Here is a 69,153-nt window from a genome sequence, read left to right as displayed (position 1 = left end):
ATCGAGTTCATTCGCTCCCGTGGGATGATCATGCCAAGGGCCACAACTATGAGTAACTACGGTTCAAAGCTTGCAAGTTTGAATCTTCAAGTAAGCAAGATGAAAGCCTATGCCTTCGAAGCAAATAGTACTTTCAAATAAAGAAAAACAATTTTGGGTAAATTCTTTTGTGTGAATATGTCACGATCTGCTTTCGAGATTTTGAATCACGGATTATTACATAAAAGGCAATTTTAAAAATAATTACAAATAAAGTATTGTTTCAAAGTTTATTACAAAAGTAGAACATAATAAGAATTTAAAATACTGTAACCCTTATACATATGATTGACGTCCTGGGGCGACCCTCCTCTATAGTCGTACAACTCCCAAATCTTCTCACCTCGACTAGCAATCAATAATCACTTGAAAAAGAAAGGTAGACTTTGGTAAGTATAAACATAATCAATAAACAACGTACTTGAAGGCTCTAATCGCATTCTTGATCTATGCTCTAGGAAGCTCGGGCCTAGGTTCTACAATTATTTGAGCTTCTAAGAGGTCTTGAAGTTTTAAGAGGTTCTCTTACTTATCTCAAACCCAATTGGTATTTGAGAGTTATTCACCTTTTCTGGTGCCACCCACAAAAATATACTTTTAATTGACACCCTGGGTTGACATCACTTTGTGACAGTGCAACTTTCAAGCACTTTCCCCACCTCGATCAGTACCTGAAAAAGAAAAGAGAAAGGAGTGACTATAGAAATAACAAGTAAGTAACCTATATGTACGCTCCCATTGCATCTAATTCCTAGTAGGTTTCCACGTATTTTTCTCTAGGCTCTAGAAAGTTCCCTTGCATGTCTCAGAGCTTGTCGGAGCCTAGGGCCATTACCACAATCATTAGGGGCAACCATCATGAATCTCCTACTTGTGTAGTCCCTAGTCTCCTTTCAGGATCATTATGGTATTGTGGCGTTATTCTTGAGTGTCCCTACACTCAATAGAAGCACAAAACTTGACAACTACACATGTAGTCTCAAATCTCTCTTCGAGACCATTTTACGAAGTCGCAATGTCAGCCTTAACTCGTGTCTACACATAATAAAAGTACTAACCCTATGCCACCTACCCTATGTAGTCTCTAATCTTTTCCACGACTAGTTTACGAATTTATGGCCTCAGCCTTAACCCGTTTCTACACTCAATATGGGTTCTCATTTGGAGCTAATTATTCGTGTAGTCCCAAGTCCCTCATTGGAACCAATTTATCAAGATTTAAGTGACCTTGGACTAATCTATTAAGTTTTCATAATCTTACTTAGATGACGTAGAGATTTATTAGGTTCTTGATGGGTGTACATTTGATAACTCTCCAAAAATATTCTTATACCAACCCTTTTTGGAGTGGATTTTGCACTAATACAAACTATTTTCTCATTAATTGTTCTATTATTCTGATTAGTAAGCACGAAATAGTCCATTATAGTTCAACATGAAAAGAATATCAATTTGCATGAATTGAGCCTAGTTGTACATTTAATTGAGTTATTTGGTAACATTCCAGAACATTTATATTGATCCATGATGTTATAGCAAATTTGGAAACAACTCTGCTGGCAAATCTGGAAACAAATTGTTGACCCAGATGCTGAAACATTTCGGAAAGCAAACATTTTGGGGATGACATGGAAATTTTAATCCACATCAGCAATCCACGTGGGTCATTGACTACCCAATTAGGAACATCCCAAGTGGACAACTTATCATTTCTCAGCCATAAGGAAAATGTGACCTAAAAAGAGAGGAGAGCCACATTTGGGAAGAAAAATTGAAATAGACAGCAGAGGGCTCTACTACGGTGAAACTGTTGTGAAACCAGAGAGGAATAAGAAGAAGAACCCTAGTGCGGAAGCAATTGATAGTAGAAGAAAAAGAAGACTAAGAAAGATAGATTCGGGCAAAGAGGTGGACGTGAGAGCTCAAAGGAAGGGGACTTCCATTGAAGGAAAACAACAAACCTTGATAATTCTCTAATTTGTTACTCTCTTTTCTTATCCTATCAATTTTACATGATTGAGATGTGAATTACTCTATTTAATAGAGTTTGTATAGAGAATTAAACTTTATAGAGGACGCAAAAGAGTTTTATGTACTTTAAGTAAGTTGACGGTATGATTTTAGTTTATTAAAGAGTTGTTGTTAATGATATACATGCTTGTTTATTTAGCTACTTTACATACACAGTTTGTTCTTTTATTCAGAAGAAAGGGAGCAATGAAATTCTCTTTGATACTCTAATTCCATTGTAAGAATATTTGAAGATAATAGAAAAAAATTCACTACAAAACTCAACAACTTATCTCTTTAATCTCTCTTAACCGAACTTTTCTCATTATTGTTGATTTTCTCATTGTTTTCTATTCTTCAACGGTAGTGCAGTGTGCATAATTTTGTTTAATTATTTTAAAATCATCAACACCCATTTTTCCAGCAATAAAAGTAACTAAAAAGATAGGTTATCTATAGAACCGATAATTTACCTATTACTTGCTACTTGTGATAGTGTATCTTGCACTTATTCTTGTGAATTTTACATTATTTTATTATATACATCCACAAGTGATCAACATTCAACCTAAGAACTCGAGAACTCATTCTTGTGAATTTTACATTATTTTATTATATACATCCACAAGTGATCAACATTCAACCTAAGAACTCGAGAACTCAACCTGAATTATAAGGGTTAGGTTGAGTGAAATAGGATTTTGGGTTGGGTTGGATTTTTTTTTTAATCCGATCCGATTCGAGTTGGGTACAGGTTAGTATGCAAATGATTGAGTGAAATTGACATAACCCAATGACCTAAAAAGAAAAAAGAAAACAGGCACAAGCTCGAGAAGGAGAAGACAACCTAACTTCAAGGTTTGCCCACCTAGACCCAAGCGCAACCAAATTCCTCCTCTGTATCTGTAGTTGTATGTGCATGACGTGTACTCCTCTTTCAGCGCCAGCGCAATTCACAGTCATCGTCAGAGTCAGTGTCATAAACTTCAGTCAGACATTTAGATCAATATTCAATTCTCTATTCTCGATCTTAGGGTTCTTAGCTTTAATAGTTCTACTTGTTGCGATATGAAGTCTGATGCCTATCTATAGTAAAAGATCTTTGTAGAAATATACATGATAGTTATTTCGATCTAACGAATATATATGGTAGATATTTGGCAAATATTTGGTAGATTAGATTAAATACCCTATGTATAACCTATTAGGCAATGCTTCAATATGTACTTTTCTTCATTCTTTGTATTTTCTCTAGTTCGAAGTCATCAATAAAACCTTTAGCCAATATTCCTCCTTGAATTTTCTCTCCCTTGTTCTCTGTGTTCATCTTGATCGGGTGTATGCGTTGTTGAGCAATCCTAACACTACTTTTGTTCTCCTCAGGTTCAGCCTCGGTCTCAACTCTATTCATGGTCTCGATTCAACACTCGGATCAATATTCGATTCCATTTTCTCAATCTTAGGGTTCTCAGCTTCGATTCTTCTGGGGTTCAACTTCGGTAATTGGTTCAGCCTTCACTTTTGGTTCTTTGTTCTCGGTTTAGTCTTTGGTTCAACAAATATGTGGAAAAAAATATTTTTGAGTTCAATATAGATAATTTGAAGATACAAATCTTTAGAACATATACATGAAAACCATGTTGATGTTAATAATATAATATATTGTGTTGATTTGATGATGATAAAATAGTATATTGTGCTAATGATAATAATATAGCATGTTGTGTTTAATGTTTGTAAAACCCATGTAGATGATAGTTTTATAGTATATTGTGTTGATGATAATAATATAACATTTTGTGCTTATTGTTGATGAAACTCATGTCGATGGTAATAATATACCATATTGTGTTGATGATAATGATAAACCATATATTTGTTTAATGTTTATGAAACTCATGTTGATGATAATAATATAGCATATTGTGCTCAATGTTTATGGTTTATGTAAAATAGTGAAATATTTTGATGCATATCGTGGTAATTGTTCCTATTGAGTGAATGTTTAAATCATATTAGTTTCATTTTACTTTTTAAAGATGGAAAACAACGGTAGATATAATTTTGAAACTCCTCCACTGTCTCTAGTTATTACAATTCAACCCCGTTTTCGTTGCCTATACAGTCTGAATTTAGGGAGAAGAAATCTAGAAAATCAACCGTGTGGGACCATAGAAGCCTTAGAAAAGCCTTCAAAATATTAGAGGGAGAAGAATTAAATTATGTTGAGTACTTCAAAGAAATGGATCATAGAAGCAAAAGAATAGGACCACCAACAATTGATGATTGAAAAAAATGTTGCAGTGTTTGTAAAGTTCTTAAAGACATCATATGATGTCACTACAGACTAAGTGATTATTTATATGTAACTTCTAATTCTTATTTTCATGAACTTTGGGACATTCATGAACTTTAAATTGAGTGAAGCACAAATGCAAACTTTGTTTTAAGTATTATGAGTTCAAATATGAATATTAAGTATGACAAGCATTGGAATTCAGTTGATATTTATAGTTGTGGTACTCGATACTCATTACAAATAATCCATTGTAGTTCAACATGAAACGAATATCAATTTGCATGAATCTAGCGTAACATTTAATTGAGTTGTTTGGTAAAATTCCAGAATATTTATTTTGAACCATGATGTTGTAGCAAATCTAGAAACTACGGCAAATCTGGAAACAAATTGTTGACCCTAATGCTAAAGTAATTTGGAAAGCAAACATTTATGGGATGACATGGAAATTTTAATCCACATAAGCAATCTACGTGGTTCATTGACTACCCAATTAGAAACATCCTAGGTGTGGAAGATTTTATACTTTCTCCGTCCTAAATGAGAAGAAAAAAACAATTTAAATGGAAAAAGATACCTAAAATCGGAATAGACAGCCGTAGACTTTGCAGATGTGAAACTAGGAAAGAAGAAGAACCCTAATCCATAAGCGGTTGACAACAGATGGAAAAGAAGACCAAAAAGAGCAAAGAGGTGGACGTGAGAGGTCAAAGGAAGAGAATTTTCATCGAAAAACATCAACAAAGCTTGATAACTCTCCAATTCTTTACTCTCTCTTCTTATTCTATCAATTTTACATGATTGAGATGTGGGTTTCTCTGTTTAATTCAGTTTTTATAGAGAGCTAAACTTTATAGGGGTAGTGAGAGAGTTTTATGTAGTTTAAGTATGTTGATGATGTGAGTTTAGTTTATGAAAGAGTTGTTGTTAATGATTCACATGTGTGTTTAATTAGCTACTTTACATACAATGTTGTTCTCTTCCTGGAAAGAACGGGGGAGCAATGAAATTCTCTTTAATACCCTAGTTTCATTGTAATGATACTCAAGCTAACAAAATGGCTAGGAATAATTCTTCTCCTAGAGTCTTGTTAATTGAAATTACAAAACGATTATGGGAGTAACCACTATGCATAACCCTCCCTTGAGAATTTATTAAAAGAAATTAAAATCAACCACAAAACTCAACAACTTATCTATTTAATCTCTCTTAACTGAACCTTTCTCTTTATTGTTGATTTTCTCATTGTTTTCTGTTTTTTTGACCGCTACACATTGCATTAATTTTGTTTAATTAGTTAAAATCACCGACACCCATTTGAATGATCCCAAAAGCTCACTTAATTTCCAACCGTAAAAGTACAAAAAAAATAAAAATAAATAAAAGATAGGTTCTGAGTAGAATTGATAGTTTACTTATTACTTGTTACTTGTGATAGTGTATACTGCAATTATTCTTGTGAATTTTACATCATTTTATTATATACCTTCACACGATCAACAATTCCTAATATTACTTGTCGAAAGTCCATGTGCCTACTTATTAGGATGTAGTGTGTCTCTTTGAGTTTACTTTTCTACTTGGTGGAGGCTCTAATTTTTTAGAAATTTAATATTAGGTTTTAAATTAGGAAGAAAAACTGACCAACGAAGATCAAACTGGGCTAAAAGGAACTCACACGTGCCTTCATGTGCCTTCACGCGCATAAAATGGGAAGAATACAAGCGGCCCTTTCTCCCTACGACATGTGTCCATATGTCGTCCAAACGTGCTGATCGCATGCTTGCACAACACGTATCCCTTGGGTATTCGCCTTCTAACACATTTTTTTTTAAAACTAATGAATTTTTCAATTTAACCTATTTTCATCACATATATCTTTTCACAAGAAAACTCGAATTAATATAAGTGAAGTTGTAGAGCTCTAATCCTACTTNAAAAAAAAAAAAAAAAAAAAAAAAAAAAAAAAAAAAAAAAATTCCGACTTAAAATTGCCTAAAGTTAACATTGTTACTGTTCTTGGAGGCCTTTCGAAACTTCTAGTGCGATTCAACTCCAGATCCTTCATAAAAAGCTTATAATCTTCTTATGTTACTAGGATTATTCTAAGAATTTTTCTTTTCTATAGTACCTTAAAATTTTACCTCTAAAATCGCCAATAAAATCTTGAAAGTTTGAACCTAAAAGAAAAAATTGAGAAAATTAATTATCGTTAGAGTTCTCGTATTATATGCTAATTGCAAAGATGAATATTTTATAAACTCATCCAAATCCACTTGTTCCAAGCATAAATTTATTTGTTGTTGTGGCTCCCGTTTTTATAAAAATTATTTGTTATTGTGGCAACCTAGCTAATGTTGGATATGACTCACGATGCAAATATCTTGAAACAAGTAAAAGAATGGAACAATTTGGAGGGAGAGATCTTTTGGAATAAATAAACCTTAAACACTTAACTTTTTAATTCTCTTTTGTTTTCAATTGTCTTTTGTTTTCAATTCTCTTTTGTGGTTGTGAAAAGATAATACATCTAATGTAATGAGTATTTATATTGAAGAAAACATTTAACTCAATATGAATAATTATCATAAAATGCATCAAGGTTAAAATATACAATCAGTTTTTGTAAGAGGATATAACAAAAAGAGAAAAAGTTTACCCGTTATAGCGTTCCAGGAGACTAAAGAGAGAAAACGGTGTGCGAGAAAGAAACAAGACAAAGAACGCGAGAGAATGATATTGAGATCAAATTCCTTGTGGAGAGTAAGTATCGAGAGAGATTTGTATTTTGTGGAGAGGGTGAGAGTAGAGAGGTAGGGAGAGGAATGGATGAATGGATTGTAGAGAGGTAGGGAGAGAAATGGATGAATGGATTGTGAATTGCAGTAGGATTGAAATGAAATGGCAGAGGAGGATTGAAATGAAATGGCAGAGGAGGATTGAAATGAATGACAGAGGATTGAAATGAATTGCTGATTGAAATGAATGGCAAATGAGAGGATTGAAATGAATTGCAGAGGAGGAGATGATTGCAGAGGAATGAATGGCAGAATAAAATGAATTGCAAAGGATTGCGGAGTAAAATTGAGAAAGGGATGGATGGGATTCGTGTAAAAATTTAAAATGAGGGAGAGTACTGTTGCCAAGAACAGCACATAGCAGAGAGGGGAAGAGAAATTTCTTTTACCACTAAAGTAATTATTGGGTTGTGAAATATCAGGTTTGGGCTTCGGCTTTGGTAAGAGACTAGACAAACTGTAGGTTGGGTTTTGACTTTGGGCCTTTGGGCTTTAATTTCTTTTTATTTTTAATATTTTCGGGTTGGGCCGGGTTGACCCAATCATTTTCTTTTGGTACTCGAACCCAACCCAAATCAGATCGGGTTAAAAAAAATGGACCCAACCCAAACTCGAAATCCAACCCAACCCAACCCAACCCTTATATTTCGGGTTGGGTCGGGTTGGGTTCTCGAGTTTCCGGGTTGGGTGTACACCCCTACTCGTGACTATAATTAGTTTTAGAAAGCTTATACATACATTGTTCTTTCTATTGTGAAAAGAAATAAAGGAAAAGAAAAAACAGAAAAATAATAGAAGAGAGTTTTTCAGATAAATAGAGTTTTTTTTCTCATACTCTCAAAAGAAAACTTAGTGTGCCTGAGATTTCTTTCACAAATTCGTGAGATTTCTTTAACAAATTGGTATCAGAGCCAATGGCGAATGTGACGGTCAAATGCCGCTACCACAACTAATGAAGACAAACTACAAGAATTGGAGCATTCAAATGAAAGCTCTTCTCGGTTCTCAAGATGCATGAGAGGTGGTCGAAGAAGGTTTTGAAGAACCAAAAGATACCACGGGTTATACAACGGCACAAAACAAGGCGCTAAAAGAGGTGCGATCAAAGGATAAGGCGGCACTATACATGTTGCACCAACAAGTATACCAACAAACTCAGAAATTTTCGATGATAAAGATGAACACGACAACCCAAAATACGAAGTTTGCGAGACTTGTATGATTCAATAAATGAGGTACACCTTGTACGTCTTCTTGCAGATGCTGAGAATATCAACTTTGAAGAGGCGGTGCGAGAAAGAAGTGGCAAACTGCCATGGATGAGGAGATTAAAGCGATTCATCGCAATAATACATGGGAGTTAACAGAATTACGGGAAGGAAGTCAGCTCATTGGTGTGAAGTGGGTGTTCAAGAAAAAGATGAATGCTCAAGGCAAGATAGAGCGATACAAGGTGCGACTTGTTGCGAAGGAATACAAGCAAAAGGCGGGAATCGACTATGACAAAGTGTTTGCTCCCATTGCAAGAATGACGACAATTCGATTTCTCATTTCCCAAGCGGCTCAATTCAAATGGCCGATTTTTCAAATGGATGTCAAGTCGACATTCTTGAATGGTGTGCTTGAAGAAGAAGTCTATCTCGAACAACCACCCGGGTACATGAAAATTGGAGAAGAGAAGAAGGTACTAAAATTGAAGAAGGCGCTTTACGGGTTGAAGCAAGCATCGCGAGAATGGGATACTCGTATCGATACATATTTCAAGGAGAACGGGTACAAGCAATGTCCCCACGAGCATGCACTTTACACAAAGAAGAGTGGAGGTAATGTGATACTTGTTGCTCTTTATGCTGATGACCTCATTTTTTTGGGTAACAATGATGAGATGGTAGAAGAATTTAAAACCACAATGACACGAGAATTTGAGATGACAGATTTGGGATGGTTGAAGTTTTTCCTTGGTTTGGAGGTTAAACGAGGAGAGACGGGTATTTTTATATCACAGGAGACATATGAAAAGGAGATTTTGAAGAAATACAAGATGATAAATTACAACCCGGTATCAATACCAATGGAACCAAGTGCAAAACTCTCAAAGTACGATGAATGAGAACGAGTAGATGCAAATAAGTACCAGAGTTTGGTAGGAAGCCTTCGCTATCTTACATGCACAAGGCTAGATCTTTCATTAAGTGTCGACATTATAAGCCGGTTCATGGAGGAGCCGATTTATTCACACTGGAAGGCGTTGAAGCGAGTCCTTCGATAAATCCAAGGAACGGTGTCACTTGGGTTATTCTACTCGAAAACAGAAGATAACAAGTTAGTTGGTTTCTCTGATAGTGATTGGTGCGGAGACATAGACGATCGAAAAAGTACATCGGATTATGTATTCTTTATGGGCAACACAACATTTACTTGGCTTTCAAAAAAACAACCAATCGTGACACTCTCGATGTGTGAAGTTGAATATGTGGCAGGATCTTGGTGTGTGTGTCACACGATATGACTTAGAAATTTGTTGAGCAAGATGGAGCTAAAGCAACTAGGTGCAACCGTGATTCAAGTTGACGACAGATCAGCAATTGAGTTGGCAAAGAACCCAACCATGAAAGAAGCAAACATATTGACGTTCGTTTTCACTTTATCCGAGATCATGTAAAGGAAGAAAGTGTGGAATTGATGCATGTGGCAAGTCAGGATCAAGTTGCGGATATCTTTATTAAACCACTACCGAAAGTACTTTTCAACAAATACAAGAAGATGATTGTCATGACGGATGGTAGGAGCATCTAAGTTTATGGAGGAGTTTTATGGAATAAAAGTTAAATGTTATTTTTAGTTAATTTTAGTGGGTTTTAAATTAAAAAGTAAGTCAATGACAAAAGTGTTGAAGATGAAAGCACAAGAGTGTTTAGAGGAAATAATGACTTTTATGACTTAGTAAACCGTGGCACTCTTATGACTATAATTAGTTTTAGAAGAGCTTATATACTTGTTCTTTCTACCGTGGAAAGAAGAGAAAAAAAAAAACAAGCAATAGGAGAGGATTTTTCAGATAAATAGAGTGTTTTTTTCTCTGTACTCTCCAAAGAAAAATTAGTGTGCTTCAGATTTCTTTCACAAAGTGAGATTTCTTTAACAATGAGATGGTATTGATATCATATTTGATGGACGCTGTTTTGATTCCATTGGGTGATTTAACGGGTTATCATTGTAGGGGTGTAATACCCCATGTACGGTCGTACATTTTAAATCGTGTGCGGCGTCATAATCTTGACAGAATCATGAAAAGCTTTAGGGAAAACTCAAGCCCCATCGTAGTTTTTTGCTCAACTTTGCAGCTTCATCGGACCTTAGACGAGATTCTCTTTTGTCGACTGAACACAACTCATGTGGATAAAAAGTTTGTTCGGCCATACACTTCGCCTATATGTGACTCTAAACAACTTGCCTCTATTCTAGGCCAAGTCCTAAGGCTCGACCTTGTCTCTACTCTAGGCAATTGTCCTTCAAATGCAATGTTGCATCTCATTTCATTGTTTTAATTTTCAATAAATCGGCCCACACGCTTCGTGATGACATCCCAAGTCTTGGACAGTCATCTGTCCGCGCCGCTTGCTTGGACCACTTATCGAGAACCATAGGCGAGTTAGTAAGATAGTCCTGGAAAGAGAGTCCTGCGTTTTAAACCGCCTAGACGTCCTAGGAATCTAGTAGACCTTCATGGCACTCATGAATGACTAAGGTAAGTCTCCAAGTCGTTAGCATGTGGCTTCATTCGACCTTAGGCGAGGTTTGTCTTCACCAACCGAATACAACTTGTGGGGAATCCAAGCTTATTTGGCAACACAAGCTGCCTGCGTGTGCATGTTCAATCTTCTACGACCCAATCAACTTGCTTCTACACTGGGTCAAGTCATTCAGCTCGACCTTGCCTCTCTTCGGGGCCAAGGTCTCTCATGTGCAATGTCACATCTCATCATGTCATCTTTGTTCCCAATTAACATGCCCCACATGTCTTAATGTCATCCCAAGTCATGGAGAATCGTAGTTCATCAGCTAGCTCGGTCATGTCCAATGAGAACGAGTTCATGTGACGTGCATAATACCGAGACATCCAGAACATCTATCCACTCGAGCTCTATCGAGGCATTAGACTCTCTTGTGCCCATGTCATATCATTTATAGACTCCGTACCGGATACAAGTGTATGATCCAACCTCCACCACAGGGGAGGGGCACAATGTCGACACACTCGTGTTGTTTCACTCTGTCTTTGAAAGACCTATTTCAAAGGAAGTCACCCGAAACACTTGTCTCGCAACACTTGCCTTCACTGTGACATGTGCATGTGCCACAGGGTAGCTCGCTTAGGCCACAGGGTCCAAGAGTGGTGGAAAACTGACACCATGACTCCGGTAATATACATTTTGAGGCATTTTCAATCTAACAAGTGTAGACATGATTTTAGCGAAAGTACATACAATGTCGTGGAATGTTCGTCCGGTGTCTGATTAACACCAAATTTGGCAAGCTTTCATATTTCGTATGGACGGACTTGACTCCTAAATCCCATGCCCAAATCCCGTTCGAATTTCAACTTTCAAGGTTAAGGTCCGAGGCCCTACCTAACCCTTCAACAAGCCTATCTTTGACATTCATGTTGATATCGTTGCCTCTATTTTGGCTTGGCTTTTATGCACATATCTATGGTGTGTTAGATGAAGTACCATCCTCCTTGGTCACATCATGCAACTCGGCTTGCCTCGACCCTTGCGTGGTCGATTGGGCGCCACTACCATGTAGCCATCTTGTCTTATCTACACGCTTGGGTCACAACATACTCTTTTCAAAGTAAGGTTGTGACACCAGTCATGCATATTATGAGAAATATGCTTAAAAAAATATTTTTTTATGTTGCATCACGTTTATGAACAAATATTTTCTATATGTGTGATCTCATGCATGTGTGATGGAAACTATTCCAAAGGAAGTAACTCGAGACACTTGTCTCACAACGCTTGCCCTCACTGTGACACGTGCATGTGCCACAGGGTCGCTCGCTTAGGCCATAGGGTCCAAGGGTGGTGGAAAACTGACACCATGTCTCCCCTAATGGACATTTTGAGGCATTTCCAATTTAACAAATGTAGACATGATTTTAACGAAAGTACATACAATGTCGTGAAATGTTCATCCAGTGTCTGATTGACACCAAATTTCGCAAGCTTTCATATTTCATATGGACGGACTTGACTCCTAAATCACATGCCCAAATTCCATTCAAAGTCTAACTTTCGAGGTTAAGGCCCGAGGCCCTACCCGACCCTTCAACAAGCCTATCTTTAACATTCATGTCGATATCGTTGCCTCTATTTTGACTTAGCTTTTATGCACATATCTATGGTGTGTTAGATGAAGTACTGTTCTCCTCGGTCGCATCATGTCACTTATCTTGCCTCGACTCTTGCGTGGTCGGTTGGGCGCCACTACCATGTAGCCATCTGACGCAATATCTACCACTTAAAAGTGTGAGTAGATATGAAAATATTATTACTCAACGAAAGAGTACAGATTTAAGAATGAGAAATATAATTGGGATCGAATGTTCAAATCTTCGTTGATATTCACAACCTTTAAATAGGATACAAGATACTAAATAATATCTACAAAGAAAATATAAACTAATTAAATCTTGATAATAACATAAAATAAAATATACTACTATTCAAATTTAACTAACTAAATCTTGATAATAAAATAAAATATACTACTATTCAAATTTAACTGATTACGAATATCTAACATATATTTCCTAACTAATATATTCTTCAAGATTACGAATATCATATATTCCATAACTAATTCAAACTAAAATATGTTGCACTAAATTCTGACAGCCTCCCTTAGTGCGAACTTATTTCTCAATAATTCCGAGAGCTTTTACGAAAAACTTCAAACTTCACTTTGGCAAGTGCCTTAGTAAATATGTCTGCAACTTGCTCATTAGTATGTATTTCCTGCAATTCAACATCCTGCGTTAACACGTTCTCTCGAACAAAATAATCTACGAAGAATTTCTTCCAGTTAGGCTTGCGTATGGACTTCTTATGCACGCCACCACCTGAATAAGACACTGACACATCATGTTCAATAATTTCCTTCTTAATAAGTTCCACATCACAACGATTCAATCTGGTAATCTTCTGAAAAGATCTAATTTTGAGAGCATTTGACAGTTCAGATCTCAAAACAGTCTTCTCTCCAATGGTCTTAAATTTTGAGGCTTCCACAACTATAAAAGCTCCTTCACCATTTGAGTTCATGTAAAGTCCACCCAAAATATACAAAGCATCTACATGGCTAGGCTTCAAGTCGATATGACCCTCCAATGATTGAATCTGAGCTTTTGATTGCTCCAATTCTAATGACAAAGAGTAATAGTTCATCTCAATTTGTGCAGACTCACCATACTCCATACACCGGTGAATTACATCACTGGCAGACTGCAAAAGCTCTTGATCTTCTGATCCTTTTTTACCACTCAATATATCTATAGAAGCTTTATATCCTTGGTCAAGGTCCAAGTCATCCTTATTATGATCACCAAGGGCATGCTTGAGCTTCTGAGCAAGGGACTCATCTCCTTCAGCTACCCAACCATCATGCTCATCACAAGCACTGTGGCCGTTGTCACTAGATGCATAGTCCTGACTTAAGAGTGTAAGAAATCGATCATCCAAAAGCTGCCGAGTTCGTGGCTTATCAACATCATCTGCCACATGGTCAACGTCTGCATTCTCAAAAAAATCGTCGCCAAAAGATTTGTTATTAACAATATTCTGGCTTCCTGTCGCCCTCTCAGAATCTTTAGCCACACTAAACTTATTATCCGTTGAACCATCCTCCCCTTCTTCACATAAATTTGCCTGAACCTCAACATCAAAACCAAATTGTGATAGATCAGCATCATCAAGCAGTGCTGCTATTTTTGGGTCAGGCTGGGGCGGAGCATCAGTAGCCGAATCGTGCGAATTGGTAGTTTGATCCAAATTCTCCAAGATGAGGAAATCGTCAGCCTCAGAGGGGAGGTAAAGACCATCAAAATCGTCAAAGGTTAGCTCGAAAACTTCATTTTCGTCGAATCCCAAATCCAAGGCTATGGAATAAACAGAAGGGTCATCAGGGGCGACAGAATTGGCATCGGAGAAAAAGAGAGAGTCCAGAGGCGAAATTTGGAGAGAATCAAATTCAGAAGCGCAAGTAGTGGAATTAGAATTTTGATCACTTGTAGAGACATCATCTTGATATACGGTTGAAGTCATGTTTGTTGGCTGATCAAGAACCTCAGTGGTTAAGTAGTATTCCCAAATTGGATCTGAAGAATTTTTACTTTCATGTACAACATTTGCTTCTCATTCCTGGATATTGACTCGGCAATTTGGCTTAATATGGCCTGGCTTTCCGCAACAATCACACACCACTTTCGCCTAACAATCTCGTTTAAAGTGGCCTGGTTTTCCACACCTGTAACAAGCTTTAAATGGATTCTTTGACGACTCCTCACTTTNATGAGGAAATCGTCAGCCTCAGAGGGGAGGTAAAGACCATCAAAATCGTCAAAGGTTAGCTCGAAAACTTCATTTTCGTCGAATCCCAAATCCAAGGCTATGGAATAAACAGAAGGGTCATCAGGGGCGACAGAATTGGCATCGGAGAAAAAGAGAGAGTCCAGAGGCGAAATTTGGAGAGAATCAAATTCAGAAGCGCAAGTAGTGGAATTAGAATTTTGATCACTTGTAGAGACATCATCTTGATATACGGTTGAAGTCATGTTTGTTGGCTGATCAAGAACCTCAGTGGTTAAGTAGTATTCCCAAATTGGATCTGAAGAATTTTTACTTTCATGTACAACATTTGCTTCTCATTCCTGGATATTGACTCGGCAATTTGGCTTAATATGGCCTGGCTTTCCGCAACAATCACACACCACTTTCGCCTAACAATCTCGTTTAAAGTGGCCTGGTTTTCCACACCTGTAACAAGCTTTAAATGGATTCTTTGACGACTCCTCACTTTTGAATTGATTCCCATTGCTAGATGAAGGCTTTGAATGAAAATTCTGTCTCCTTTGATCTTTGACATACAACACATCTTCTGACTTTCAAGAAAACTCGTTGTTGCTAGTCATTTGCTTAATCAAGGTTTCTTGATTGGAAAGAAGATTCTCCAGTTCAATTACTGTAGGCTGATTTGCCCACCCTTGTATTGAGGAAACAAAGGGCATAAACTCTTTCCGTAATCCAAGAATAAGATAACGTCGTAATCGAGCCTCACTCACTGGCTCCTCAGCATCTAATTCTGAAATTTCAGAATACAAATTTTTCACTTTCAAAAAATATTCTTCAACAGAAAAATTACCTTGAGTTACCATAGCTAATTCATTCTCTAGAAATTGCAGTCGAGCGGTATTTTTCTTAGTGAACAACTTTTGAAGTCTATCCCATACTTGCTTTGGTGACTTTAAATCACGAACATGATCAATATACTCCTTGCTAATCAAAGTTCACAAGGTAAATAAGGCTTTTTCGCATTTGATCCTCCACTGTCGGCGTAATTCAGCATTCTTTGGAGTATCTGCTGGAATTTCTGTGTCATCACCTTCAATTAAATCCCACAAATCTTGCCCTTCTAGATAAGCTTCCATGCATAACTTCCAATAACTATAGTTATTGACAACAAGCTTTTCCATAGCTATACCCATAGAAGCACTTCCACCATTCATCTCGTTGAGTAATAATATCAAACCGTACCAACTTGGCTCTGATACCAACTGACGCAATATCTACCACTCAAAAGTGTGAGTAGATATGAAAATATTATTACTCAATAAAAGAGTACAGATTTAAGAATGAGAAATATAATTGGGATCGAATGTTCAATCTTCATTGATATTCCCAACCTTTAAATAAGATACAAAATACTAAATAATATCTACCAATAAAATATAAACTAACTAAATCTTGATAATAAAGTAAAATATACTACTATTCAAATTTAACTGATTACGAATATCTAACATATATTTCCTAACTAATATATTCTTCAAGATTACGAATATCATATATTCCATAACTAACTCAAACTAAAATAAGTTGCACTAAATTCTGACAGCCATCTTGTCCATCTTGTCTTATCTACCAAGGAGGGTCACAACCTACTCTCTTCAAAGTAAGGCTGTGACAACAATCATGCGTATTATGAGAACACTTTATGCTTAAAAAAATATTTTTTATGTTGCATCATGTTTATGAACGGATATTTTCTATATTTCGAATCTCGTGTGGGTCCTTAAATTAATGAAATATTTATAAATTTTTCCTTCTTTTCTATAGATCTTGTAGAGGTTCAACATGAGTGAAAGTGATGTACTTAGGATCGTTACGTGAAAGTAATACTCACTTCTACATGAAAGTGATGCACATACATTCCGACCTTCTTAACATGCATATGGTAACATTTTGGTCAAATTTTAGAAGTTGGGAAAACTTCATTTTTGTAAAAATGGTGAATGAGATATGATTTTTTGGATGACAGTCGCACACTCGCACAATTACACACCATATGACCAGGCTACAAAGGTCGTATGATGCCCGATCATGATCTCGTGCACGATAGTGCAAGAACGTGTCTTTCGAACATCTTTCACTATTGTTTTGATTTTGCATGAAAATTTTCATGTTTTATTGCGAGGGTTTTGAAACACTTTAATGATATGATTTAAGAGTATGGGGAGAAAGCTTCTCATACATTCCCTTCTAGAGTTCTTTGGGCCGTACGCTTGCTCATATTGGGCTCCCCATTTTACACCATCGGCCCATTTCTAAACAATTGAGGCCACGGCCCAATGTTTGCCCAACTGAAAGCCCAAAGGAATATTAAATATGAATTAAATGATCTATTATTTATGAAATTAAAAATTTTAAAACTTGTGTGCGACATCATGATCTTTGACACGCTCACGACAAGTCTTAAGGAGAATTCAAGTCTCATTCACATTTCTCACCTAGCTTTGCGACTTCGTCATATCTTAGGTGAGGTTTTCCTTTGCCAACGAACACAACTCGTACCGAATCTAAGCTTGTTCCACCACACAAACTACTCATGTGTGCATGTTCAATCATCTGCAACTCTAGTCAACTTGCCTCTACACTAGGTCAAGTTATATGGCCCGACCTTATCCCTACTCTAGGCTCATACGCGTCGACGCATCTCATCTCATCATCTTTGGTCTTGGTAACAGATATTGTCCGCTTTAGTCCGTTATGTATCACTTTCAGCCTCACCATTTTTAAATGCTTCTATTAGGGAGAGGCTTTCACACCTTTATAAAGAATGTTTTGTTCCCCTCTCCAACTAAAGTGAGATCACACGTCAGTTGGAGAGACGAACAAAACATTTCTTATAAGGGTATGGAAATCTCTCCATAAAAAACACGTTTTAAAATCGTGAAGCTGACGGTAATACCTAACGGGCTAAAGCGGACAATATCTGTTTGTAGTGGACTTGGACTATTCTCACAAATGTCGGATTAAATTTGTTCCCTTTATGATTTGGAAAGGAAAGTCTCCAAATTGAAGAGCTTGGTTCAAATGTTGAGGCCAAAAGTATGTACAAAAGAAGCACCAACACCAATCCCAAACTAAGTTTTGATTAATACAAAACAAAAATGGAGGCTCCAATCCTGCTTAATTTGAGCTTGTTGTAGGCTAAGTGTGTGCAGATTGCGTCGACATTTTCGGGTGATTATGCTCTCCTTCGTACGTTACGATAAGCATCGACGGGTCTTCTAAGCATCGCTCGACGTGCTTTCTCGCTGGACAACCTCTCATGCTGCTGCATTTGTAGTAACCCCTGCACACATTTTACAACAAAAGCAAACTCATTTTACAAACTTCCTCAATCATCAACACTTTCCCTCTCTCAAATCCTCAATTTTTCGAGTTCGAAATGATCCAACGAGACGAAAATGGAAAAGAAACAGGCATCCATTCGTTTTGATGATCGCCCGAAGTTTTCGTTCTTCGAGTTGTCGAAAAATCACAAAAACTTGGACCCTTTTCTTTTCATTTTTCTTGGGAATGATCCTGTTATAAGAACATCTTGTTCTAATGATTTAGCAAACAGACGCTCTTTAACAAGGGTCATTGGAAGTAGAAGTCATTATAAGCTTCTTATAGCTCACCTCTAGCAGATATTATCTGTTTTGATCTGTTACGTATTGCCGTCACCCTCATAGTTTTAAAACGCGTATGCTAGGGAAAGGTTTCCACACTCTTACAACGAATGCTTTGTTCCCTTCTCCAACCTATATGAGATCTCACAATCCACCCCTTTGGGGCCCAGCGTCCACGCTGGCACACCTCCCAATATCTAGCTCTGATACCATTTTGTAACAACCCAAACCCACCGTTAGCAAATATTGTCCACTTTGGCCCGTTACGTATCGCCGTCAATCTTACATTTATAAAACGCGTCTGTTAGGAAGAGGTTCCCACACCCTTATAATGAATGTTTTGTTCCCCCCTCCAACCGATATGGGATCTCACAATCCACTCCTTGGGTGCCCAGCGCCCTCACTGGCACACCACCCGATATCTGACTCTAATACCATTTGTAACAGTCCAAGCCCACCGCTAGCAGATATTATCCGTTGTGACCCGTTACGTATCACCATCAGCCTCATAGTTTTAAAACGGTCAGTTGGTGAGAGGTTTCCACACCCTTATAAGAAATGTTTTGTTCCCCTCTCTAACCGATGTGGGATTTGACAATCCACCCCTTGGAGCCCAGCGTTCTTGCTGGCACACCATCCGGTGTCCGACTCTGATACCATTTGTCAAGCCCACTGCTAGCAGATATTGTCCGTTTTGGCCCATTACATATCACTATCGCGTTTGTTGGGGAGAGATTTTCACACCCTTCTAAGGAATCCTTCGTTCCCCCTCCAACCGATGTGGGATCTCACAAGTAAACACGCCAGTGAGGTCATTATCAGAGTCAAAAGGCTAGAGTTATGCACGAAGTGGACAATATCAGTTACGACCGACCCGAGGTTTAGTCATACCTGGGATGAGGAGAACCCTTAATTGGCTTCTGCCCATATTTCCTCCATGAATAATCATCAGAAGGGATATCAGCAAGTTTGTTACTTATAGCAGGAACCTTAATTGATCTCTTCACTCGATGTTTCCTACAAAAACCAACCCAAATTATCAGTAAACCAAAGGGATATCAACACCCAACAAGATGGATATCAATCCAACCTCTTCTTTGAGCAATGGCACTTGCCAGTGCTACCACATTTCAAGCTCCCTTCATCTCCCCTTCCAGAAAACCTCCTCTTGTTATCGCCCGACATCGTCGACGACGGTCCGATCAAATGGAACGAGCTCCCGTCCGCAACGCTCCCGTCCATACTCAACGAAGAAATAAAAGATCTAGCAGATGACATTGTCAATGTGCACTTAGAAGCATCAAAATTCATATTCATTCCACTGTTACTCCTAAGAAACATCATCTCTGCTTGCTTCCTCTGCTGCTGCTGTTGCTGGGGGAAGCTAAAGTTCAAAGATGGAGCAGCTTGTTTATGAATTTTGAGGGAATTCTTATGATTTTGATCCATTTCCAAATCTGGGTTTCCCAAAAAAACAGAAATTTTACCATTCAAACCATTGTTTGGAGGATCTAAGAGAAATTTTTGGGGTAAAGGCAGAGGAATGTTCTTGAATCTTCTAACTTTTGCATAACCAAACCCAGAATTCAAAAGAGATACCACTTTCTTGAGCTTAAAAACAGCCTCTCCAGTTTCCACCATTAAATTCTTCCTCAGCTCACCTTGTTCTTGAGGAGAAGGGTGAGCTAAAAGATTCAAAACTCCATGACAGCTATCTATGGCGGCTCTGTTAGCTTCTTCAAGCTCTTCCATTTGAAGAACAAAACACAGAGGTTTAGAACACAAGAAAATGAATCAAAATAAGCCCAAGAAAGCTTAGAACTATACAACAAAAACCCAGAAAGGAAGCATCAAAACAGTTGAAATGGAAGAAGAAATCATAAGAAGAGAGAAAAACAGAGCGTGTAAGTTTCTGAAACCCTAAACTAAAACTTCCATGATTTGTTTTTGTTTTTGTTTTTGTTTTTGTTTTTGCTTTTGCTTTTGCTTTTGTCTCGCTTGGAGAAGAGAACCCAACTCCTTGAACAAGCCACACCCCAACTCCTACCTTTTTTTTCTTCTTTTCCCACCTTACTTATTTAAATAGTTTGAGAGAGAGGAAAAGAAAAGGTTTTTTTTTTTCTTAAGCGGGTTTACACGGGATGAGTTGAAAAAAATATTTTCGATGAACTCAAAATCTCGGGTTGGTTGAATTGTTTATTCGAGCAACTCGAACACAGGTCACCGTACAACCCAACTTAATCACTTGACTGAGTTGGATTAGACTTGGGTAATTTTTTTTAATTATTTAAAAAAATATTACATTAGTAATTAAAATATTGTAAAATTTAAATATCAAACATTCAAAAGTCGGCATACTAACATGGATTAGAAACGTTAAATTTTTTTAATTTTCGTAATAATCTTACGGTTCGAGTTGAGTTGTAGTCATGTTTTCAGACGGGTTGAGTTGACCAACCACAAAAATGTCAACCGGCAATCTGAATCTTTTGGATTTATAAAAGTGAGTATTGGATTATTTATCACTCAAATGCTACTAATTTGACGTTCTAGAGAGAGATTTTTTTTTATAAATATTTTAATTTCAAATTTGTCTTTGTACTATTTACACGTATTTATTTATTTATTATTATTATTATTATTATTGGTTTAGAGCCGCATTTTGGAGTTGCCAAACTTGCACTCACCATGCACATAATTTTTCAACTATAAATCCTTATCCTAAAATTTAGAATTATCTTAAACTTTATTATTTTATAATTGATCTTATAAATATTTAAATCTTAAAATTATTTATATATAATTTAAAAAATTATAATATTAACCATGAAATAATTTGAGTTATTTATTTATATAAAATTTTAATATTACGAGATATTTAAAATAAAACATGTGGTTTTAAAAAAATAAAAAAAAATTAGAATTTACTTATATATATATATATATATATATATATATATAAAGTATATTTAGATTAGATTAGATATGCATAAAAAATAAAAATAAAAAAGAAAATAAAAATGGGATTAGGGGCAAAGATTCGACCTGATGCAATCATGGGAGGAGAGACATGTCCTGCGGCTGACAGGGAAGTGGGTCCCACTGGGACCACAATAGTTGACTCTTTTCCCTATTAGTCTCCCTCGGTCAAAAGTCATCCACATCCACCTCACTATTTTACAACTTTATTATTATTATTATTTTTATTACTTTTTTTTTTTTAACTCTAAATTATTTTTTGGATTAAGAAAATCCCAATTCAAGTCTATCTAATCTCTCGTATTGAGGGTAACTTTGTAAATAAATCTATCCGTTATCGTTTACAAAGTCAATGATTTGATTCTTCGCTCCGTAATAATAGCTTAACTGAAAAGTACAGTGTAACAGTTCAGCTTTCGAGGTGTTTGTAGGTTGGGGTTAGTTGAGTCGGGTTGAGACATATTTTAGACTTGACACAATTACTCGAGTTGTTAATTTTTTTTCAACCAAAATTAATGAACTCAACTTTAAAATTTTTGGGTTTAGATTATTTATTCAAATTTCTATTTTTAATAAAAATTACTTTCAAAATAGATAAAGTTCATTGTTAAGAGTGGTCAGAGAATAAATAAATAAAAAATAATTGTGAACAACTGTGATGTCCCATATTGGTTGGGGAGGAGACAAGAACACCGAGTGTGGAAACCTTTTCGTAGTAGATGCGTTTTAAAGCTTTGAGGGGAACCCTAAAAGGGACAGCCCAAAGAAGACAATATCTGTTAGCGGTGAGCGTAGAGTGTTACAAATGGTATCAAAGCCAGACACCAGACTATGTGTCAGTGAGGAGGCCCTTCCTCGAAGGGGTAAACACGAGGCGATGTGCCAGTAAGGACGCTGGGGCTCAAATGGGGTGGATTTGGCGGAGGTCCCATATCGATTGAAGGAAGAAAAGAGTGCCAACGAGGACGTTGGACTCTAAAGGGATGTGGATTGTGATGTCCCAGGCACTTCCCCGAAGGGGTAGACACGAGACACTTCGAAACTAAACGCCCTTGCCACGTAGGAGTAAGAATAAAAACAAATAAATGTGGGGAAATTGGTTTAATTGAAATAGATTCAAAGAAGGTAGTTAAAATTGCACTTGTTGTTTAAATATTGATATGAATATCTACTTTTTCATACGCACTTAATGAATAATTAAGAATTTAATCTCATCCGCCCAACTGTCTCTTAAGAATATTTAAAATATTTATAATATGTGTATAAAGTTTGATGACTTTATATGAAGTTATTTTAATTTAGTGGAGAGGCCAATTTTAAAATAAAATGATACCATAATCAATGAAAGTTAGTGGGATTATAATTAATTGAGGATTAATCATGATTATTAAAATTAAGACATTTAATTTAATGTATTTATATGAAAAGAGTTGGGAATAAAGGGATTCAATCATATGAAATTGAAAAGAGAATTTTAAGATAATGGGTGTCACACGCTCTATAAAGTCAGGGTATAAACTTTATAAAAATTAAATTACACATTTTTTCAACCTTATCTCTACCTTCAAATATTGAAATTTCATCGATTTCTTTTTTTTAAATTTATAAATAATTCCTTCCCAATAATTCCACACCATAAGTGAAATCGAAACTTTGTTATATCCAAAAATTATCTTTCTTTCATCCATATATATATATAAATGTATTAGGAGGGCGTTCCGCCTTAGAGGGAAGCACCCGCGCCAGCAGTGGTGGACGAGGTGAAAGCAAGGATGTCGGCTTGAGTACCGCAAACATTGGTGAGAATCCAATGCCCCAAAAACCTAGGGGTTCCTCCGCAAGGTTCATCCACGGAGGGTGAGTCAGGACCTAAGATCAGGNGTTCCTCCGCAAGGTTCGTCCACGGAGGGTGAGTCAGGGCCTAAGATCAGGCCGAAAGGCGTAGTCGATGGACAACAGGTGAATATTCCTGTACTACCCCTTGTTGGTCCCGAGGGACGGAGGAGGTAGGTTAGCCGAAAGATGGTTATCGGTTCAAAGACGCAAACTAGTTTCAAATTAAGAGGGGAAAAAACTTATTTTATTTTCTTCTAAAGAAATTTAGAAGAATAAAAAAGGTGCATTCTTTTCTGGTAAAGATAAATATATCCATTTAATCTGGAGCTCTATCAGAAGACAATGATGTCCATTTAACTCTTGAGTCAGGTCCCCACAGAGAAGTAGAGATGTTTATTTATCCCGTGAGATCTACCTTAAACAGAACATGGAATCCTCATTTAAATGGAAAAAGAGTGAGCGAGGAGATTTTTTTCCATTAGTTGAACAGAGTCAATAACGAAGATTATATTCTCCATTCCCACCCCCACATTATATATAAAATATCAAAAACCAAGACACAAAAGTAACATATATTATATATTTCATCCGAAATTATATTAAAAAATAGAAATTATCCACTAAAAAGAACATACCCACGAATTTTCAGTAAAAAAATCTTCATAAAAATAATAAAAAATAATTACAGAAAATTTTGCAAGAATGAGATTAAAGAAGATAGCAAAGACGGAGACATAGAAAGCTTTCCCGTCCCACCTGATAGACATCTCTACTTTATCAAAATTTGAAAGAAGCATAATTCCCATTCTGTGAATGAGGATCTTCTACCTGAATGATAGAACATCCCACGAGCCTCCAGGAACAAACTTTAATTTTACACAATAACAAAATTAAAGCTAAATCACAATTTAAGTGCTAATGATCTTCTTAAACGCCTCATAATCATATGAATAAAGGTGAGCAACAAATAGAAGAAGGAATAATATAGCTCTTAATTTATTCTCCCAAAAGCTCAATATTGGCCCTTCTTGCATTGGATCTCACCCCACCAGCCAGAGATACACAACACTTCACTTTGACAAAGGGGAAAAAAGAGCAAACAATGTTTGAAATTTCTTCACAACATAATGAGACACATCAATTTTAAACACTTTTCTTTCCCTGCTTTTAATAAAGTGGTCTAACTAAAGGAGAAAGCTGGTGGTTTGGGATTTTAGTATGATCCTATCACTGAGGCTTTCTGTAAGATGGAGGGTTTTCTTACTATCCTATTTGAATCTAACTCCCCCTTCTTTCATCTTCCTACATCATTGGATTGGATTTAACCCAACAAGTCAAAAACCTTGATGTAATCTAATCCTACCTCCTTAAAACAAACTTTCATTCAACTTGGAAAACTTCTTAGATTGAGCTACCGAAAGGGAAGATGCACTGTAACGGCCCAAGCCTACTGCTAACAGATATTGTCCTCTTTGAACTTGGAAAACTTCTTAGATTGAGCTACCGAAAGGGAAGATGCACGGTAACGGCCCAAGCCTACCGCTAACAGATATTGTCCTCTTTGAGCTTTCCCTTTTGGGTTTCCCCTCGGGGTTTTTAAAATGTGTTTGCTAGATAGTAACTTTCAATTCTTGTAAGTCTTTCTTAGTCATCTTATTCTCAGGATCGTTCTCATTCAGATGTAGTTTTCAGTTCATTCATGTACCCCTCCTTTACTCGAGGGTTACAAGTCAAATATGCTACACATGGATGTTCATAAATCTAGTTAGGTTAAGTTAAGAGACATTTCAAACTCAAATAATGAGGTTGTAAGTCAAAGCCAACATACCTCGACAATAATTGACATATATTCTTTTTGGTGAAGTCGAAGGTACAAATCCTCATACACCACTCGTTGTACCCAAAAAAGATAATGAGGTTGCAAGTTTATAGGATCTAAATCATCCTCTCAGTAGAGGATGAATCCAATTTAACCCAACAATGTTCCCAAAAGACCTGTTAAAGAGTTATTCACCTCTGATGAACACGTTTGAGAGTAAATCATAAAAAGTTTATAATGCAATATGCTGAGAATCTGATACCAGAGTTTTGTTCTTGAAAATGAGACTTAAGGGGCATTAAAATACAGCCTTGGAAAGTGGGCAACTCTGAAATATCAGCAATAACATATTCATAATCATCTGTTAGAAAGGAATCTTCAGCCTGCAATTCATACACAGTAGTAGCCAGTAGCCCTACATGGATAACAAATTCAACATAGCAAGCGGACTTTATCTCCCTAAAGAACAAAGTGTGGTAGTGTTTTTGCTTGGCCAGTACAGCCAAGAAGATTGCATTTGACAGTGACTGGCACAGCTTTCTTCAATCTTGACACAATCACATGCTAAAAAAGAAAAAGATGTGTACTCTTAGGGAACAGATTCCTAGATATGAACCAAAGGTGAAAGCAATAAAGTTGAAAGCGTGTGGTATTTCTGGCTGGCTCATGACTACAGGGATGAGTTTGGCTTTTATGATTTTTGAATTTGGGTTCTTTATAATATTGTTTTGATAATCAAAAGTATCCATACCGCAACGGATATTTAACATCTTAATAGACAACTACAACAATTTAAACTCTTGAACTAAACCGAGCACGACTCAACTAGTTAATCCATGATACATCGAACAAAAGGTTTGAGGATTGAATCTTCAACCTCACATATGGTTGGCCTTTAAACCAAACCAATACATTTTGTTATCAATGAAAAAGATGAGATAGAGGCATCAGGTAGACCTAGAGTTGATTCTATGAAGGGAATAGCACTATTTATAGTGTTGAGAAATGTTTTCCAACTCATCTTTTGGAGCAGGATGAGGCACTCTGATTCTTCAGTCTTTTTTTCCAATCAATTTGACCCACTTTAGAATATTAGCAACGGGCTAGAAAAATGCTTTTAACAAATTAAAAATTAATTTCAATCATCCTTCACTAAAGGTCAAAAAGTCACTTCGAAGATTTTAAAGATACCTCAAAGCATTTTCAAATGCTCATAGAATTAGCTACTTCCTCCCAATATCCTTTTTAACCTTCCACTTCTGGTTCTGGTTTTGTTCTATTTTAGTTTTGTACTATCACATATCCAAATTTAGTTCTAGCACTGTTAATAAATCTTAAGTTTAGTCCTTGCTATTAGTTCATAGTTGGTTTTTTCAAAAAGAAAAGTTCAGTCCGTATAAATTTTGAAAATATATTCACATGGTGTCTTTTTACTATTATTGAAAGTAAAAAGACTAAATGAATAATTAAAAGTACAAAAACTAAATTGGACAATTAAGAGTACAAGCAGTGGAACGAAATGGAATCCGTAGTATTTAACTTTTTTTTTCCCAAAAATATTTGTTGAAAAAGAAAAACTATTCACCTAGAGCAATCTCGAACACACTCTTGCTATAACAAGCAGTGTTCAGCTCCATCAAGAAAAGACTTGAGCTTTGATGGGTGAAATTCCAATAACTGAAACAAATCCCAGAAATACATCCCAAAAGCAACTAAAGAAGGGGCCTTCCATGCAGATTTGAAGATAGAGCTAACATAGTGATGGTTGGAGCATCTTGGTAAAAGACTAAAGCATTGCTAAAGAAAAATCTTGATATGCATTCACTCAAGTAGTATTAGTGGGATATCTAATGGTTTAATGTGCAAGGCATGATCTTAAATCTAAAATCAGGAGGCACGAGAAAGCAGACTTAGCCAACTTCTCTTTCTTGGTTGGCTGTGCATCAACCTGGTCCTTGCCCGTCACTTCTGATATATCCACTGAAAAAAAGAGAAAAGCAAAAAATATATGAGAATTCCAATAAGTAGAATTGAGTGCACATTAGACTTACAGGTTGAAGCATTGATGGATAAATAAAAAGAAAATTATATAGACTAAGAAAGATGGTCTATGAATGCGAAGGTTGCATATAGATCATAGATTGTGTGAAAACTCCAGTCTCGCCGTGAACCATTTTGGCCAATATAAATAAGTTAGCAAGCAGGTCTACATTCAATCATGGGCTCAAACGGCATTCAGAGGAGTAGTGAACTCATCCTCAAGTACTGAAATCATCATGGAGCTAATTACAAGTTTCTGCAATTTGAGGATTTGAAACTTTCATGCAACTAAAGAATATATAGTTTCCATTCCAACTATATAGACAACAAGAATTCATATCTTAACAAAATTTTAGTCCTAAATCATGTCACTAGCAAGCGATTATTTATTATTCAACAGGGTTTTCTGATGCTTCATTAATCAACATAAATTAGAAGGCAAAATACCATCGGGACCCCGGGCCATCAGAGTGAAGAATATGTTGTTGAGTTTTTCCATCTTCTTGGCATCCTGCGCCTGGTCAGTCTTGAACTTAAGACACTGGGAAACAGGGAGAAAACAAAAGGAAAGAAAAGAGGAAATTAGTATACCTAAAACATCTCGATATTGAAATTTTTATGATTCGACATGTGCCGTTATGCCAATTGGTTATCTTCCAGAGTGTTCATTTCAATAGAAGATCATTTGACTTGTCCAGATTGTCACAAGGGTACAAGCATATATACAGAAAATTCCCCATACAAGCAAGCATCAAAGTATGAACTTCACCAATCAGATTCTTAGTTGATAACTTGCACCCATGTATCTTGCAGTAATTAGCTTTCATTTTTTCCACGTGAGAAGGAAAAGAAAACCATTTCTAGCATGGTAACAAACACTCCCACATTCTAATCTTCCGTATAAGCATAACACTCTTATGAAAGATAACTTCAGCCAGTATAAGCGTAACAGCCCAAACCCAAGCCCACCGCAAGCAGATATTGTCCTCTTTGGACTTTCCCTTTCGGGCTTTCCCTCAAGATTTTTAAAACGTGTCTCCTAGGGAGAAGTTTTCACACCCTTATAAATAATGTTTCATTCCCCTCTCCAACCGAGCATCTCACAATAAGAAACCAAATGAATCGATGAAAGATTTGGTTTGGATTAATGGTTAGGTTTAAGACCTGATTTCTAAATTGCTAGTTGTTGGTTATTCAACTGTTGTCTACTCGACACTTTACAGAAGAATAAAGTGGAGAGACATAGACTGAACGAAAACTTGTTCAGAAGTCTGCTTGGGTACAAGTGCATCAAAGACTCAACACGCTTCTCCAAACATTTCCGTTTAATATTCATAAGGCTGAGAATTTGCCACATGAAACACAGAGCCAAGCATATAGTTGAAAGCCAATAATAAAAATTCCAACCCCGATCACTGACCAGAAAAACACATGATGTTCATCAATATCTCAACAAACAATTCCTTACCTCGCGGTTATCGGTGACTTTAAGAACCAGTTTCCCATCGCAGTGTCGATACTTTACGTTGTACCGCGTCTAAATTTCCAGTAGGATTGAAAAAGAAAACGGCGGTCGCAGTTAGAAGGAATCGAAAAAACGAGAAACAATGCAATAGACGGAACATATGAGTAGACGGTAAGTTCGCAATAGATGAATTAGAAATCTCTTCACAATTCATTATGCTCAATTCAAATCATCCAAGTCTGCAGCGATGACTAGCTCGATTCCATGTAATTCAAGAGTTAAAAAAGCAATTGTAGAATCACAATACAATCATGCGATCTAATTTTTCATCTGTGATGTTGATTTCTCAGCAGCAACATCTACAGAATCGGATTTCGAAGTAAAAACTTACGGAATTAGGATCGGAGCGGAACAATTGCACAGAACGCTCGACGAATTCATCCCAGGAAGCTATGTAGACCATGGCTCGGCGGCAGAAGCGAAGGAGAGGTAGAGCCCGGGAAATTTGGCGAGCGTGCGAACAATAAATAGTAAATAAATAATAAATAAATAAATAATAATATTTTATTTATTTCTTTTACTGTCAGTGTCATCAACCGGAGGCTGTCTCGAGACGAGACTCCCGTTTTCGCTGTCGCTACACTCGTGAATTCTCTCCTCGCCGGCGCTTGATCGCAGTTGAAGTTTTACAGCAACGGCAATGGCCTCTGTTCAGCCAACTCCATATGCCTTCTCTGAAGCTCCCATCCTATCCCGTTTCGCCACTTTACGGCCATGGCGGGAGCTTCTCCAGCCGCCGTCGTCCTTCACTCGCCCTTCATCCATTTCCGAAGCGACCATTCGATGTAAGCGCAATCTCAACTACTTTCGTGTTAATTACACCTTCATCGTCTTGCTCATTCTCTTTCTCAGCCTCCTCTGGCACCCTGTTTCCTTGATTGTCTTCTTGATCGTGTTCGTTGCTTGGTTCTTCCTTTATTTTTTCACGGATGGTCCATTGGTGGTGTTTAATCGTGTTGTTGATGATCGAGTTGTGTTGGCTGTGCTTGGATTGGTCACGATTGTCGCTTTGGTGTTCACGGATGTGTCGTTGAACGTATTGATTTCGGTTTTGATTGGGGTTTTTCTTGTTTTGATACATGCCGCCTTTAGGGTTACAGAGGATTTGTATATTGACGAGCAAGAAGTCGCCGATGGCGGATTGCTTTCGGTTGTTGGCAGCAGATAAACCCTGGTTCATAGTTTCTAGGTTACCAATGATGATCTTGCCTTGTCCGATCCAAGTTCTTCGTGCCACGATTCCAATGAGTATTAGATATCAATCTTTTCTCTCTAGCTATCACTTGGAGATCCGGTTTGATACCACTGATTATTTTAGGATGATTCTTTTATTACCAATTAAGTTTGAATGAGCATTTGGGTGTGATTTGCTGCAATGTTTTGGGTTTGAAGTGTTCTTTACTTTTGGAAAGATGAAATTTCAAACAGTAGATATCAATGTTGGGTTTGAATGTCCTGTTAATGTATACTATGTCTGTCTGCCATTTCATGTTGTTTCTGTGCATCATCTTGGAACATTTCTGGGTATGTTTGTAGATTCATATGAACTATAATGGTGAGTTCCTGGCTCCAAATTTAGTCTCATCATTTGCTCTAAATTGTATGTTGTTGATTTTGATGATTCAGGTTGATTGTGAAGAGTAGGTACTAGATAGCATAAGATGAGCGCTTTCAAAATTTTGGAGTGATGATGCTGAGATTTAATTTGTGTGCTTGATTGTTAGTTGTTGACAGTTTTTATCGGATGTTCTGTGAGATCTCATGTCGGTTGGAGAGGGGAACAAAACCTTTTTTTATAAGGGTGTGGAAACCTCTCCCTAGCAAGTGTGTTTTGAAAACTTTGAGGGGAAGTCCGAAAGGGAATGCCCAAAGAGGACAATAAGTGTTAGTGGTGGGGTTGGGCTGTTACAAATGGTATCAGAGCTAGCACCGGGCGATGTGCCAGCGAGGAGGTTGAACCCCGAAGGGGGTGGACACCAAGCGGTATGCCAGCTAGGACGTTGGGGCCCAAAAGGGTAGATTAGGGAGTCCCACATCGATTAGAGAGGGGAATGAGTGCAAGCAAGGACGCTGGATTGTGAGATCCCACATCAGTTAGAGAGAGGAACGAAACATTCTTTATAAGGGGGTGGAATTCTCTCCCTAGTAAACGCATTTTAAAAACCTTGAGGGAAAGCTCGAAAGAGAATGCCCAAAGAAGATAATATCTGCTAGCAGAGGCTTAGACTAACTTGGGTTGGCCTCGTTTTTTTTTTTTTCTTTTTTTTTTTTTCCAGTAGAACTTGTGGTTCATCTTCCAAATGGTCCAACTTTGTGCATCTTTTTGATTCCCATGTGACAAAAGTTAAAACTGGTGGGTTATTTAGTTGTACATTGTCTATGCTTTTATCAGTGATTTCAAGTGAAGTTGTCTGAATTATCACATGGGGATTGAAGTGAAGTTGTCTGAATTATCACATGGGGATTGTCCTAAAGTCCACTGCTAGTAGATATTGTTCGCTTTGACTCGTTACGTATCATCGTCAGCCTCTCAATTTTAAAAACATGTCATTAGGAAGAGGTTTCCACTCCTTTATAAGAAATGTTTCATTCCTCTCTCTAACTAATGTGAGATCTCACAATCCACCCCCTTTGGATGACAATCCATCTTCCTTGGGCCAATCAACCTTGTTAGCACACCGCTCGGTGTCTGGCTTTGGTACCATTTGTAACGGTCCAAGCCCACCAATATCTATTTTGGCCCGTTACGTATTGCTTTCAACCTCACAGTTTTAAAACATAGTCTGCTATAGAGAGGTTTCCACACCCGTACGGAAAATGTTTCGTTTCCCTCTCCAACCCATGTGAGATCTCACCTTTTATCGCTTAGGATTTTAAATTTCATACTTTTAGGTCCAAGAATGTTCATTACATTCTCACATCCGTGCTGCATTCTATGATATAACTGGTTTTCGTTTGGTGATTGTCTTAGCATAGTTGTCGTTTCTTATTTTCGATGCGACATGGGTTGCTTTCGGATGAGGGATGATAAGGTAGCCTCAACCGGTGTGATTTTAGATTTTTTTACTAGAGTTGCTTCTTGTTTTGCTTATCCATTTGTGGCTGAGTTGTGGCATATTGAGCACATTTGTTATGTTGTTTTTATAACGGCTCAAGTCACTGCTAGTAGATATTGTTCTCTTGGGTTTTTCCTTTCGGACTTTTTCTCAAAAATTTTAAAATACGTTTGCTAGGGAGAAGTTTCCACACCCTTATAAAAGGTGTTTCGTTCTCCTCCCAACTAATGTGGGATCTCATAGTTTTAGACTTACCAAATTTTTAAAATTGTATTGATTGATTCTTAGTTTTGTTTAGGTTTGAGTGATTGTGATGTTTTGTTAATCAAAGTGATCAACTAATATGCCAAAATCTTATATTAGGGATTGACGGGTTGTATTTGTTTTTTCCTTATGTCGTTTGATCTTAATAAAGCTACCTCTTTGTCTTTGTATGCTCCACTCATTCTATTTTCTACTATTCATTTGAGTCAAATAAGTCTGATAACCTACTAAACACAATCAATGTATATTTTTATTAATATCATAACGTTCTTTTTTTCACTTCACATGAAAATAAAAAATGAATCTTTTAATTAAAATTATAATATCTTGATCATGGTGCATTCATTTTCCAATAATTGTACATGATAACAAAACAAACAAACAAAAAAAAAAAAAAAAAGAAGGTAAAATATCAAAAACATTACATGCCTGGAAAATGTATCTGACTCAAGCATAAGCTATCATTGTCTTCCTTGTAACATATCATAGTGTTTCAACTTCCAAATCCTCCCCAACAGACTTCAAGAATCGTCTCGTATTCGAGTAGTTCATAATATTTCAAAACCATGGAAACACTACGTGCGTAACGTTCAAGATCCAACGAGACCTTTGGATCGTGCATAGGAGCTTAGTGACACATAAATGGTTGCACAAACTATTCCTGTCAGGATGACCACCTAAAGTCATGGGAGGGAGAAGATCAACAAGCATCAGACTGTATTCTTGATATGATTTTCCATTCAATTTTACTAAAAACACTTACCCATTTGAATACATGTTCATGATCTTCCTTCCAGGTATATGGGATATTCATTCCAAATATCGCAGTCACTAAAGAATAAATAGACAAACAAACAGTCCCAGAGCTCAAAAAGAGTTCAAGCTGCCACATAGAACATTACTTTTCTGAGAACTAAAAGAAAAACATGATATAGTAGTTGCAGATGAATTTTTTGTGGCCAGAAATCAATGGCCACTTCAATTGCCAATAGATGCACAATTGTAAGCCAAAGAGAAAAATGTACCTGAATCAATTGATTCCTGTGATTGTCAAGCTGCAACAGATGAACAGAGCATTTGATACAGAAACAAAAGTATATTGTAGTTTTCAACATTGCTAAGCATATAGAGGAGTAAAAGTTACAAGAAAATGATATCAATGACATGATTGAGTATTAGATAGTCAAGGATGTTGAAGGATTACCTGAATATTGATGTAATCCTCTGTGTCATCAATGTATTCCCGCAACTGGTAAGGGAAGATGAATTCAAAATATATGAACAAAAATACCACATAATCAGAAAGTTGTATATACAAAATATCAGAGCGGACACACTTTGAAGTTTAGTTCATACCGTGATTAGTTTGTTTAATGTACCTTCAATCTGCATAAAATAAGCCTGCAGAGAGTTCATAATTAAGCTCCATTAGATCTTAATTTACTTGAAACTCTGTAAATTAGATGTTATATTCTGTTCTTAAAGACATTGATCATACCTCGAGTAACATTTCTAGTTCCTCAACATCATTCTCTCCTCGAAAAGTAATTGCACTTGCTCTACTTGTTTTAGACATCTTTGAATAGTCCTTAGGAGAAGCAAGAAACCAAATTGGAGTCCCAGAGCCGCTTTCAGGGGTGCCAGCTACTTTTCGTGACAAGTAAAGCTCCGCCATGTCGTCGTCGTCATCCAGAAGTTGTTCGAGTTCATCCCTAACCTAGAATGAGAATGGTGTAATATCATGGCCATGAAGATAAAGAAATTGCATCAGGAAAAAACATCAGTTGGCTACTACTACAAATCTTTACTTTTTCTGTTCTTTTGACAAGCAAATTGTTGAGGGATCTTGAGGGGACTAGTTGGCTCATACTTATGTCAAGAATGATCATTTATTTTGTTGCTTTCCGGCTCATTTTGGCTCTACCAAACTAAGATTAAATGAGCATTGAGCAGCAACAGGAACGTATAAAAATTTGGCAGTCCGATAATATTTCACAAGGAGAAAGGTGAATTGCAAGCTGGGGTTTACAGAGTAAACTCGAACCAGTATAGCTTTGCTAGCAGGGGCATACCAACAAAAGGTTCAAGACCTAGCCACCACAATCGCCGGTGCAGAAAGACTCTTAGACTTTGGGGCAAACTCCAAGCACTGGGGGAAAATCGTATAAGCCGCCGGGGTCAGCAGAATTGTTGACCGACTGTTGTAATTAAAGATCCAGCATATGGAACCCGAGATATAAAAGAATGAGCGTGGAATAAAAAACTACTTGTACTTCATGATTTATTGTCTACTTCTCCTGAGAATTGAAAGTAGCCAGTACCATGAAGCTCAACCTATATACCATCCTAGAGTAGTATCAAACTCGGAGCCGAGCAATGCAACTTCGCTTTGCTGTTAGTTTGTAAATATTTAGTTGAAGACCCAAGAGAGTGAAAGCAGAGAAGGGATCATAGCCTCATACTCAAGATGGCATAGAAAACGAGCTACCTTTTGCACCCGATTTGTCAACCTTGTCATTGCACTCTTCAGCTTGCGCACTCGATCCAAGTTACGACTGCTAATCTGCATATAAATTCAGAATTCTTTGACTGATGGCCACTAATAGGCAATCATGTAAAGACATGAATGCGGTTCCTAATTCAAATCAAACACTAGATGGGGGTAGTAAACATTTGTATCTGTTCGTTTGAAGAAAATCTTTTTTATGATACAGCTTGAATAGTACAAGAACATGGTTAGCAACACAACTATTCACCCAAAAGCATAATCGAAAACTTTTTAGGTAGCTGTTTTGAGGACTTAATGATAAATGCAGTATAACTTTGATGAGGTTTGTAACCAAAGGTTAACATTGAATTTGATTAAATATGACTCGTCTCTTTCCCATGTACCAACCACAATTATAAAACTAAAATGGAATCTCTAATTGAAAGAATACAATCATATATTACTATTACTATTATTATTATTTTACCACATTGGCTTTCCAATAGAAGGATATCAACCTTCCATTAGTATTTCATTGTCAACTTTCAAGTCTTTACTAGAGAAACATAAGATGGTATGGAAGATTATACCCATAAAAGTCCCTTGAAGATAATTATCTTGATGAAAAAGTACTGTTTCTCTTAATGGAAATAAATCTAACTGAAAGTGAAAATACATTTTATCTGGACATTTGTTCATCAAATCCACTAATAAACTAAATGCTTTCAATTAATAATCAAGCCTAGAGAACTTGAGATGAATAAGGAAGTTAAAAAAGACAAAGAAATTCAAGAAGAACATCCAACGCTTTTTTAAAACTCAAAAAAGAAAGAAGGCAGTGTATTATAGATCCGTGAAAGTTCATCTCTGTTTCAGTAAAAAGCTGAAATTTCAAGAATGGATCAACTAAATGGATATGTACTAAGGGAGCAGAATTAAACAAGCTTCACCTTGGAGGTCAGCTCATCTAAAGCAGGATACGTATCAGTCTCCAGTTCTCTTGTGCGTGCATCAAGAAAACTACAAATTGCTTCTAATGCGACCTCTAAAGCACGAAACTCAAATGGAAATTCTGCATTGAATGACAAAACTCTTAAAAGGGAAGAAAGAAATTTCAAACAACTATTTAAAACAGTACAATATTTTCAAGCAATGATAACTATCTTTCCAAATATGGCATCCCAAGATGTACCGTTTTCAGCCAACTCATTTTGAGTGGTGGAAGGCTCTTCTTCTTCCCCTTGTCCTTGGTACAGGGAATTTGTGGAAGGCAACCGTCTCTGCAATTCTTCAACAATTGGAACTACATTTTCATCCATTGGGTCTCTAAGCAGCACCTATAAACACAAATAGTAAAAATTGAACCAAGAAAAAGAGTTTGAGTTCTTCTTTTAGCTCTCCTCTCATACGTCTTGGTTTGTCACTTTGATTCATCCTTTGAACAGTCTAAGCACATAAATACTTCCATTATAATAGTCAACTTGAAACCTTTTTGGGACTATAAAACCCCAAAAAGGGGTTTGGATAGAGAATCCATCATAAGATAAACAGAGTAAAACAAGAATTAGCCTAAATAAGCCCAACAAAATAATCAGTTTAAGGAAAGATTAATTAATGAGCAGTTAATTAATCAAGAAAAGGATAAACAAATTATTACCTCGTCTGCAGTGATTATTGACTTGATGTGCTGGACCAAATCCCAGAGCGATACCAGAATCAAAATCAGTATAATAACACAAACAAATTACAAATGTATTTCAAGTAAGTTAGATCAGCAGAATTTCACAAGAAGAACCAATCTCGAGTAAGTTTACCTCCAAATTGAGAACAATCACGCTTTCTCTGCCCAAGATAGTGGAAGGATACGACAACAGAGGATCAAGAAGCCGAAGATCTCTCGCATTAATCTGAACTCTCTGCATAAGCGCATACTTATCCACGTCCAAAACCGTAGTCCTTCCTTCATGGTCCAACGAAACCCAGCTCCTGGAAACTACAGTATTCTTCTTCTTCGTCGTCGTGGTCGTTGTCGTGGTCGCCGTCTTCTTCTTCACCGAAACCGCCTGAGATTCCACAGGGAATCCAAATCCATCTCCAGCCATCTCTAAAACAATATCGATTCCAAAACCATTGCTCTTCTTCGGAAACCAATGCTCAGTGAAAACACGTCGAAGAAAAAGAATCTGGAAATCTGCGGTGATTTGGCGCGTGAATGATTCAACTCAACGACGAATTCGAGTTCAACAACGCCATGAAAAACAGATTCCGATTAGAAAATGTGAGGGGGAATAATGGGTTCAGTTATGAGAAAGTTGGGGCAGAAAGTTTCAGAAAGAGGAAATGAGATTTTGTATGGGCTTTACTGGGTGATACACGCGAGTGGGGGCGAGGGGTGGTAGCCTCGATAACAGTTCAAATAATTACTGCCGCCTTTTCCCCCACTCGCGCCATATACCGCGTGTCTTTCACGCCATTTGTTTCGGTGATGGATATTCTGCGAGACAGACGGGGATGATGGGACGATATCTTATCGTTACTTCTCGTTAGCTTCATTCCTCCGACATGTCGTTTCGGTTATCATCTCTGTCGGCCGTAAAGCCTCTCCTATAATTATGGATTTAAATCCTAAATTTTTAAAATTGAAAAAATAAACTTATAATTTAACTTCAATCAATATTTATCATTTATCTTAATTGTATTTATTTGTTAATAATATATATATTTTGAGTTAGTTCGAAAACATTCCAACATAGTTGTTTAAAATTCCAACTCTTTCAAAATATTTTTATCTTAAAAAATAATAATAATAAAGAATGAGGTGATAGTTTATGATATTTATCTAGAACCTGAGAATGAAGACAAACGTTCTTTTGGAAAGTTATTTTGTCTTCCTCTTTTTATTATTATTATTTGCACTTCCTTTTTATTTATTTAAAATTACTCGTAAAAAAACAAATTTTTTTGAAATCTATCCGTTTATTCCATGGGACCAAGGCTTCGAATAAGGTAAAGATCCTCGAGATCTAAGGAGGAAGGAGGGAGTAGAGAAACCTTGTCCGTCCCCAACCTGTCATGTAGACATCTTTGCCTCTTTCACCCACAACCTGTCTCGTAGACATCTCTGTCTGTTTCACCCCCCAACTCGTCTCGTAGACATCTCTGTCTGTTTCACCCCCCAACTCGTCTCGTAGACATCTCTGCCTGTTTCACCCCAAACCCATCTCGTAGACATCTCTGCCTGTTTCACCCCAAACCCGTCTCGTAGACATCTCTGCCTGTTTCACCCCCAATCCGTCTCGTAGACGTCTCTGCCTGTTTTACCCCCAATCCGTCTCATAAACTTCTCTCTCTGCCTGTTTCACCCCCAATCCGTCTCATAAACATCTCTCTCTGCCTGTTTCACCCCCAATCCGTCTCATAAACATCTCTCTCTGCCTGTTTCACCCCCAACCCGTCTCATAAACATCTCTCTCTCTCTCCCTGTTTCACCCCTAACCCGTCTCATAAACATCTCTCTTTGCCTGTTTCACCCCTAACCCGTCTCATAGACATCTCTCTGCCTATTTCACCCCCAACCCTTCTCGTAGACATCTCTCTGCCTATTTCACCCCCAACCCGACTCGTAGACATCTCTCCGTCTGTTTCACCCCCAATCAGTCTCATAGACATCTCTCCGTCTATTTCACCTCCAACCTGTCTCGTAATCATCTCTGTCTAANTCTCTCTCTCTCTCTCTCTCTCTCTGCCTGTTTCACCCCCAACCCGTCTCATAAACATCTCTCTCTCTCTGCCTGTTTCACCCCTAACCCGTCTCATAAACATCTCTCTTTGCCTGTTTCACCCCTAACCCGTCTCATAGACATCTCTCTGCCTATTTCACCCCCAACCCTTCTCGTAGACATCTCTCTGCCTATTTCACCCCCAACCCGACTCGTAGACATCTCTCCGTCTGTTTCACCCCCAATCAGTCTCATAGACATCTCTCCGTCTATTTCACCTCCAACCTGTCTCGTAATCATCTCTGTCTAATTGATATCATAGCTATAATAATGCCTTATCAGTGGTTAAAAATAATTTTCCTAAACATATAATCAATTCTTCCTTAGTCTTGATGACTTTTCAGGCGGTCATTCTCAAGAAAGAAAGAGCAAAATAATCAACATCAGAAAACATAATTTATAAGCTTAATTCTCAAAAACAAAAAACCAACGGTTATGATACGAGGTAGATATGAGCAACGTAGTTCAAAGAATCGCTTAATATCAAGTTCTAATCTTTTAACAAAAGAACAGACTCTTAATAAGTAAACAAGGTACAAACTTCAGACACTTCGCTGAAGTAACAGCTGATTGTAAGAACTAATAATAAAAGTGTCAAAACTGTAGCAATCCATTATGATTAAGCCTATGGAGATCAAATCTAAGCATGCTGATAATGATGTAGTTTATACAACAATACCTTTCCAGCAGCATTTCCGACAGCCATGTAGCCTCCTTCGGGGCTGAAATCCAAGCATGAAGGGTACTGAAGGTTCTTCTTCGGCGGCGGCCAGTTCGAAAATATGGTAAAAGAAGGTACGTGTATCAGCTTCAAACTACTTTTCTTCATCCTTGAACAGATTGCCAATATTTGAGCATCGTGATTGAACTTGAGAAAGTCTACTTTGGTGGTCAGATTCTCAATGGCCTTCAATGGCTTCTTCTTGCCCCCTAAGAATTCTTGTCTGTTGTAGATGTTAACGATCCCACTGTCAGAACCCGCTGCAAACAATGCTCCGTTAGGAGACGTACAAAGTGCTGTGCCATTGATGCAACCTTCGTCGACAGCCTTGTGGATGCACGTTCTTGTTCTCAGATCCCAGTGGTAGACCTGCCCGTCGCCACCAGAGCTCAGTAGCTGTTGTCCATCGTCGGCAAACGCCAAGGAACGAACAGTTCCATTCATCTTAAGCGTCCCGATTAGCTCCTTTGTTTTGGTCGACACTAACAGGATATAGCCTTCATTACCTATGAATGCGACCGTGCTAGAATCAGGAGAAACTTCAAAAACTTCAAGGCTTTTCTCCTCTCTACCTACAAGAGGGCCTATTTTATCTACTTTTGCCTTCACTAGATCGAGGCTATAGAAGAACTTTCTCCTCCCAGATATGATGACCTGAGATCCATCAGGCAAAAATGATGCCTTTCGTATGGGGCAATCCTCGAGAAAAATGCTCTGAATTTTGGTATTCCGTTTCCCATCAATCTGAAAAAATCGAAGCTTCCGATCCAACCCAGTAGCTAGCAGTAACTGAGCATTGCGATGAAACTGGACCGAATGGATAGGACCATTTGATGGCTCCTGTGCGTTCGCATCGACAAGTCTCGAGTATTCAAGAAGACCAGGCAACAATTTAGCACCACTCTTCGCTACAAGATTCTCATTTGTTCTAAGGATATCATCGATAGAATCGACATTATCGTAACCATCAGCCAATGCAACTGCATTTTCATCATCTGATGATAGATCATCATCATCATCACTGCCACCCCTGGATTGTGCATCAAGTTGAGCCCACTCGGTTCCGGGGTTTAGCTTGGCATGCTGAGCCCTCAGTCGCGACACATACTCTGAACCCGAAATCGATTTCTCATCTTCTTCCTTCCTCAATTTTCTCAGTCTACTAACATTAGTAATATTAACTGAGGCCTTCTCCTCTTCCTCGTCGACCCATACCGGTTTTCTTTGCTGAGCTTCCTCCTTACTCGAGCTCTCATCTAGGAGCCCAACATCATTTTCATACACGGAAAGGGAATTATTTGCAGAGCGGTCCATAATGTACAAAGCAGGAGCCTTTTCTTCAGCACTGAAATCATTTTTCTCTTCATCCTTCCCAAATTCAACAGGGGAATAGAGTGATCCAAAAAGAAAGTTTTCGAGCTTCTCCATTTCCTTTTGTTGTTCTTTTACTATTTGTTCATCTTCTTTTTTGTGTTCTTTCTTTCTCTTCTTTGCCCTAGTAGTATCCGCACCAGAGTTTTCTACATCACTAGCATCTACTTTTCTCAACAGAGATGAAGAGCCAACAGTATTATCCCCATTAACCTTCTCAGTACTACTAATTACAGCAACATTTTGAGATATTAAACTCATCTTCCACTCAGCTCCTGCAAAACCAATCATATTGAGAAGATAACAAAAAACGCATCAGAAGTAAAAGATCCCACGATCCATAAGCTCAATTTATCCCTTCATTGTAAATTGTGTACCCTTTTTGTCTTAATTTTTTAAAACAAGTAGTTGAATTCTACATTACAGAATAACAATAAGCCCCATTCATCATGTCCGAATCAGAACAACAAACACAAACCGCGTCCCAATTTGCGGCAAGAATGTTTTTATTTTTTTCGTTAGAAAGACGTACCAGTAACAACAAAGGAGTAGAAAATCAGCGCAAAACCGCTAACAGAGAGCTGCACCGGAACGAACGGAAGAAAGAAGTCCGCGGCGGAGGCACGAGCGGAAAAGAACGACGACGGCGGCGAAAGTAGGAACGGGAGAGAGGCGGAGGAGGAGACGGCGTGAGGAAAGAGTTGTTTTATTTTACACGGTGGTTAGGGTTTTCTTCTTTGTTTTATTTATTAATTTTATTTTATTTTACAAAGTGGGCTTGGGCCCAATTTTGTTTTTCTCAACAGAAACTTGGGCCGGGCTTTTTCATAAACACAAGATCCCACGTCAGTTATAGAGGAACGAAACATTCTTTACCAGTTATGAAAACCTCTCACTAGCAGATGCGTTTTAAAATTTTGAGGAAAAACTTGGAAGAGAAATCTCAAAGAGGACAATATCTGCTATCGGTGGGTTTGAGTTGTTACAAATGGTATCGGGGTGGTGTGCTAGCAGGGACTCTGGGTTTTGAAGAGTGTAGATTGTGAGATCCAACATCGATTGGAGAAGAGAACGAGTGCCAGCGAGGACACCGGTTCTCAAAGAAGGGTGGATTATGAGATCCCACGTTAGTTGGAGAGAGAAACGAAACATTCTTTATAAGGGTGTGAAAACCTTTCCCTAGTAGATGCGTTTTAAAACTTTGAAGAGAAGTCGGTAAGAGAAAGCTCAAAGAGAAGACAATATCTGATATGGGTGAGTTTGAGTTGTTACAAATGGTATCATAGCCAGACACCGAGGTGGTGTGCCAGGAAGGACTCTAGATCCTGAAGGGGGTGGATTGTGAGATCCAACATCGATTGGAGAAGAGAACGAGTGCCAACGAGGATACTCGTTCTCATACTCGTTCTCGAAGGAGAGTGGATTATGAGATCCCACAGAGATCGAGTCGTTAACATTATAGAATTATAATTTTCTATAATTTGTATCTCTGTCCCTTAAATAATGCTCAAATTGACTAGAATTTTGAAGATGAGTATCAATTATAACATTTAATTATAATCGAGTCGTGAGGACATGCCTCAAACATGAAGGAGAATCTCTGTTTAAACGGGAAATGGAGGAGGAAGCAGCGAAAAATTTCTCTACGTTAGTTAAACGGAACCGAAAACGGGACAGGAAGAAAGATTATATTCAACATTAACACAAAACAAATTTAATCACTTAAATAAAAAGTAGACCATATTGTATACACACAAACACTACACAAAGATACATAATTAATATTATACATTATGATTGATATATATATATATATATATATATATATAACACCAACCAATTAGCATGCCTTGCCCATATCAAAGGTGAAGTTAGTTCTTGGAGTTCTTGCATTTCTCTACAGCCCTTGGTGAAAAAAAAAAAAAAAAACGTCCCGATATGTTAATGATATAGATTTGAAGGAGTTGTTTCGGGTGTAAAGTTAACCTAAACATAACTAAAATGGTTAAAACAATATGCTCGATAAATTCAAATCTCTACGTTCACCGATACTGAAAACACACAAATCTATCAATCTTACCGAGGTCAATGGCTTCCTTTCCTTTCATTATACGTAGACGTTTGCAAGATTCAACAAACATCCTACATGGATATTGAGAGACGTATTATACTCGAGTTATTTCTTGCATCTTTCACGGTGGATTTAGCAAAAATTTGGCACAGTTATTATCATGGAGGATTTTCATAAATTGAAGACAAAAACAAAATATTTAAAAATTCTAGATAATTGTCACTTACTGCCATGGAACTTCACCGACGAGCATCCAATCACCGTCCTTGTCTTGGTAGGTTGGAACGTAGTCCGAACCATTCAAAAGATCTATTAGTTTGCTTTCATTCATGAAGTCTTTCATCCCAACTGCTTGGGATCCACAGTGACCTAGAGTCGGGAAAATTAAAAGAAAAATTTATTAAATTTCTTTATATTTCTGTAAATTATGTTAAATTACACGTCTAGTTTCTAATGTTTCGAGAATTCATTGATTAAAAGTTCGAGAACCCGTTCAATACCAATGGTGAAGGCACCGAAGAATTTGGCTAGGGCATGGGAGAGTTGTTTGTAGCTGTTGTACATGGTCAAGTCGACTTTGCGAAGATAAGGTGCACCATCGAGGCTAACCTTCACGAACCTAGCTGCTCCGATATTTCCATTCTTATTCCTACTGATCAGCACTACCTCGTCGTTTTCTTCCTCGTTGCTACCCTTTCGGAGGGCCAGACTGTTCCTTCTATACGACCTTATTGGTGGCCAACCTACCACTTGTGCCCTACAAAGCTCGCAACAACAATATTACTCGACATTCTCGATCAACCCATAAGCTTAAGTAAACACACGGGTTGTGTTAAAGTAATCTCGTTAAGGGACAGAGTTAGAGGTCTTGTATGTACTTAGAACCTCTATAATGTCATTTATCTTTCTCTAATTAGGGGTGCTTATATGACTTAATAACTCAGACTAATTTGGACTAACTCAAACCATAAAAATTGAGTTGGGTTAGGTTGAGTTATGAATTCTATTCGGGTTGTTCGGGTCATCAACCTAACCAACCTGAAATTTCGAGTTTGTTCAACAAATTCTCTCAACCCAACTCAACTCAATACAATCCGTGTACGTTTTGACCTCCACTTAAGACTGTTTTCTACTTACTTGAGGTTCGACAAACTTTTACGTCCACAAACTCAGGAGAGAACATTGAAGTATTGATATGTTCGGTTTACGGTAATCTATCTGTTTAAGCTTTTCGATTTAGTGGTGATTTACGTTATTGACCCTAAGAAAACGTTACTCAAACTCTAAAAGATGAAGTAGAACTTACTTGGGTAGGGGAGGCTTGTGATTTGTAGCTGACTCCTCATGGAACACTCTCTTCCTTGTCACTTCTGAACTCCCATTATTTCCAGGCAACCCTAGCCTCAGCTCTGTTTCTTCAAACGACATCGTTTCCTTCGCTTTGAGAGCTTGGTGGCTATGTCTGTTCTTGGTTGGAATGATAATAGTGAACAGACTGTACGTTGAGAGGGAGCCAGCAAAGCCCTTTTTGACCAATTTTGACTCATTAAAGTTTAACCTAATCGTGTCGATAAAGGAAATCGAACCTTTGAATTTTAAGACTAACATGTGTATTTGGTCTCTGAACTTTCAAAATTATAAATTTAGTTCCGAAACTTTTATGGATCTATTTTGTGAGATCACACATCGATTGGAGAGAGAAACGAGTGTTAGTGAGGACGCTGACCCTGAAAAATAGTGGATTGTGAGATCCCACATCGGTTGGAGAGGAGAACAGAACATTGTTTATAAGAGTATGGAAAACCCCTCCTTAGGAGACGCGTTTTAAAAACCTTGAGGGGAAGCCTGAAAGGGAAGGCACAAAGAGGACAATATCCGCTAGTAGTGAGCGTTGGTCACAATATCTGCTAGCGGTGAGATTTGGGCACAATATCTGCTAGCGGTGAGATTTGGGCACAATATCCACTAGCAGTGAGCTTTGGTCACGATATCTACTAGCGGAGAGATTTGGGCACAATATCTATCTACTAGCGGTGAGATTTGGGCACAATATCTACCTACTAGCAGTGAGATTTTGGCACAATATCTACCTACTAGCAGTGAGATTTTGGCACAATATCTATCTACTAGCAGTGAGATTTTGGCACAATATCTATCTACTAGCAGTGAGATTTTGGCACAATATCTATCTACTAGCAGTGAGATTTTGGCACAATATCTATCTACTAGCAGTGAGATTTTGGCACAATATCTATCTACTAGCAGTGAGATTTTGGCACAATATCTATCTACTAGCAGTGAGATTTTGGCACAATATCTATCTACTAGCAGTGAGATTTTGGCACAATATCTATCTACTAGCAGTGAGATTTTGGCACAATATCTATCTACTAGCAGTGAGATTTTGGCACAATATCTATCTACTAGCAGTGAGATTTTGGCACAATATCTATCTACTAGCAGTGAGATTTTGGCACAATATCTATCTACTAGCAGTGAGATTTTGGCACAATATCTATCTACTAGCAGTGAGATTTTGGTACAATATCTACTAGCGGTGAGATTTGGATACAATATCTGCTAGCGGTGATATTTTGGCACAATATCTGCTTGAGGTGAGATTTGGGCACAATATCTGCTAGCAGTGAGATTTTAGCACAATATCTGCTAGCGGTGATATTTTGGCACAATATCTGCTTGCGGTGAGATTTGGGCACAATATCTGCTAGCAGTTAGATTTGGGCACAATTTCTGCTAGCGGTGAGATTTAAGCACAATATCTGCTAGCGATAAGCTTTGGGCACAATATCTGCTAGCAATAAGCTTTGGGCACAATATCTGCTAGCGGTAAGATTTTGGCACAATATCTACTAGCGATAAGCTTTGGGCACAATATCTGTTAGCGGTGAGATTTGGGCACAATACCTACTAGTGGTAGGCTTTGGGCACAATATCTGCTAGCGGTGAGCTTTGGTCACAATATCTCCTAGCGGTGAGCTTTGGTCACAATATCTCCTAGCGGTGAGATTTAGGCACGGCACAATATCTTCTAGCAGTAAACTTTGGACACAATATCTACTAGCGGTGAGCTTTGGGCATAATATCTACAAGCGGTGAGCTTTGGACACAATATCTACAAGCGGTGAGCTTTGGACACAATATCTACAAGCGGTGAGCTTTGGACACAATATCTACAAGCGGTGAGCTTTGGACACAATATCTACAAGCGGTGAGCTTTGGACACAATATCTACAAGCGGTGAGCTTTGGACACAATATCTACAAGCGGTGAGCTTTGGACACAATATCTACAAGCGGTGAGCTTTGGACACAATATCTACAAGCGGTGAGCTTTGGACACAATATCTACAAGCGGTGAGCTTTGGACACAATATCTACAAGCGGTGAGCTTTGGACACAATATCTACAAGCGGTGAGCTTTGGACACAATATCTACAAGCGGTGCGCTTTAGGTACAATATCTGCTAGCAGTGAGTTTGAGTTGTTACATACTTGATACAAATTAAAATTTAGATCTAGATCGATCAAACTATAGTTTTTCGAATTCAAATTTGCATAAAATTGATGTAGCTCAATATCTTAAAGGCATGATGTTGATGGGCAGAATAAATTTAAATACAGAAACTTTGGAGCATGTAATGAATATTAAGCCCACCAAATAATAATTCATATAAGGACAGGTATTGCATTGATGGGTGACAGGGAAAATATGTGGTTATACCAAAACTTCAAATTTAAGAATAGGCATGGCCCTTCATAATAATAATCATATACATACATCCAAACAAATTATTCTTCAAATTCTCATTCTCATGCACAGATAGAAGCAACTTTCAAAACTTTAATTCCGATCATTAATTCTATGGATAATATCTCGATTGGTATAAAGTCATTTAAGTCATTCTTCAAGTAAAGTCACGAGAACTTATGTCTTGTAGAGATAGGTAGAAGGTTGTTGTCCCTAACAAATGGTATCAAAGTTTTGCCTTTAAGTTATCGGAATATTTGAGTGTCGAACGAAGAAGTGGTGAGTCTTAAAAGATGACGCATAGAGGAGATCTATGGTTGAACTCTATCATACCAACGGGGCTTCTGGATTGGAATTTGTATCAACCTAAGCCCACCACTAACAAATATTATCCTCTTTGGGCTTTCCTTCCGGACTTCCCTTCAATAGGAGAGATTTCCACACCCTTATAAGTAATGTTTCGTTCCCCTCTCTCCAACTTCCGAGCTTCCCCTCAAGGTTTTAAAATGCGTCCATTAGGGAGAGGTTCCAACCCTTATAAGGAATGCTTCGTTCCCCTCTCCAACCAATATAGGATCTCACAATCCCACCCTTTTTCGGGGCTAGCGTCCTTACTAGCACACAGCCCGGTGTCTGGCTATGATACCATTTGTAACAACCTATGTCCATCACTAACAGATATTATTCTCTTTGGACTTTCCCTTCTGAGCTTTCCCTCAAAGTTTTAAAACGTGTCCACTAGGGAGACTTATCCACATCCTTATAAGGAATGCTTCATTCCTCTCTCCAATCTATGTAGATCTCACAGAATTAGACTGGTAGATAACTATTTAAGAGGAGGCTCGTAGAGATGAGTGCACGGTCGGTAATACCTTCAGTCTTCCATGTTTTATCACATGCTATATAGATTTTGTAACAGTTTTAGTTGACTGAGTTTCTTAGATTTATTGGCGAGCTCTTAGTTATTGCAAATTTACACACATTAACTAAAGAGCTTCCTATACTCAAAACCAGTACAAAAATGTAGGCATGAGAGTGGAACCTTTGGAACCAGAAAGAACAAAACTTATATTAGCTAAAACACCAAGCAATATCTATCATCCATCTTCACTTGAATCGAATCAGGCAAAGGAAGGAAAGAACACCCTTAAACAGAACTAAACTGACAGTCTTATTCAGCTAAAAAGAAAGAGAAATGTTTTAAGTATCATTTAAAGATGACTGTAAAACACTAGCAGGCTTCAGTGACAGAGCTAGCTGACCTCTTATTCCATCAAAAATTGATTAGGAGAGAGCAGATTTTAAGGATTTGGTGAAGCTTTCTAGTGCCTTCAATCCTTCTTCAGGAGTCTGGGCTTCTCCCAACAGCTTCACCATAGCACTACCAACTATGATTCCATCAGCCCCCCAGTTGGCCACCTATGGACGAACACGGCAACATATTATCCAGAAAAAAAATGCAGGACGAGTAAACTCTTTCGGTGTACGACGAAATTCTTTTACCTGTTTCACGTGCTCGGGTTTTGATATACCAAAACCTACTGCCACTGGTTTTTCTGTTGCCTGCCAAACAGAGTGGAGAGTGTGAGGCTTATGTTATTGATTGGTTTCAAAGTCATCAGCTTTCAAATTTTTGCTATTACAAGTACATCCTAGATAGTTATTAAGAACTGAAGAAGATGCACCTCTTTGATTTCCTCAAGGAGAGTTTGAACTCGATCACTCACTGATGTACGGGCACCGGTAACTCCTACGGAGCTCACCTATAATCGAACGAGAACAAATTTCATATTGCAAGTCTGACAGAGGACATCGTAATTTCGACTCGATCTCTATGGTATAATACAGAGGAAGTAACATAGAGAATAACTGTAATTTACTATCTTCACCAAACTCCTTGTTCTTTCAATGCAATCTATCATTCCGTTTGTGCACGAAAACAAAGCGATTAAAGCTATATGCTCCAACAAAACCGAAAACAATCTCTCTTCTTCCTACGCAATTCTGTTGTTGTTCTATAACTTAACTCCATCAAAAAGAGGGTTCTGAAAATAATCATATTGTTAAAATACCATTCTGAAAAAGAATCTTGGAACACTCTAGATGTGCCGTCATGGTAATGTTACAAGCAAGACAATTTCAAGAAAAACATTCAATGACACCATGAACAACAAGAAAAAGCTACAACTTATTTGCATATAAAGAGACAAAAACAGAAAAAGGTCTTACAAGATACACAAATCCCTCTGAAGCTTCAACGATCGCTTTCATCCTATCTTTAGGCGTGGTCGGTGTAGTTAAGAGCACCTTTAGCAGAGTACAAAATCCATAAGAACCAACAAATATCTTGAAACAATACACTCTGCCTGTTCTTCTGAATTTGCGAACAAAGCATTACCCCACAAATGGATGATGTATAACAACTAATGATGATGTATAACAACTCCACCTGTTCTTCAGATTTCGCCCGTTTTTCAGATTTCGTGAACAAAGCATTACCACACAAATAGATGATGTAGAACAACTAATCATCCTATCTTTAGACAAACCAGTCAATGAATTGGCTACTTTTTACCTTAATAATTTCATTCTACAGATAATGAAAAGAATGCAGGGAAGTACAGTTCAACAATCAAATAATTTTCAGTACTCAAGGCAACTATTTTCCGCCTTAACAATCATGATCAAGAAAACTGGATACTCTGCAGGTTCAACCAAATAATTACAGTTAATAATATACTAATCTTCAGCACTGCAGATTATGTCCCTAATTTACGTGTGGAATCAATGGGGAAGTTATCAAGATCTTTGGACTGTTCCATTTGCTAGGTCCATTTCAGAGGTTGTTTTTGCCACTATGTGCAATATCTTTAAGTAAAAATCATAAATAAATATCAAAAACCTAAAACTAATAATCAATTTAGATAATACAACCATTATGAGAAAAGGAATTCACCAGCTCGATATTGTACTTTACAGCTTCTTTTCTCAAGATTTCAGTCTCTTCCAGAGGAACGTCCGGAACAACAAGCCCTGCAAGAAAGTGCAATGTAATTACAAACATATTCACGAACCGAAGATTCAGAAAGGTTTCTTTCCATGGAATTTTGTAAAGCAAGAAAAATTACATTTAGAGTTGTAACATTATTCACTTTCAAATAGTCATTGACTCATCACGAAGTTGATGATATCAAGTTAGATAATCACATAATAGGGAAGCAGACAGATAATCTTCCTACACGCCTCTGTCCTCTCTTTTCTCATTAAGAGACAAGAAGTTGTTCGCGAAGTTCATGATTTCAGAAACAAGCTCATTAGAACCTCACACCAAGTGCACAAATAAATTTGAAACAAGGATTTTGGAATATCATGTTCATTACACAATGATATAATAGGCCCAAAACCATAATTATTGTTTAATACATACTTACTTCAGGGTTAAAGAAAATGACAATTTAATGATGTTCAAGTAAATAAACCAATATTTCTATGCAAGTTAGAGCAAATGCCAACCCATAACATTTAGTACCAGACAATTGGCCTAATTGTCATGTTATCTTGAAAGTAGGGCAAAAAAAATTGATAAAAGGTTTTAACATAATTCATTATAAAAGATGGGGTTAATTCATTATTACCTTGTACACCAGCATCTCTTATTGTCATCATGAAGTTCTCAACGCCACGCTTAAGAATTGGGTTATAATATGAAAAAAGGGCAATTGGGCAAGACAGTTCAGGAATAACCTAAGCAGCCAGAAACAAAATAAAAAAACGTCAACTTTCGATTCCATTACTGAAGCATATAGAGACAGAAGCTTATTTCAAAAGACATTTAATTTGATGATGCCGTGCACGAGAACTCAAGCTTCCTAACGAAAAAGAAGTGCAAGATCTAATTGAAGTATACACGTACATATTTCTTCGTTGAAGGAAAGACAAATTTTACAGCCTGGTGAAATGCAGCTTCTAGTGTGACTCCGTTCCAGTATTATCTAATTAAACAAATTCTCAAACTACAACCTTAAATGTTTAATGACTAGGTTACTATACCTCATTATACCTAGTTTGCAAAATAACACATTTGGCGTGGCTTAAGTCGTTATATAAGTAACAAATGAAATAATTTTGGGTTATTCTTTCTATTACCTAAAATAATTTGAGACCAAAATTGGAAGAGGAAAAAATGTTAATATTATCTACAGCATGTTGCATGGTACTACGAGATTACCTCCTTCAGCATAGAAATGATTGCACTAAAGTTTGTCCCCCTAGCCAAGGACCGAGTAGCTGCAGCCTACAGAAAACATTCAAAGACAATTGAATAAGGAACAATACATTAAGAATGAAAAAAATGAAGAGAGCGAGATATTCAACCTGTATAACAGGGCCATCTGCCAAGGGATCTGAATATGGAACACCAAGTTCAATTATATCTGATCCATGGTTGGAAAGAACCTTCAATGCCTCGGCCGTGGTGGAAAGATCAGGATCACCAGCAGTTATGTAGGGGATAAATGCGACCTTTAAAACATGTATGAGTTTAGAACAACATTGATGAATGAAGAACTCTAACCCATCTCGTGATCAATCCCAATTAAGCATTGGTGAAAGAATTTAACCCAGCAAAGACTTGGATTGATTAGATTGAGTTGAAATGAGGACTCTCAAGAGTATCAAACAGTGAACACCAAAATGCAGAAGAAGTATAATTCAACAAAACAAGAGCAAATATTAACAAACAACCCAGAAACGAAATGTCAAAAAATTAAAGTTGGAGATAATAAATGGTTGAACAAATTTACCTTGCCCTGTTTCTTCAATTTGCTGAATGTTTCCGACAGTCCTATAGCATTGGAGGCTGTAAGGGCCGCCATTGGAACAAACCGCTTGGATTGGACGACTGAAATCTTACGAGGATGAGTGGGAAAGACAAGGGCAGTGGGAATCTTGTTCAATCGAAGTAACGACGAAGAATTGAAAGCAATGTCCATTTGGAGTAAATGACGGTCGGTAGTTCACTGAATTTCAAATTCAAATCAAAACAAGAGAAGGTTTGGTGGAATTTTTGGATTGACAAATGGGTTCGTCTCCGATTAAAGCTCAGTTGCGGTCAAAAACTTTTCAAATTCAAATATAGGAAAGAAAATGAAATCTTACCTTGAACCTGAGCAGTTCAGTTTCGATATCCAATGGCTGCATCAAAAATGAAGAAATCTCTCGGGCGCATCAACCTCGCTTTGTCCGAAAATGAACGGATAGCAATTCAACAGCCGCTATTCTGTTGGCTGCTCGAGGAATTTTGGCGGCTGGACTCTTTTTGGTAGGGCGAATTTCGTTTGATCGGTTTTGATNTTTTTTTTTTTTTTTTTTTTTTTTTTTTTTTTTTTTTTTTTTTTTTTTTTCCTTCTTCTAGGTTAATTTTTCAAATAATACCCCCAACTTTATCATTTATTTTCAAAACACCCTTTTTTTTATCGTTTTATTAAAAAAAACAAAAAAAAAACAATCATATTATTTCAAAATTTACAATATTATCTTTATATTAATGTTTTAAAAGTGCCCTANTGTGACCATTAGGAATTGAAATAAGTGTTGGCGTGTTCATTTTTTACCTTTCGAGTTATCGAAAATTTTAATAAAATTTCACTCTAAAGGTAATTTTTAAACGTTTAGGATAAATTAAAGGTAATATAGCAAATTTTAAAATAAAGTAATTTTGACACCAAAGGTAAAATTCCCGTGTATTTGTTATAATTTAGCCTTTGATTCTAATTATAAGTTATATTCATTTCCATCATCTCTAAACTTTAGAAACCGTCTTATACGTTCTTAATTTTTCTTTTAATTCTAATAGTTACTTTCAAATTTTTAATTTCGTCTCTTTCAATAGTTGCAATTATTCAAATTAAATTTGAATGAAGTGTTGTATTCTCTCATGCACAAGTGTGCAAGATATAAGATATAAGCAAAGATAGCAACGTGTTACATAAGGTAGATATTGTATAATTATTCGGTTTTATGCGATTTTTGTAACAACCCAATTTTTGAACTAATCAAATTCAAAGGTATTTCCAACATTTATATTCCGTGTGAAAAAGAAAAATCAAACATAATAACAATGTTGGAAAAGAAATGGGACAAATCAAAAACCAAGAATTTCTAAGATTGAAAGCAAAACCTTTATCCATCACCCACCTCGATAGCTTTATTAGACTAGACTAGACTGATAAGCACTTCGTAACTCTAAGTACAATCTGAAAAGAAAAGAAGAATAGAACGAGTGAACATAAAATATATACTCTTCCGGTAGCCCTACGGCTACCCACTTAAAAGGGTAAAATGACTCTCATACATGAGACCCTCGTATCCATACTTAAAAAGAGTGTTGCCCAATTGTCCACATTTTTCTTAGTACTTACCTACCCTTGTTTTAGCTCAATTGGCCTAAGAGTACAATTAACAAGTTATTCACTAAACTTGTTAGGGTACCAATGCGAGTCTATCTAATAAATTAAGTGTCTGTAGCGGTTAGATGATGACCTCCTAATAGAATTAGGTTTATCCCGACACAATTCCTCATGAAAATAAAGCTGACTGGACATAAAAGGGAGTGCACCAAGTCTAAACCAACTATGATTCCTTTCTGGGTAAGTCATGTTAGATAGAACACTCCTCGAAGTTAATCAGTGATTCCTAGTGGAACTAAGTCTACCCCAACATGGTATCTCAGGTAAAACATTAGTAACCTTCACCCAAATCCATAAAAAATAAACCAATATCAAAATCCACAAAAAAGAGAAATTTATTCGAAATTTACTCCTAAAACAATCGAAATCACTAAGCAAGAAGTTTTTCAACATAACAATTTTCTCCTTAGTTTTCATAACGAACCGGTCAAGATTTACCTTGGAGTTTTTATTCTAGTGATTTGAGCTATTCCGATGAAGATTTGAATGTAGCAAAGGACATAATAACAACGGTCATTATCAACAGAGAGCCTAACAATCTAATCAGATCTGTCTTTTTTAGATTGGACGCTTCCAATGAATAGAAGTTATAGCCAACATCGAAAAGAAGCACGATAAATTCCACCGTAAGAAGGAGAGTCGGAGATCGAAAATAGCCTATTCAAACCGGACAATAATAATTAAATTTCTTTCGCTCTTTTCTGATTATTGTGACGATGACGAGGATGAAATTTTAGCCCCAAACTCTTTCAACCTCAAAACTGTTTTGGATTGGAAATATTTGAGCCTCAAACCCATGAAGTTGACGTTGGGGGGAATATTGTTGGTATAGACTCCTCGTATTATTGCATTGCTGCAATAAGTGGCTATGGTAGTTTCATGAGTGGTCAGATTTGTTTCCTTAAGCTCTCTTCCCTTGTGGGTATTCAATAATTATAATACGGCTTGAAGAAACTAAGGCTCTGCCTATTCCTTCCACTTTCATTTCTCACCCAAAGTTTAATGCTTTTCATCAAGAAAACTCAGCATATGCCTTTGGTATGTATCTACAACATAACTTCTACTTATTTACTAAGTGCATATGTATGTATCTACATAGTGGGCATTGGGGCAAGATCGGAGACGAGAACAGGGAATGTAATCCCCTTCCTGACTCTGTTAAGCTAATGAGGAAAAATCTCTCACGGCTCCCTCTCCCATATTTTGTTTAAACAAAACTTATTCGCCTTGTTCAAGATAGGTTCTAACAGATTCAATGAACCTATCGACAGAGAGTCATTTGGTCAAACGAGGATCGAGGATTGGAAATGTGATTATAAAAATGGGCCACAGGCACTTTGAAAAGAGTTGATATTAAAAGTCTTGAAAACATGCAAGGTAGGGTAAAGATGGAATTGGATCACAATTCACAATTCACAACCATCAAAATATCCAGTTAGATTGGCCTCAAACACCTTATCAAAAGCAAAAGATAAGATAACATGACTTTTGCAATGGATGTACTCACAGTTCATTGACGAACGGCAACCCCACGAGATGCACGAACAACTCTCACGTGGGCTGGGGCCATCAAAAGGTTGGAGTGGGCCGACCTGTCGAACATGAGGAAAGGAGGAAGGGTTGTGCTCAGGAAAAAAGAGCAGAGACGAAGAGGAAAGTGAAAGAGTTTTGAGTATGGCAATGATAGGTGGACGGCATGTCGGACAACATTAATTGTATTTGGATTTGGGATCGGAACAACTAGAAGTGGGTTTCGTTTCATACTTATCCGTGGGTTATTCTCTTCTACTTATTCCAAATCTACAATAATTGGATGAAGTGGCCAGCTTCCTTCCTGCCTTTCAATTCTATACCTATACTTGAACTCCCACATCAGTTGGGTTCGAGAACAAACCATTTTTTATAGCGGTGTAGAAACTTCTCTCTAATAGACGCACTTTAAAACCTTGAGGGAAAGCCATGAAAGGAAAACTCAAAAAAGATAATATCGGCTAGCGGGAGGCTTGGCTGTTACAGTTAAGTTCCTTGTATGTCAATCTAAAGCCCGAAAATGAAAGCTCAAAGAAGACAATATCTGTTAACGGTAAGCTTGAGCTGTTATAGTTAAACTCCTCGTGTGTCATTCTAAAGTCTAGAAAGGAAAGTCCAAAGAAACAATATCTGCTAGCGTTGAGTTTCGACTTTTACAGTTAAGTTCTTTGTGTGTCATTCTAAAGCCCGAAAAAAAAACCCAAAAAAGACAATATCTGCTATCTACTAGCAGTGGACTAGGACGGTTAAAGGTGTCATTTTAAAGCTTAGAAGGAAAACTCAAATATGACACTTCAGCTTCAGATTTCTGGCTTAATATATTTTTTTACATTCTAATTTGTTGGCTTAATTACCAAATGTGATCATAACCGATCAACTAAATCATCATTAGAATTTTAATTTAAGAAATTTTTTTAAGTGTTGACCAAATCATCATTACCAGATTCCGTTCCATGTACAGAGACTTGACAGCTCTCGGGAGTCTATCAGTTAATTATTAGATAAGAAAGGTTTGACATGAGAATTATGGCTTCTGTATACCATAATTTCTCCCTCCTGATCTAATATAAACCAATTGATATTTTCTCCCACCTTTTGGCCATGCTCAATTATCTGGTGGACTCTAGAATTCGCGAAACAGTAGATGTGAATAAGTTATACAAGTGTTGCCCTACAATGGAGGAAACAGATGAGGAGTCTATATCAGGTGGGCGTAGCAAGGAGACAAGGGGAATAAGCCTGTTTATCATCTCCCTTAGACAGTAGACCAATCATGGGCCAACATCTGTCTCCCACCACATGTTGTTTCTCACAAAGCTTCACAATCCTCTCTCTATATAATCACTACCCTCTTAGCTCATCTCCAGGCCACAAAAACTAAACTTCCATTGTTTCTCTCTTTTAGTTCTTTTAGTTCTTCTTCTTCTTGTTGTTGTTCTTACATTCATCATGAGGAGTTCAAAGATCTGGTTATGGCAACAATGTTCAAAGCAAATCAGAGAGCAGAGGGCAAGACTTTATATCATCTGGAGATGTGCTGTGATGCTTCTATGTTGGCATGATTAACTACTCATCCAAAGCCAAAGGTAGAGATTTAAGAGAAGTCAAATTGTCTCCAAGGACACCACACTCTATTACGCTAACTATAATATACAGAGTTGAAGAAGCATAGAATGTGTTCGAGTTGTAGACGAGAACAAGTGACACTATGTACAGTTGAGGATCGAATCGTGTCAACTAGGATTGCAGAGAAATGTTCTTTTATTTCACTGTGTGAAATACTACGTTCTATACTCCTTCCATAGAAACAGAGATCAATTATGCTGTGAATCCTTCTGTTCTATCCTACCCATTCTTGTGGGGATCCATAACAACAAACAAGAGTTCATTATAATCACGATTTGGCCACTAAAAGGGTGGTTGTATTGATGTTCTTTTACTTAATCATGGGATCCCCATATAACCTAATTCAATCATAGATCGTCACATCAAGGAGTTTGGGAGCCAAGTCATTGGATTACTTCAGAACCTGGATACAAAATCACCACACACTAACTTCAATCCGTACCAAATTGAATAGCTTTTTAGGTACCATCCACTGTAGGAGATGTGCCAATTGCCTTCAATTGGATTGCTAAAAGGTTAAGCAATTTTCTCCTACATTCACTGTGGTTGAATGATTATTAAAAGAAAAATAAAGAAGTTTCCAAGTTTTCCACTTTTTGAGAAGTCCACTATACTCTTTTCAGAAGTCCATGAAGTCTTCCTCTTAGTTTCTGGAAGAAGATAGAGGGCCAGGGTTGCACTATGTTCTCAGGAAAAGAGGTATTCCAACATTTAAACTTAGTGAATGTTTTCTCTTCCCAACCATTTTTCCTTGACTTTGTGGGCTTTCATGACTCCTCTGAGCCATTAATTTATTCCAAGTCCTTGGAGATTGTCCATAACTTTATAATGATGGGTTAGAATAATTTAGTTCCAAATACAGCCACTGTTGGCTAAGCATCTTTGCAAACTTCAATGAACCAGTTTTCCACTGACCAGAACAAGACAATTGCATCAGACCCTCTCAACCACAGCATGTGTGAGAAAGAGAAAAGACGATCTAATTAAAACGAGCAAACATGATTTATTGGCGGAAGATATCAACAAAAACAAAAACAAAAAACAAACAAAGTGGAGAATTAGAATGACAAATTGAATCATATAAACATACCTATTTTCTTCATCCGGTTGAATAAAGTTTGGGAGGAAGCAGGTAGCACCACCAGTCGAGGTTTTGATTATGAGGCAAGTAGCAACAAGGTTAAACGAATTCCCAAGTACGACCAATGCCAGATAACGAGTGTACCTATTCATCACCTCTCATAAAGGGTTAGAAGAAAATCAATATTCTCAAATCCGACCGATGAATAATAAATTATCTAAACATATATTTACAGTAACTCTCCCCCCCACAAAACCCATTGAAGATGCATTAACAAAAGCGAGTCATATTATATTGCTCTTTCGTTCTCTACATCAGCAGCTACTATTATCTTCTACTGTGTACAAGAAAGAGAAAATTTCATACTATTCTCGTCATTGATTTGCTTGAAGTAATGACGACCGGAGCTTTCTTAGGATGATTATTTATTCTAAAGCTAAAATTAAAAATCTTCTGATCGATACTACGGAAGCTGGAGAGTTAAAGCTTGGTGAAGCACGTAATGAATTCCGTTTGATACTTTGTTGATTCATCTTTTATTACTAGGCAGAAGTACCAGCGCAATTCCTTAAAATCTCATCGAATCTATCATCTCCAGCAGCCTTCCTGGATCTTGACCACCCTACTTCGAACTACCTGTGAATTACAAATTATTTAACTTGCACGTTCACAATATTAGACACATTTATTAGTCAAAAAGTAGTGCAAATAAAGGCCCGTTGGGGAACATTTCTGCTACCTTTCCCTCTATTTCTTATTATTTTGGAAGGAGAAATAAAAGTGTGATCTTGGAAAGTTATCATGGAAATGGGACAAAATAAACATAGAATCCCTAAAATATCTGTTTATTAAAGAATGTAAATGAATAACAAAAAAACAAAACAAAACCATTCCCAAACACGTCATAACAAAACACTTCCTGTTGCCTGTATTCTTGATACGGCAATTACACCTTGGGAGTTCGTTCATTTTCCAAAATCTTATGCAATTTAACTCAGCCGTAATGGATATAATTGGCCAAAAAGACTCATCAAATAGAGTAGAACAAACCAAGAAAAAAATATTTTGATGTAGGATCAGTTTTAGCTTTTAGAAATGCTGCTAATAGCTACATAAAAGTAAGTACTCAACAACTTGAGAATTGGACTTTGACTTACGGTGGACTTTTGACCTGTCAAGTGGCAACCTACGAGTTGATGGAGCTCGGGCCACAGATGAAGCAGCCACAGCTGCAGCCGCAGCCACACGTATCCTACAAACGTGAGAAACATTCTACATTCAAGCACACAATCAGCTAAATAAGCCTGATGCTAAAAGAAAAAAAATATGTACCTTTTATGGACATCCACATATACGTCTGTCTCATCTACAATTTCCTCCTGCATTGTGAGGCAATTCAGTGGAAGCCAATTATCTATTTTTACAATATACGTTGAAACATGGATACGTGCATTTTTTATGAAGAAACACAGAAAAGATAAACCGTAAATGAATTTTATTTGCACAAAAAGATTGGTCATCAGGAGTTAAAATTTAAGTTGATAGTTCAGCTGCCTAATCCTACTTGTCATGATAGAACAAATTAATAATTATTTTCTACTATATAAATTGTGGAAGTTGTGCTCACTTGCAGAAGTTCTTCAAAAACATCCTCTAAAGTGATTATCCCAATAACTTCCCCATCTTCAATATCTTCAAACAAATTGCACACTCCATTTGTTGCAACCACATTATGCTGCATGGTTTGCCTGTTATCAGTATTCCTTGGAGCTTTTTCAATGTCAACATCAACACTTTCCAAATCATTGTCATGTTTTGAGAGCAAGGGAGTGAAAAGCGGAGATATCTTAGAGGTAAATTTATTTTTCTCATGTTTATCTCCATCACTGACAAACACTGAGTTCTTATTCTTCTCCTTGACCTTGACTACAGCCGCCATATGACTACTTCCCTTTTGGAACTCATTTAGGATATCATATAATGGCATATCTGAAGGAACCCTGCATAACATGTTAAGAGGTGAAGTCATTTAGAATTAATTAGATATAAGGGAAGAACATTCATTACCTAGGAATTCTCCGTATGGAAACAGCACTGACTGGAGTTTCCGTTTCTGCTCTTACTGTCAGAAGACTTTTCACCTGAATCCAGGGGGAAAAAAAAAACTTGCAACTAATTGAAAAAGATAGTGCAGGGCTCAACAATCACAAGAAAATTGGAATTTCTTTTTAAGAAAATGAGCGATGTTATTTCCTACTCTTGAGAGCTTGCCATTGCATTTGAAAAGAAACATACAAGTCAAATGGAGGTTGAAAATGAGAAGGCATAAATGTAATTGCAAAGAATTCTACTGATACCAATAGGAGACCAATTATATTCTTTGGATTCTCAGAATAGACTGGGACACGACTATGACCACGTGCAAGTATTTTTCCAATTGCTTCCCTGTACAAGAAATAGGGTAAAAATCAGTTTGCAATTACTTGGGTTCCAGTTTAGTTTGATAATCATTTCTGTTTTCTGTTTTTGGTTTTTCTGTTTGTAAAAACAAAAACCATGAAACCATTTTTTGTTTTCCGCTTTTTAAAGAGGAGAGAGACATATGTGGAGGCAGGGAAATAAAAGTGAAGAGAAGAAGAGATAAAGTTTTTAGAGAAAAATCTTGGAAAGTAATTGTATAGAGATAGAGAAGAGGATTCAAGGAATTTAAACCTGCCAGAAAATATATTAGCAATCATCAGCATTATTGGTATAAATGAACAGAAAGGCAAGGTTTAACAAGAAATAAATTAATCATGATTTTGATGCCAAACTAACCAGTCCAAGTTGGAATTCACATCCAAAGAAAATGTTGATTCTATTGGTGTCATAGCCGCCTCTGCAGTCTGCATTCAGAAAGTTCAGTCATTTGATCTGTAAATTTTCTTTACAACAAAGTAAATCGAAAAGATGTCTCATAATCTTAAAGGAGTCAAGCTTATGAGTGAGACTAACAGCCGAAGGTCTCAATAAAAAAAAGGACTTGATTGAAAAATAAAAAAAGCAATACGTGAGGAATTAAATTGGAACTTTGAAAATGAAAAAACAGAATTGAAAATGGTTAGTATATTAAGGAGGTAGCTGTAAAGTTATATTGAAAAGTACAAGGAAAATTTTGGTCATATGAATAAATACATAATGACTAGGGACACAACCAGATGGTGATGGTATAAAAAGCAACTAATATCCACATATCCAGTAGATTTTGCAAGCAAAAATCCTTGACACTCCCAATTTACTAGAGGAAAAACATGAATACTTGTTATATTAGACTAACCCTTTATTAAGATTCTATACACGTGTTTTCAGAACAAGTATTTTCTTATACCAAACCAAAATGCAGGAGTTTCCCTAAATCAAAGTGGCATGATAAAACAAAGATGGTAGATAAATCATAATATGCATAAAGATTACAAGGCTCATCTTATGAGAATAGATACCTTTTCTGTCAAGTCCAATGCCCCACTGATGATGGTCGTCTCATCGTGTGTGAGTTCACCTCCCTTCCCAGCCTAAATGAAAAAGTAACTTAAGGACCATTTCATAATAAATCCCTGACATTTTACTCTTAATCAAATCTTGCACCCTTCCACAATGTTATAGCACGGTTTTCATTCTTTGTCCAAACTAGAATGTATCTCATTAACTTCAAATGCTACTATATTATACTTCTTGTTACCTCTTGTCCATGGATAGAAACAAGGGCTTTCAACTGAGCTCTCCTAAACAGAGCATCATGGTGACCAAGTAATGCATCCAAGACCTAGAGCCAGAATATCGGTAAGTAATAACAAAGGCCACATGAAGAAAGTGAAATAACCCAGTGTACATCTCTTCAATCTCAAATATGCAATCACCTACTTCGCAAAACAGTTAATTAAACAAGATAGAAAAAAGGAAGACAAATTATTCCTTTTCATTGACAAAAAAAAGAAAAAAAAAAGTACAGTTATTCCTTTTCTCTTTGAAAAGGTAGAACTAAGGAGATATATACTGCAAGAGAAGGTTGAGAATATGGAAGAAGGTCCAGGTTAACTTTTTGACACTGCAAAAGTGAAGCCTACATTAGAAGCCAAAGAAGAAATACATAGAGTAAAGACTTAAAGTCGATGCTTTATTGTTTAGTTCAATCATAGGTCGCTACAACCCATGGGTTCAGCTCAAATAATGCAGCACGCATACGAGACAAACTAGCAGATTTAAGGCTTACTCAAATTCTGGATTTCATGATTACCCTAATATAATCACCAATCATGAAATTTATAGAAAAGTAAATAGACGACTTCAATTAGAGGAAAAACAACAAAAGGTTAATAGACGACCTTTTTGGAGTCAATGCATGATCAGAGTAGAGTGGAATAAGGAAATAGAGTACAATCTACAAGCAATCATGCACAAGAGTAAATTTCATATGCAAGAGAAATACAGGAATGCAGCAGCAGCTTTCTGCCTACTTCAGAGGTTACCTTTCCAACCGGGTACGAAATTGGATAACAGATGATCATCAAAATACGCACTAGCCATATAAAATTTGCACCAACAGCAAGTCCATATCTCGAGCATATTGCTTGCGGAATAATCTACTAAATGATGAAAATTAGATGCAATATGGCATAGGCTTGTTATAGAATGAAACGTATTGTCAATAGGAAAAATGTTATACCTCGCCAAAGACAAGAACAAAGGTCACAGATAGCAAAACCGCGACAAAAGGATGGAAGATTTTATCAAGGTATATAGGAAGAGCCTTCAAGAAAATTTAAAAACGAAATGAACGTCATCAATTAATTATCTACTTGCCATAAATCTGACGACTCCAAATAATAAGAGCGGGATGCAAGTAACCAGAAATTAATAGTATTCAGCATTGAATCCATAGATTGAATTGAAGAAAAAGAAGAGTCGTAATTAGAACAGAATTTAAGAGTGCAGAATCGAATACCTCCATAGCACAAGCATTACAAAGCAGCAGCGTAACTAGCAATTGGTGCTGCTTCTGCAGCACCGGAATAATAGTAGCTACGCAAAATAGAAATCAAGCAATGAAAAGCGAGTACGAGCATAATTACAAAAGAATTGAATCAGAGGGAGAGTGGAAAGTCAGCGGACCAGCTTGCTTTTTCTCGGTGGAAGAACCAGTGCGCTGCAAGATTTCAAGCTCGACGAGGTTGAGAGACATGAGGCCAAGGGTGAGGCCGGACATAATACCAGCGAACAAAACGAGGAGACAGGAGAGGCCAGCGTAAACGAACCACCATGCAGTGGGAAAAGGAATATCATCGGCTTCCACCACAGGGACCTGGTAATGATTATGGTTGTTGTTGAAGAAGAAGGCGGCGGCGGTGGTGGCCAATGTCAAGGAATTAAGGAGCAGCATTGCCGGAAAAAGGGGCGGCAGACAGAAAGGGAAAGGGGCGGTATGAGCAACGAGAAAGCGAAGAAGGCGCGCTTGACTGGACGCTTCTGATTTCATGGCGCCTTTTTTTGTTTTCTGATCTTCTGATTCCACGTGGGCCAGACCACAGGCGATTATTTGGACACGGCAGCTGTCGTTCTTTCAGCCTTGCTGATGCAATCGATCTGTCGTCTCTAAAATTTCTACTTCGTACTTGCCTCCTTTATATATCCTCCAAATCAAAAGGTCGTTAGTTTTAAATTTAAAATTTTCAATTTTTTTTTTAATTTTTTAAAAATTATCAAAAATATTTTTACGGTTAGTTTTGGATGGAATAAATCCGAGTGCTCAACCATGGACATGCAGTGGAAACTACCAAGCTGGAATATGGTATGGACAGAGAAAATTTTCGGTGAAGCAATGAAATGTTTTGAGATCGGAAAGAACACTATTGGTGAAAGTACTCTGTTGAGCCGACCCTAACATTGAGACACGAGGGCTAGGAAGCAAATGAGATTAGATATCCCAGTAGCCCTAGCCGTAAATGATGGATACTAGGCGTTGTGCGTATCAACCCGTGTAGTGTTGTAGCTAATGTGTTAGGTATCCTGTCTAAAGACATACGTTGATGGTGTCTGGATTAGAGTGTGACAGAGTTCTGCATCGACGATTGGTGACACAATTGGGTGGGAGATGTAGGGCTATTGGCAGTGAGACAAACACAATGGCAGACATTGAGGCTCGGTTGGAGGACTTTCTTCATCGTTAGTCTAACAACCCAACTCCACCGCTAGCAAATATTGTCCTTTTTGAACTTTCCCTTTCGGGCTTTCCCTCAAGGTTTTTCAAAGACGTCTATTAAGGAGAGGTTTTCACACCCTTATAAAGAATGATTTGTTCCCCTCTCCAACCGAAATGGGATCTCAGAATCCACCCCCTTCGGGGCCCAGTGTCCTCGCTGAGACTCGATGCAGGATCTCACAGTTAGGTTGGCCAATGGTATGACGATGGACGAGACAGCGATAGGGTTTGACTGAAAAGGGACGACACTCGGTGCTAGGGCAAGCGGGTTATACTCAATTGGACATTTGTTTCAACCATAATTCTCCAATAAAATGGATCAACTTCTAGATGAAAACACTCTTTAGAAGCTTTTGTAATATAATGCATGAATATCACCTAACAAGAGGCTCATTGAAAAGGGATGAGGCATACAGCACCAACTAAATGGGGCCTAAACAATGCTCATCGTCTTGGAGCCTAAACAAAGACAAACCAACCCAAAAGCTCCTTGTGTATAAATAGAGCCAATGAACATTCCAAAATGGTCAACTAATCAATACCAAACAGATGGGGCGGCTCGAATTCGCATACACATTAGCAGCATTATTGTTCGTTTTAGCTCTGATGATACCCGAGATAGAGGCGCAAGCATGGTCATACCCTCCAAAACCCCTTTGTTCTTCACAGTTTGCGCTCGCAAGCTACGCTTGTGCGAGGCTGCCTCTCAACCCAGAGCCCCTCCCAATTTCTCCGCCTCCTTCGCCCCATAGGCATGGGCATGACCACGACCACGACCACGACCACGACCACGACCACGGGCACGGACATCACCGTGGGCATCACCATGGGCACCACCACCGCAGCCGCTCGCCCATCGAAGAGGAATGTTGCCGATGGGCAAGGCAAGTGGATAGCGAATGCGTGTGCGATGCCTTAGCTCATTTGGCTAACTTCATGGTGCGACCCTCGCATGTGTTTACCGTGGCCATAACAGAAGACTGTGTTGTCACTTACTCGTGCATTGGACGAATTAAGATTTGAGCACACCATATTGAGTATTATCGATGACATTAACAAATTATAGGTACGATATATGAATGAGTACTAATATAATATACTACCAATATATCAATAACAATATTATATTTAAAATTTGATATTGAATGAGTGTTGATATTCTACCGATGCACGGACTCTGTTTATGTCAATATGTAACGTTTAAACTCATGGCTTCAAGGAGTTTCTTTCTACCTTAACCGAACATGGCTCATGCTGAACTAAGCTTCATTACTTTTATTTTAGGTCAAGGCCCTTCAAATACAACTCACGTCACATTTCATCTAAAAAACGTGTCCCACATGTTTCTGCAAAATTATAAAAATAAAAATTAACGATAACTACAACTATTCACTTTGTTGATAGGTTGTCTGCTAATTAATAAAAATATTCTTAAACTCGTCCGTTTGTTTTCAAAGTATCTCTAACCTTTTAAGAATTTTAATAATATCCTTAATCTTTTAAGAAAAAGAAAGTCTCGTTGACATGATCGAGCGAGTTGTAATGGCCGACAACATCCTGAAACTCGAAATGGCGTCAAGACATATGTGAGTCATGTTGATGGGAATTGAGATGACAAGATGAGATGCGACGTTGCATTGACAGACCTTGTCCCCAAGTAAAGGTAAGGTCGAGCCGAATGACTCGGCCTAGTCTAGAGGCAAGTTGGTTGGGTCACAAACGATTGAACATACATGCGCAGGCAGCGTGTGTGGTCGAACAAGCTTGAATTCTACACAAGCGATGTTTGATTAGCGAAGACAAACCTCGCCTAAGGTCTCATAAACCCTCATAGCCGAACTTTAGAAAAAATTAAAAAATACTTTAGTCAAATTATTTCAAAAATACATTTAACTTTTAAAAAAAATATATTTAAAAAATACCCTTAAAATTTTCAAAAGTTTCACTAATACTCTTAATTTTTTTTGTTTTTTTTAAAATAAAACTTCAAAAACACCTTTAAACTTTTTTAAATTCGAAAATATTTTTTATTGTTTAAAAAATACTCGTGAATTTTCGAAGGTAATATTAAAAAATTGAGAGATAATCTATGAAACGTCAACATATAGTTTTCGTTCATATATTGACGGTAACGTTTTCGTCGAGAGCGTGAGCTTCGAGTGGGCTATGGAATCGGTTGATGCATTATCTTGAGTGCCAATTGCAAATGGGATTAGGACTGCACTACCCATGCATTCCCAATTTTTCACCTAAAAAAACATCTCTTTCTTCAAAGTCAATATATGCCTAAAATATTCTAATTCTCTTCATTATATTGTCCTAAATCCACACACCATGCCTCTTTTTCTAATATGATAATGAGCATCTTCTTTCCGAACGTCGCCATCGGTGCGAAAAAAATTACTTTTCGGATTCTTCGTTGCTAGTTGGTTCGCCTTCAGGTTCTTTCGTTATGGACATCTTTACCACATCCATAACATGCTCTAGTGCTAGCCAACCATTCTCCGTCATGTCTCTAATCACATTTTGGACGTTTTCGAGACTTCTGGATCGATCTGGAGAAGTTTTCTCGAAAAACTCCACGTCAGTCTAGGTCATGATTTGTGATTCGAAAATTCGAAAAGTGGGTCGTGAAAGTTTTAGTCCAACAAGAATTGCTCTGATACTAATTGAAGAAAATAAACTATTCATTCACGAGTCGTCGAGTCCATGAGTCAGTTACATGCTTAGAGGCAAGACGCATTTTTGGTGGGTGACCGCCTCATGTACAGTGAGCACGAGTGAGAGGACAATCTCCTTACCCCAATCCTGGGTGGCTTTCTTTGAAAAATACTACCTTGCAATCCTACTAGCTAGTTGCATTAATTGTAACAGCCCAAGTCTACCACTAGTAGATATCGTCTGTTTTAGCTCATTACTTATTGTCTTCAGCCTCATGATTTTAAAACGTGTTTGCTAGAGAAAGGTTTCCACACCCTTATAAGAAATGTTTTATTCCCCTCTCCAACCGATGTAGGATCTCACATTCCACCCTCCTTGAGGGTCCTGCGTCCTCGCTAGCACACCGCCCCGTGTATGAGTCTAATACCGTTTGTAGCAACCTAAGTCCACTGCTAGTTGCCCGCTACGTGTCACCGTCAGCCTCACAGTTCTAAAACATGTCTGTTAGGGAGAAGTTTCACATCCTTATAAGGAATGTTTTATTCCCCTCCAACCGATGTAGGATCTCACAATCCACCCCCCTTGAGGGCCTTCCGTCCTTGCTGGCACACCGCCTGCTGACCAATGTAGGATCTCACAATCCACCCCCCTTGAGGGCCCTGCGTCCTCATTGACAGACCGCTCGGTGTATGAGTCTAATATCGTTTGTAACAGCCAAAGTCCACTACTAGTAGATATCGTTCATATTTGCCCGTTACGTGTCGTCGTCAACCTCACAGTTTTAAAACATGTCTACTAGGGAGAAGTTTCCACACCCTTCTAAGGAAAGCTTCGTTCTCCTCACCAACCGATGTGGGATCTCACACTAACACTCGTTCTTTTGTAGCCTAACTTAACTCGTTAAAAGCCGTAAACATTATAGAAAGGATTAAGCAACACAATGATTAGTTAATGAATGATAAACGAAAGAAACCCGAAACAGAGAATATAATCATCATCCCATCTAATTCATCCGTTAGAAGCGAGTAATGCAATCCCACAACGTCGTGTTTGAGGAAGCTTCATGAGCTTTCCACCAAAGCAACAGTGGTTCCCACTAAGCATATAAACACAATGATAAACATATATAAACATACATCATTTTATTCTGTGCTTAGCCATGCGCCATTGGTGCGGGGCATCTCCATTGCCACCACCACCACTTTCTCCACCAAAAGCTGCAAACCTCATATGAACATTCATTCATCTTCTATAACAAAATTTCAGCACTAATACTAATTTGCATGCATGATCTAGCAAAAACATTACGAAAAATCAAAAGGGTAAGATCGTATGGATTGATACGATAACCGTAGCTAATTGGATCTAAGAACCTTCGTAGTTATGCAAACTCGTAGATCATATATGTTAAAATCCTCTTATCAAGATGATTTCTATCACTAATGACTGTAACTCGAAGGAATCTGAGCTAAGTAAGATCTAGATTACCTTGTTGATCAAATATAAGACAAGAAAACTTATTTGAAATTCGAACCATCTCATAAGATAATTTGATCGTGTTCTAATCATGCAACATAAACGGCATAATCTATCAAGAATTTGTAACCATTTGAGAATAGATGACGCCCCACTAAGCTGAAACATCTTCCGATTAAGTCTCAACTATTAGTAAAGCAGTCGTACTTCCTTCACGTAGAACTTGATTTAGCTGCTATTTCCAAAAGGGGTTAATGCAAATAAAAAACATCTCCCGAATAAGCTTCGTGGTTGGGCGGTCACATAAATAAATTTTGATTCTTGTGATAATTTTGAACAACATTCTTGAAATTTATATTATATGACTGTGATATCTTGATTTATATATGAAAGCTGTGAATCGTTTAAATATGAAACTCAAAAGCTATGATTCTCGTATTGAAAATAATGTTAAAAACAACGAACATGTTATCATTAGATGATCTCGATCAAGTTTTTGTTTTTATTTGTAGGTCAAGGTGAAAAAAGAAAAAAGAATGAAATAGTAGTAGGAAAGCCATGCAAATGCATCATATTGATGTATTATCTAACGGGCGGCGGCGGCGGCGGCGGCGGCGGTGGTGGGCGCCCTCTTGAAAGGCATTCTGAAAGCCTTATGTTTCAGATAGGGTTGACCGTGGGGTTGGGTCAGAAAGTGCGCTACAATCATGGCGCTTGGTCCAGCCACAAGCTTAGTCCACGCCTCGTCACCTTCTTTCCCTTTCTTCCTAAACGCCTCCGTGGCATCCACCCTGTGTATCTTCCAGCCTTTGACATTCCTAAGGCGAAGGATTTTGTCCACTTGGCGACACGCCAACTCACACGTGTTCGCCTTGATCTCCGCAATGGCTTCTTGTAGTAGCTTCTCTCGTATTTCATAGTCTGAATTAGATGCGCGAAGGTAGCGGTCCAGCTCCGGGACACCAATTGCCTTCCTGATGCCGTGGGAATAATCCACATTATTCGGGTCGAACAAGTTTCGAACCTCCTCGACAAGTCCATTTTCAACCATCTTATCCACTCGGTCCGACACCGACGAATGGAGAAGCGGCATCGAAACGTCCACCCAAAGAAAGCAACATTCGTATTTTGAGCGAAACGTTGGGTAATCGTCGACTAAAGCCTCGACGTAGGAGTTGGAACCGCCGACTATGATTGGGAGGTGGGCACGGTGGACGATGGAGTCGGCGGCCAGGGTGGCCATGCGGCAGAATTTGGCGATGCCGAAGTCTAGGAAAGGGCTGGCTATGCCGAGTAAGTGATGCGGTACTCCACGTTGCTCGTCGGGGGTGATTTTGTTGGTGACAATGTCGAGGCCGTCATGGAGTTGAATTTTGTCGGAGTTGATTATTTCACAATTGGCGAAGTGGGTGGCTAGGTCAATGGAAAGCCGGGATTTTCCGCTGCCGGTGGCTCCCATCACCACCACCACCTTTTGCTTTTCTTTGATCAGCCGCCGTGCCGGAGTTAACCCTTTGATGTTCACTTCCCCAAATGGAAGCTCGTGGTTAACCATTGCCAAATTACTGATCATGGCAGCTTGGTTTGTTAGTCAACGGATTTGGTCAACGGGGCTGGCTCCTAAATGATTGAGCTGAGGAGTGAGCTACTTATAGGGATTGGGAAGATGGTCAACGGAGTGGCTTAATTCATCAGTGGATTGTCTTCGGACAGGATTGTCTTCGGACAGTCAACTAAAAAGCGACGACTTCGATTGTACTTATGTTTCTAAAGGATTTTGTCGCTCTTTTTCACGGTTTCCGACATGTTATGTTAGGTTATGTTATGTTTTGAAGGCCTTATAGCTCTATTATAGTCCTTTTTATACTTTAGGGATAAGATTCTCTCGGAATTGCATGCTTATTGTTCTTTTGCTTTAGGGTTTATCATTAGATTCTCGTAAGAAGGTAGTTCATTAAGTGATTATCAGACATGT

The 69,153-nt window shown here is 37.7% G+C and overlaps 10 protein-coding genes across 16 annotated transcripts; 2 read left to right on the top strand and 8 right to left on the bottom strand.

Annotated features, from left to right (window-relative positions):
* Positions 1–17,735: 17,735 nt before the first annotated feature.
* LOC111811466 (probable WRKY transcription factor 21) lies at positions 17,736–20,436 on the bottom strand. Its single transcript, XM_023698327.1, has 3 exons — positions 19,476–20,436; positions 19,277–19,402; positions 17,736–18,063 (listed from the first exon to the last, which is right to left on the bottom strand). Exons 1-3 carry the CDS (start codon positions 20,135–20,137, stop codon positions 17,919–17,921), a joined length of 933 nt encoding a protein of 310 aa, XP_023554095.1. The 5' UTR covers positions 20,138–20,436; the 3' UTR covers positions 17,736–17,918.
* A 6,123-nt stretch (positions 20,437–26,559) lies between these two features.
* Positions 26,560–29,062, bottom strand: LOC111811465 (signal recognition particle 9 kDa protein-like). Its single transcript, XM_023698326.1, has 4 exons — positions 28,916–29,062; positions 28,528–28,596; positions 27,507–27,600; positions 26,560–26,999 (listed from the first exon to the last, which is right to left on the bottom strand). Exons 1-4 carry the CDS (start codon positions 28,985–28,987, stop codon positions 26,875–26,877), a joined length of 360 nt encoding a protein of 119 aa, XP_023554094.1. The 5' UTR covers positions 28,988–29,062; the 3' UTR covers positions 26,560–26,874.
* Positions 28,923–30,156, top strand: LOC111811464 (PRA1 family protein E-like). The gene is made up of 2 exons (XM_023698325.1): positions 28,923–29,013; positions 29,112–30,156. Exon 2 carries the CDS (start codon positions 29,225–29,227, stop codon positions 29,750–29,752), a length of 528 nt encoding a protein of 175 aa, XP_023554093.1. The 5' UTR covers positions 28,923–29,013; positions 29,112–29,224; the 3' UTR covers positions 29,753–30,156.
* Positions 30,157–32,215: 2,059 nt separating this feature from the next.
* Positions 32,216–36,765, bottom strand: LOC111811463 (magnesium transporter MRS2-I-like). 3 transcript variants are annotated; one of them, XR_002817545.1, is made up of 11 exons: positions 36,207–36,765; positions 36,050–36,079; positions 35,585–35,729; positions 35,343–35,464; positions 34,393–34,467; positions 33,403–33,621; positions 33,261–33,305; positions 33,109–33,153; positions 32,930–32,959; positions 32,668–32,735; positions 32,216–32,581 (listed from the first exon to the last, which is right to left on the bottom strand). XR_002817545.1 is itself a non-coding variant. In XM_023698323.1 (11 exons), exons 1-11 carry the CDS (start codon positions 36,492–36,494, stop codon positions 32,495–32,497), a joined length of 1,206 nt encoding a protein of 401 aa, XP_023554091.1. In that variant the 5' UTR covers positions 36,495–36,764; the 3' UTR covers positions 32,216–32,494. The 3 variants fall into 3 exon arrangements, 2 of the variants coding, with proteins under 2 accessions (XP_023554091.1, XP_023554092.1); XM_023698323.1 differs by having other exon boundaries at positions 32,668–32,787; positions 36,207–36,764; XM_023698324.1 differs by lacking the exons at positions 32,216–32,581; positions 32,668–32,735 and adding an exon at positions 32,754–32,817.
* A 1,845-nt stretch (positions 36,766–38,610) lies between these two features.
* On the bottom strand, positions 38,611–40,977 carry LOC111776495 (U3 small nucleolar RNA-associated protein 18 homolog). Its single transcript, XM_023655953.1, has 2 exons — positions 40,796–40,977; positions 38,611–40,538 (listed from the first exon to the last, which is right to left on the bottom strand). Exon 2 carries the CDS (start codon positions 40,522–40,524, stop codon positions 38,812–38,814), a length of 1,713 nt encoding a protein of 570 aa, XP_023511721.1. The 5' UTR covers positions 40,525–40,538; positions 40,796–40,977; the 3' UTR covers positions 38,611–38,811.
* Positions 40,978–41,961: 984 nt separating this feature from the next.
* Positions 41,962–43,980, bottom strand: LOC111811923 (auxin-induced protein AUX28-like). Of its 2 annotated transcripts, none has more exons than XM_023698987.1 (5): positions 43,641–43,980; positions 42,835–43,091; positions 42,562–42,703; positions 42,344–42,405; positions 41,962–42,160 (listed from the first exon to the last, which is right to left on the bottom strand). In XM_023698987.1, exons 1-5 carry the CDS (start codon positions 43,940–43,942, stop codon positions 42,135–42,137), a joined length of 789 nt encoding a protein of 262 aa, XP_023554755.1. In that variant the 5' UTR covers positions 43,943–43,980; the 3' UTR covers positions 41,962–42,134. The 2 variants fall into 2 exon arrangements, with proteins under 2 accessions (XP_023554755.1, XP_023554756.1); XM_023698988.1 differs by having other exon boundaries at positions 41,962–42,168; positions 43,641–43,977.
* A 3,165-nt stretch (positions 43,981–47,145) lies between these two features.
* Positions 47,146–51,466, bottom strand: LOC111811922 (tryptophan synthase alpha chain-like). 4 transcript variants are annotated; one of them, XR_002817630.1, is made up of 12 exons: positions 51,260–51,466; positions 50,905–51,120; positions 50,477–50,623; positions 50,331–50,396; positions 49,738–49,846; positions 49,059–49,135; positions 48,501–48,569; positions 48,332–48,409; positions 47,788–47,865; positions 47,606–47,665; positions 47,248–47,521; positions 47,146–47,196 (listed from the first exon to the last, which is right to left on the bottom strand). XR_002817630.1 is itself a non-coding variant. In XM_023698984.1 (11 exons), exons 2-11 carry the CDS (start codon positions 51,091–51,093, stop codon positions 47,387–47,389), a joined length of 1,008 nt encoding a protein of 335 aa, XP_023554752.1. In that variant the 5' UTR covers positions 51,094–51,120; positions 51,260–51,466; the 3' UTR covers positions 47,146–47,386. The 4 variants fall into 4 exon arrangements, 3 of the variants coding, with proteins under 3 accessions (XP_023554752.1, XP_023554754.1, XP_023554753.1); XM_023698984.1 differs by having other exon boundaries at positions 47,146–47,521; XM_023698986.1 differs by having other exon boundaries at positions 47,146–47,521; positions 50,905–51,002; positions 51,260–51,457.
* A 3,742-nt stretch (positions 51,467–55,208) lies between these two features.
* LOC111811136 lies at positions 55,209–56,107 on the top strand. Its single transcript, XM_023697877.1, has one exon. It carries the CDS (start codon positions 55,549–55,551, stop codon positions 55,663–55,665), a length of 117 nt encoding a protein of 38 aa, XP_023553645.1. The 5' UTR covers positions 55,209–55,548; the 3' UTR covers positions 55,666–56,107.
* Positions 56,108–57,076: 969 nt separating this feature from the next.
* Positions 57,077–62,351, bottom strand: LOC111811135 (putative DUF21 domain-containing protein At1g03270). Its single transcript, XM_023697876.1, has 13 exons — positions 61,955–62,351; positions 61,788–61,864; positions 61,509–61,592; positions 61,312–61,425; positions 60,525–60,608; positions 60,286–60,357; positions 59,624–59,691; positions 59,164–59,251; positions 58,874–58,947; positions 58,434–58,806; positions 58,139–58,185; positions 57,964–58,058; positions 57,077–57,442 (listed from the first exon to the last, which is right to left on the bottom strand). Exons 1-13 carry the CDS (start codon positions 62,316–62,318, stop codon positions 57,429–57,431), a joined length of 1,554 nt encoding a protein of 517 aa, XP_023553644.1. The 5' UTR covers positions 62,319–62,351; the 3' UTR covers positions 57,077–57,428.
* A 5,238-nt stretch (positions 62,352–67,589) lies between these two features.
* On the bottom strand, positions 67,590–68,988 carry LOC111811102 (adenylate isopentenyltransferase 3, chloroplastic-like). Its single transcript, XM_023697832.1, has one exon. It carries the CDS (start codon positions 68,749–68,751, stop codon positions 67,765–67,767), a length of 987 nt encoding a protein of 328 aa, XP_023553600.1. The 5' UTR covers positions 68,752–68,988; the 3' UTR covers positions 67,590–67,764.
* Between the last annotated feature and the right edge of the window lie 165 nt (positions 68,989–69,153).

The sequence above is a fragment of the Cucurbita pepo genome, chromosome LG15, assembly GCF_002806865.2.
Source record: "Cucurbita pepo subsp. pepo cultivar mu-cu-16 chromosome LG15, ASM280686v2, whole genome shotgun sequence".
Classification (NCBI taxonomy): domain Eukaryota; kingdom Viridiplantae; phylum Streptophyta; class Magnoliopsida; order Cucurbitales; family Cucurbitaceae; genus Cucurbita; species Cucurbita pepo.
Note: the sequence above shows the minus strand (reverse complement) of the source record. Positions and strands in the feature narration are given on the sequence as shown.

Coding starts and splice junctions, on each gene's coding strand:
- LOC111811466 (XM_023698327.1), bottom strand. CDS start 20,137: ATGGAAGAGCTTGAAGAAGCTAACAGAGCCGCCATAGATAGCTGTCAT. Junction 19,403..19,475: donor TGCCATTGCTCAAAGAAGAG/GTTGGATTGATA, acceptor TGGTTTTTGTAG/GAAACATCGAGTGAAGAGAT. Junction 18,064..19,276: donor AAGGGTTCTCCTCATCCCAG/GTATGACTAAAC, acceptor AAATGTGTGCAG/GGGTTACTACAAATGCAGCA.
- LOC111811465 (XM_023698326.1), bottom strand. CDS start 28,987: ATGGTCTACATAGCTTCCTGGGATGAATTCGTCGAGCGTTCTGTGCAA. Junction 27,601..28,527: donor AAGTCACCGATAACCGCGAG/GTAAGGAATTGT, acceptor CCTGTTTCCCAG/TGTCTTAAGTTCAAGACTGA. Junction 27,000..27,506: donor GATGGCCCGGGGTCCCGATG/GTATTTTGCCTT, acceptor TCTTTTTTTCAG/TGGATATATCAGAAGTGACG.
- LOC111811464 (XM_023698325.1), top strand. CDS start 29,225: ATGGCCTCTGTTCAGCCAACTCCATATGCCTTCTCTGAAGCTCCCATC.
- LOC111811463 (XM_023698323.1), bottom strand. CDS start 36,494: ATGGCTGGAGATGGATTTGGATTCCCTGTGGAATCTCAGGCGGTTTCG. Junction 36,080..36,206: donor TGATTGTTCTCAATTTGGAG/GTAAACTTACTC, acceptor GATTTGGTCCAG/CACATCAAGTCAATAATCAC. Junction 32,788..32,929: donor ACAGGAATCAATTGATTCAG/GTACATTTTTCT, acceptor TCTATGTGGCAG/CTTGAACTCTTTTTGAGCTC.
- LOC111776495 (XM_023655953.1), bottom strand. CDS start 40,524: ATGAGTTTAATATCTCAAAATGTTGCTGTAATTAGTAGTACTGAGAAG.
- LOC111811923 (XM_023698987.1), bottom strand. CDS start 43,942: ATGTTAGTCTTAAAATTCAAAGGTTCGATTTCCTTTATCGACACGATT. Junction 42,704..42,834: donor CTTCGGTGCCTTCACCATTG/GTATTGAACGGG, acceptor TCCCGACTCTAG/GTCACTGTGGATCCCAAGCA. Junction 42,161..42,343: donor AAAGGAAGCCATTGACCTCG/GTAAGATTGATA, acceptor CAAGGGCTGTAG/AGAAATGCAAGAACTCCAAG.
- LOC111811922 (XM_023698984.1), bottom strand. CDS start 51,093: ATGGACATTGCTTTCAATTCTTCGTCGTTACTTCGATTGAACAAGATT. Junction 48,410..48,500: donor ATACATCATCCATTTGTGGG/GTAATGCTTTGT, acceptor ACTCTGCTAAAG/GTGCTCTTAACTACACCGAC. Junction 47,866..48,331: donor CAGAGGGATTTGTGTATCTT/GTAAGACCTTTT, acceptor GTTCGATTATAG/GTGAGCTCCGTAGGAGTTAC.
- LOC111811136 (XM_023697877.1), top strand. CDS start 55,549: ATGAGGAGTTCAAAGATCTGGTTATGGCAACAATGTTCAAAGCAAATC.
- LOC111811135 (XM_023697876.1), bottom strand. CDS start 62,318: ATGAAATCAGAAGCGTCCAGTCAAGCGCGCCTTCTTCGCTTTCTCGTT. Junction 60,358..60,524: donor TTTCTATCCATGGACAAGAG/GTAACAAGAAGT, acceptor TTTTTCATTTAG/GCTGGGAAGGGAGGTGAACT. Junction 59,692..60,285: donor CATTGGACTTGACAGAAAAG/GTATCTATTCTC, acceptor TTCTGAATGCAG/ACTGCAGAGGCGGCTATGAC.
- LOC111811102 (XM_023697832.1), bottom strand. CDS start 68,751: ATGATCAGTAATTTGGCAATGGTTAACCACGAGCTTCCATTTGGGGAA.